The sequence below is a fragment of the Bacillus rossius genome, chromosome 7 (genome assembly GCF_032445375.1).
Source record: "Bacillus rossius redtenbacheri isolate Brsri chromosome 7, Brsri_v3, whole genome shotgun sequence".
NCBI classification, from domain to species: domain Eukaryota; kingdom Metazoa; phylum Arthropoda; class Insecta; order Phasmatodea; family Bacillidae; genus Bacillus; species Bacillus rossius.
The window spans coordinates 43,052,134-43,124,222 of NC_086335.1; positions in this window are offsets into that span (position 1 = coordinate 43,052,134).

The window sequence follows — 72,089 nt, forward strand, 5'->3', positions numbered from 1 at the left end:
CCGTCGCGCGACGTCCCGCTCTCGGGAAACTCTAAAACGACTTGTTTTACGAGACGTCGTTCGAACTCTCACGTCGGCCTCCTCGTCGCGTGCGCTTCGAGTACACGACACCACGCCACGTCTGGCGTCCACCGTCGCGTTTCTTCGGACGCACACTTGGACGCATTTTTTTTGTGGCTATACTTTCTTTGGGCGCGTTATGAAAAAAAATATGAAGGTGAATTTTTACTATGCGCGCGCATATTGCAACGGAAATGTCACAGGATGAAAAAAAAAAAGTTTCTTACAAATAAAAATTATATATGAGCTTTAAAATATTATACTATAGTGACTGATATTGAATATTGGTTCATATCGTTAAAAAATTTATTTATTGGGAATATCAGTGATAGAAATTGTGTTGATAAACTTTTTCAACTGTATTTATGTAAGTGAGGTTATGTTCCCGTATGTATAATTAATTTTCATTACAACTTATAAATTGTTAAATTATAATTCAACAAATAATTAAAATTATTAAATCATAATAAATATTATGAAATTTATTCATCTCAATTTATTTCACTAAATTAATATTATTCATGTGTTTATATTAATATTAAATACTGAAGATAAAATAAAATGATATTAATTTGATAGATTTGATTTTTTACCAACCGTATTTATAATAAGTATCACTCCAGTCTTTTTGTTATTTTATTTATATTAATTATCTGCATGTAAATTAAAGTAAGTATGTATTTTACTTCGGCAAGTACATAAGTACAAGCACCCATATTTTTTATGGATCGTAAATGACTGGCGTGTCTTACGTACAACCAGTGGACTATTTTGTGAAATGAAAACAATGAATTCGGTACAAAAATGAATCTGAATCATACCGACAAACGTTGAAGTCATACGGTTTAAATCACGACCGTTGATTCCGTAGGAAGGGGGCCAGGGGTGCCCCCCCTCCCCCCGGATTAATAAGCCCCTCACTGAGGGGGTCATCTTGCGCTTTCAAATTGTAATTGTGAAACAGTGTGGATAAATATGTAAACGTTGGCACGGGGTTCTATGGGAATCTTTCTCGATATTATAAAGTTTTCTGCTTATTGCATGCATGTAGGCAAAAATATGGAGAGCGCACAACAGACAAGCGTCTCAGCCAGAGATGACTCGGTTAATTCCACGCGCACAACTATCGCCCCCTTGTAAATTTCTGCAGTGTCTTTCTCTCTCTTGAGAATCCTACAGATTTGCGGCATCTGTTGAAATCAAAGCCGAACAATTTAAAAATATTTAAAATGGAACGATGAGAGACTAAGAATTTTGTGTTTATTTTATTAACTATCATTTTTAAGTTCTACGACCACCGCAAAAACTTGTATCTGTGCTTATTTTATTTAATTGAAATATTTTCAGGTGACACTCTTATCAGAGTGAATAATAAAAATACCGACGGGAAATACTACTTGTTCAACGGTTTTTTAAAAGCTAGATTTAAACGGGAAATTCAAATTAGAAAAATGAAACAACATAATATCCACTCTGTTTTACTTAAAAATACATCAATGATGTTCACCGATGTGTCGTAGAAGATAATAAATATCAATTGTTTTTAAGAGTTGAAGGGTATATATTTAATAAAATAATAATACAGGGGGGGGGGGTTGGTGGGTGGAGGATGTAGGTAACTATAATAAGGAGGGTGTCAATGCCCTTTGAAGGAATGCAACCTTATTTGTTGCCTGTGTGAGCTGTTTCGGCTAGACGAACCATTCACTCTCGCGTACATTGCAGCGCGGGAACAGGGGGCAAGGAAATAAATAAACAAATAAATAAATAAATAAACCGGCTTCGGCACTCGGTGGAGCTAATTAGCTTCGGATGATGGCAATTCGTCAGGAGGCAAATGTCGTAGGTTTGGAGACCGGTAGCGGCAATTAAGCCGAGTGATTGAAACGTCGTGTTAATTATGTCTTCATTGGGGGATTTCGGTTCGTTGCAAGGGGAAAAGAGGAGAGGTGGTAGCGATGGGTGCTGATGTAAAAGGTCGTGAGGGGGAAGGATTTATTTTGGGTAGAAGTTGTGGTTGGGGGGGGGGGGAGATTAGGATTATGGTGAGAGCAATCCATCATCCGAACCAGTTTCCACTTTGTATACAAACTCCGAAATCTTCCATGAATACAAGTGCCACCGCAAATCTAAGTCCATCAGTAAATTTAAGCTGATAATGTAATATTAATTATTCTGAACATTCTAACTAAAACATTAATAAATAACTAAAAAAATCATAGTTTAAGAATTTATTTCACAAACAAAACTAGGTATTACAATTTGTATCTAAAATATTTATTGCAGTAATGGCTATGATTTTTTTTAAAGTTTTTCTTAAATGCTGAAGTTTGTGTAATATACAGGTACTATTATAAATCTGTAATTGTTTGTCGGTTTGTTTGTTCTAGTATCTGACAAAAACTGCAGATCCAATTTTGATCATTTTTGTTTTGTTTTTAAAAGCTTGTATTTAAATTAAAAACTGGTACATATTTTATCTCACTAAGATGACGGGAGCCTGGATCATAAAAATAAAACCACATTTTTTTCACAACTAAGTGCCATCAATATAAGGTGAGCTCCAATTTATATCAACACCAACTTCTACCAGTTATACTATGTAGCACATACGTAATCTAAGTTATTTATTCTATAACAATTAATTACTATTTCACATTTGATGATAACTTTTTATTACATGATTTGTTAAATAAAGAATAATAAATGTGTGATTATTCGCAAGTGAAAATATTTTTTTTATTTAGTTGGACTATAAACCCGTGTTTATAAAAATAATCCCTCGCAAGACGACAGTAAATTGTTTATAAACCCTTATTTAAAAATATAAATCTAAGTAAGCGAATAGCAGTTAAGAGGAACATTTCTTAACACCTTTAATTTGTTTTATACAAAAAATTTTCCTACCAGGCGTTGAAACCCATTAAATATCAATCACGGCCGTGGCTTTCACGGCCATTTTTTTTGGAAATGCTTGGCTTCTGGGTTCTCTCCGCGTCGAAACGCAAATATTTCACCAAATTTCGGTCAAAATTGCAGTCGTCATATTCAGGGTAGCAGTTATCTGAATTAAAAATCTCGTGACAAAATTTGCAACAAAACGGCATGCGAAATATTAATTTCATGAAGCATCAACATGTTTTTTTCCCAAAACTAAAATTTATTCAACATACCATTAAACATGCTCAGAAATTGAAAACCTTCACGTCATAAAATAACTGATTCAGATTTCTCAATCACGTCTGTTTATAAAAACTGTTTCGCAAACATTCGACATCAGGGTAATTAAATCTAAGAAATTTTAACCTTAAATTTACAAAGAAAAATATCATACAACATTTTTAATGATATATGTAAATTTACGGTCATGTCAGAAAAAAATTACTCGTGCAGGTTTAGTTTCTTTTGACATGAGCTAACAAGAAACATCTCGTGGTGTCAACAAATAGTTTTAAATAAAAAATATATATAAGACTACAGCAAAAACACTCTTGGCATTTCCGTGTACTATTCACAACAAACGAGGTCAGAACATGAAATCCAGCCTATTTTCTACGAAGTTCCACTTATCTGAACTATATCTCTTCGTATAAGTACTCTTCATTTATCCAGTCAACATTTTTCAAATATAAATTCTGTAAATTTACTGGAACTTCTAAAAATGTAGATTTTTCCATCGTGTTGGGTCTCCGGAAAATATTTTTTCGAAGGGCAAAATTAATTTTATCCTGATAATGTTTTACAATATTATTTTGTATGATGGCAATGTTTAGTGTTGCAAAATTTTTAAAGCTGTAGAGTGATACACATTTCGCTGATGTATTCTTTATGATGTCATAAAGTAATGGTCACGGTGGCATGTCCGTAGGACGAAAGTCATTTGACCGGCAGGCACTAGACCGAAATGCACTGGACAATAAATCATTTAACAAACAGGAATTTGATGGAACGGTAGTTGGTCAACAGTCACTACACCGACAGGCACTATAACCAAACGTCAATTTACGGAAAATTCATTTGACCGACAGGCACTAGACCAAAATTACGAAAATTTATCTTGTTCAGAAAATGTCTGAACACTGGAAACTAGCGTTTGACCGACAGACACTACCCCAACAAGCACTAGATCGAAGTTCATTTTGCCGAAAATACATTTGATCCACAGGCACAAGACTGAAAGGTACTATACCGAAATTTCGGTCAAATAACTTTCGGTATGCTAACTACTACCCAATGGTAACAGCTTGAGGGCTCGCGTTTCACGCAGAACACCTCCAGCCAGGAGAACTAGGAAAAAAGGACATTTAACTGAGCCAAACCCATGCAATAAGTTTTATGGTGGCCATTTGGAAACATTTTTAAGGTTTAAAGCAAGCACATCGCGTATTGAATTTTCGTAATTACAATTGTTACGTTCCTACCCATATCAATGTTATAGATAAGTTGTAAAACTAACTTTGCCAAATGACAAATTTTGGTAAGTTTTTGAAGATATTTTCAGTTACATTCACTTTAAACGAAGTTTAATGTTTTTTATATTGATCAAACTGCTTTCACATTTAGCTAAATTCGAACATTATAACGCCAAAACCTGTCCAGTAAAAAAGAGTAGAAATCTGTTCAGCGACTAATGTCTTATAGCCCGCGGATGAAATGAAGATTTTTTATTTTTTTTACTTGCCGCAGGTTTTACGATGAAGATAGGCATGCGGATGTTTCAAATCTTGGGGATCGAAGAAACACTATGGTCACGACAATCTAGAAAAAAAATTAAGTTTAAAAAAGGTCTGCTCAAATTAAAAGGGGAAGTAAAAATATCACGGCGAATTTTCCGCCTCAGATTGAACAGATCTGGAAACAGTTCAACTGTGTAATTCGCCTCCTGTTTTTAATAGGTTTCCTCGGAGCGGTCTGTCTGGTGAGAGGCTGGAATGGACGTGGCGGCTGGTTTCTTGCCCGCCGTCTCGTGCCGTCGTTGGGCACGGCTGAGATCCGGAAAGAGGGGGGAGGGGGGAACTGATGAAAGGGGCGGGGCCAGTCTCTGGGGAAGAGCACGTGCCGTTGCTGTAGGCAGCAGGCTATTGGTCGCCTTGACGAATCGCTCAATCGCTCTCGCAGTCACACTTACTTGACTCTGGAATTGCCGCCCCGTCATTGTTCTCCAGCAGGGGGACAAAAGTAAAACCCGCATTGCGCCTTTTTTATCCGCAACTTCTACCTCCCCATCTCACCACCCCAACAATCCAACTCCTAACTTCTCAATCGACAGTTTCTCTTTGCTGGTAAATACTTTCGTTTGGACTTCGAATGTAGCTCTCGTTTGCAACAAAAGATCAAGAGGTTAGAGGTTACCTACTGTAAACTCAATTAATTTTTTTTCTGGTTCCTAAACTTACAAAATTCATTTTATTTTTTAGATCCATGATGTATTCTACATGCTTTAACGTAAATCAATTGGTGTGAAATTCCCACTGGCTACTGTTACAGTTATACCTACTATCCGAATTTCATGTAATTGGCTCATTTAAAATTTGACATTTCATTGTTGGTAGAGACCCGGAAATTTAGCGGTTTCTTTTCGGTCACCAGTAGGACTGCTAACATCTTAACTTAGCATTGCTTTGATGATAGGTTCACAATAATTGTTTCTCCACACCCTACGAATGTGGGCCAGTCAACTACCAGCTAGTAGTCGAGAGACCGAATCACTCGACCCTCTCATAAGAAGGGGAGGTTTTACAGTGAGAAATCAGCCAATAGGAAATGATATGGGGATAAAGTATATGTATGGCCTGGTGCAAAATGAATCCGTGATATTTTCTTCTTTGTAATTATTTGTGATCGTCTGCAAGAGAAGCCATTGCCTTGATAGACCAGGCTTTTCAGGACGTGTTTGCTTCCGCACTTATTGCCTGTCATTCGTGTTATAACCTGAAATAAACTGGACTAATCATGGAAAACAGAGCTAGTGTCAAAATCCTTTTGCAAAAAAATATATACCCCCACAGATCAGCAACTGGGGAGAATAGCCACGGCCTGGGAGCGTAGTACAGCCAATGGGTCAAGGAGAGCTTACAGTGCTTTGTTTTAAGAAGGAGGGGTGCACGAAGTATGTTGGTGTCAGACGACAAGGGTCTCGGGACATTCGACAATCGATTGATCAAGGACGACACGATTCGCGTGTCAGTGCCGGAGAATGTGGCGTACGTCATGAGTTTCAGAACCTCCCATTGTTTCTGATGCTTAAATTGTTTAAGATCCTTCCATTGTTTCAGATCCATCCATTGTTTCAGATACTTCCATTGTTTCTGATGCTTCCATTGTTTCAGAATCTTCCATCGATTCAGATACATCCATTGTTTCAGATCCATTTTTTCAGATCCTTCCATTGTTTCCGATGTTTAAATTGTTTCAGATCCTTCCATTGTTTCAGATACATCCATTGTTTCAGATCCATAATTTTCAGATCCTTCCATTGTTTCTGATGTTTAAATTGTTTTAGATACATCCATTGTTTCAGCTACTTTCATGGTTTCTGATGCTTCCATAGTTTCAGATCCTTCTATTGTTTCAGATCCGTTCATTATTCTGAAGATGGAGTATATTGGTGTGTGATCCTAGTAACTTTCGTCACAAGCATTTTACAGATGGACATTAAAAAAGTATTACTCAACTCGGTCTGAGTACTCATTTGAAATATCGGGTTTATATGTCCTAGTCAAGGATGAAAACGTTAAAGCATGTATTACGATATAAACAAGGTGATAAACGCATAAACATATTTATAATTTACATATTCCTCCACTTCACGAAACAATTTAACAGCGACTTCTAGAATGTTTGTTTCCAAAATATTTTCACATATCCACCAAAAAATTCTTAATAATTAAAAAATATATTTTTTTCTATCAATAGCTTTATGAATGTATTCAAGTACGGTTTTCTTTTTCCGGTATTAAATTAAAAATATAATCACCAAAAATTATTAATTTGAAGTATTTTGAAATAATGTATTTCATTATTTTACATAGAAGAAATTTAATTTATTTCATATGAGAGAAAATTTATTCATTTCAAGCATCTAGCGTAAAAAAATAATATAAATAGTAAATTTTTATATAAGAATAGGTAAATAATGTGAGAATAATGCCTGTAGACATACACTTCCAACACTCACACCTATGCTTGCTTTAGAGATTGTTATATTTTTATTTCATTTGAAATATAGTGTAATTAAGTAAATTATGCATTAAAAAAATAACGAAAGATTAAAGACTCTTTTACGCTTCAAGAATCCAAGTAAATCATATTTTGTAGTGAAATTATGGCACTGTGAAGTTGCTAAGTAAACGCGATTGAGTTTTTTTTTTAAGTTCAATAGTTATTTATTTTATGTGTGGAATGAGAGCTACCATTGATTTTAATAATAATATTTTGATTTTTTTCTAACAGATAACACAAGTCGTAGGCTATGCAGTTCTTTACAGCAAAACCCTTTCCCGAATTCGATTCAACGCTGAGTATAGACCGATAACGCATTATTCACCTGCAACCAAAGGTGCACTCCTGGCAACTGCACTGGGATGGAAGGTGGATATTGGCGTCAGCCCCGTCAAACACCAGGTGCGGGCACGCGCTTGCATCAGGCTCTGATGTTACCTGCTCCTTCGGCGACGACCGCGGGGGGGTGCTGTCATAACTTAGAAACACACAACTTAGAATTTTCTAAGTTATGACTTTCTACGTTATGACGTTTCTAAGTTGTGTGGTTATGCGTTGTGTGTTTCTAAGTTACGTGTTTCTAAGTTATGACAGTTCTAAGTTGTGTGTTTCTAAGTTATGACAGTTCTAAGTTGTGTGTTTCTAAGTTGTGATAGTTCTAAGTTCTGACTTTCTACATTATGACGTTTCTAAGTGGTTTGGTTCTGCGTTGTGTGTTTCTATGTTACGTGTTTCAATGTTATGACCGTTCTAAGTTGTGTGTTTCTAAGTTGTGATAGTTCTAAGTTGTGACTTTCTACGTTATGACGTTTCTAAGTTGTGTGGTTCTGCGTTGTGTGTTACTAAGTTACGTGGATTTTTCAAAATTTTCTAAGTTATGGCAGTTCTAAGTTGTGACTTTCTAAGTTATGTGGTGTTCCCCGACCGCGGGACCCCCCCGTCGTGCGCGGCGTCCCTCCATCTGCGGTCGGCGCGCCTCGATGGGACGGCAGGGACGTCTCGCGGCCCCGGGAGTCGAGGACTCCGCCGCAGACCGCAGAGGAGGCCCCTCCAGCCCTCGTCCAGCCGGCGGCCGCCAGAGGCCTCGCTCTCACGTCCGGCACGTCGGTGCGCGCCGCGTCTGCACGACGACCGAACGCATCGGGTGGAAGAGAAAAACAGTGCTTGCGTCACGGGGAAATGTTTATTTTTGACCGTGTTATGGTAAGCCGCCCCGGTACTGTACTTTCACAAAAGATTCATTTGGAATCTAGCTACCAAGAAACAGTTTTTGACTTTGTGCAACAGATGGCTACAGTTTTTTTTTTGAAATAACACTTTGAATTTTTTTACTGTAATTGGCACAATAATATTTTCTTAATCATGGAAAAGAAAATCGAATATTAAAAAAAATTGTTACCTAATTTTGATGTATCATGCTTATTATGTGCGCAGTTACACTGGAAAGCTATTCAGGGAACGGTTCACAAATAACTTTAACCATCGGAGGTTCCCGGACGACACAGAGCCTAAATGCCCAAGCAAGAATCCGAACCCAGCATTACTGCGATCACTATTTTGTATTAAATCAGTTGTTTTCAATTCAAATGTACAAATTCACAAATGTATGTCATTTGAAATTAATATTTCTGTTCCATGTACAAAATAAATTTAATAGTGTAGGTCGCCAAACAGCATGCATAGCTTCAGGTGTTAACGCGCCATTTACAAACCATTTGAGATTCATTTAAAGTGTTTGATTAGGAATATAATATAAGAGCCATTGCACTTGCCTACATACAATTAGATTCATGGTTTCATCCTTAGCACGTATTTTTTGGACAGTGGGAAAGGCTCAAACGGAAGTTTCTAAGCGCTTTTATAGGCATAAAAAAATGATAACAATGTATTGTAATTGGTATATGGACGTGCAGAGAGACTATATCTTTAATATTCCATCGTCCTGACCATTTGGGCTACAAGCAAGTAACATTACCACCCAGGCCACTGCGTAATTGTTCAAGATGAATAATGACTAGTAGGTATATGAACTGTGCTTAAATTATCAAAGACTTTTTATCCCTATTGGCTAGGCAGGGTGCTTTATAATTTTAAGGGGTGAATCATTTAACCTACCGTGCGAGTCTGGGGCTTAAATCTGCGCCATCTTGCTCTATTCTTTTCATACTCATATCCAACCAAATGGTCCAGTCATAGGGACAGCTGACCGCTGAGTTCGTGGTTCCAGGAGTTAGATTCCCAGGTGGGTCGGGGATCGTTTCACATTGTGTGTAGAAAAAAAAAATTGCCTCCAGAGTTTATGACCGAATCTTCCGTCGTGCTTCTCCTTCACGAGGATGAAGGCAATCTAAAAACCATTACATAATCACGTGTGATGGAAATATCTCAGGTGCGCCGCGATAACTGACTGAGGTATGTTAGTTGTGTATTATCTGAAGAGGCAATTTATTTTTTTAATACATTTTGAACTACACGCGACGGTTGGCTTTATTTCCCTAATGAACTTGGGGCGGTCCTTTTTTTTTAGGACACGCCCAATTGTATGCGACCTTGCATACCACCGAGGACCCCACGTTCTCCCCCGAGATATTCCAAAGAAACGGCTCCTGCCTTGGGGGTGGAATTCCTTCCGACGAAGAGCAGGCGATTGTTCCGGCTCGTGGTTGTTTTATCTTCCTGGAGATGCTTGGCGGAGGAGGAGGAAGAGGAAGAGGAGGTTGCGCTGATGACGACCTTGCTCCCGCGAGGGAATCCTCCAATTCCACGTCGTGGGTCCTCCCCCCCCCCCCCACCCACTCCTGGCAGACACGCCGTTAATCTGTGGTCCGTGACCGGCCTGGCCCTGTGTGTACTCTCTCGTCGCGCCTTCGGGAGATACCGCAGCTGCCTCCTGCAGGATTCTGCCGACCACGTCGCCGAAGAATTCCTCCGACGTTGCCCCTTCCCAACACACACCTCTCTCTCTCTCTCTCTCTTTCGAGGGTAGAGCTTTCATGCTGCCGGAGATCCCTTATCACCTGGACGGGCCACGTTGTACCCATTAGCAGAGCTCCGATCCCCCCCCCCATCCCTTTGTTCCATTCTTTTAGGTTGAAAATAGAAATGGGATCATGGGTTGGTTGTTCGCGCAGCGCGTGTCTTTTGACCACGAAACCGTGCCACGCGCCAAGGTCGTCAGGAAGCGCCGTCCGTCGCAAAGTATCGATCGAACACGACGAAGCCGGAAGCCATAGGTACGTTTGTTTATTTGGTTCAGGTTCGAAAGTCTTGTCTACATTTGGACCGGTTAGGTCGGTAACACACAAACACAAAAGATTCCTTTGAAATCCTGAAATTGTTTGAAATATTACAAGAAAGATATTGTAACTTTTTTTTACAACACATGGCTATGGTTTGTTTATTGCACATATGAAATACATATATTTTTTCCGACATAGTACTGAGTATTTATTACAAAAATTGTACAAAATTTTATAGTCAAAGGTATATTTGATTCAAGCATAATTTTATAAAACCATGGAAAAGATAATTAAATAATAAATAAATAGACTTACATAATTTAATTTTATTGTGTTTGTAAATGTGCACAGGTAATACTGGTAAGCTATTCAGGGAACGGCTCACAAATAGCATTAACTATTGGAGGTTCTGGGACAACAACAAAAAAAAAACCCAGTATTTACTGCGAGCACTATTTCGTAGTGATACAGTTGTTTTCATGTAATCGTACAATTATACAAATATCTGTAATTTAACAAGAATATTTCTGTTTCAATTACAAAAACAATTACATCTCACTTCGCGGTTAAGCCGGGGAGGTTATCATTTTCTACTCGGTGAATTCGACCTTACTAAGAGAATTACCTCGAGGAGGTATGAAACAAATTGACAGTCACAAACCTCAAGAGACGCGATAAATAAAAATAGGGGGGGGGGGGGGGAGTGACAAACGGAAACCAGTGGTCAGATCCACTAATGTGAATGTTAACAGCAGAAATCCTCATCAAACTTGCTCTTTGTGACGAAAGCAAGCCGCACGGTACACTTCATAATCTAAACCTCAATAATTTCAGAATTGGTGCCTCTCGGTGGTAAATTTTAGGTTTTCCTACTTTAATAGAAAACGGTGCACGTTCAACAAAACATGTGTTTTCTTCATCATTAGTTCTGATCTTATCTTACGAGCGCTAGCCGGTAGAAGTATATCATGCTTTATAAAATTATTTATTTAAGTATGCACTAAAAAATTTAGTAAAAGGGAAGTAAAAAGTATTTTGTTAAAATAATTACAGAATATATGCTACAAAACCACGCAATCTGAAGGTTATAACATTATTTACATGCGATAACTACAGTTTTTTATCTTCTTCTCTCCGCTGTCATGTTACTATTATATTTATGAAATTATTATTTTGATGTGTTAACATCTTACGTCTCGGTATAGGTAATAAGTAGGAGTAATTTAGTGACAATGGAACGGTATTCTATGAACATGATGGACACACGTACAGTAATATAACCCTGTTTATAGTCACTTTCATATATATTAGGGGACACACCAAATGTATTGGTGTTGCAAATGTAACTTTATGATAGTTAAACTAAATTGGAATATATTTAGTAAACTAAAATGGTCATAGTAAAAAGTAATTACAATTTATAAAATACCTAAGAAAACTGGAATTACAAAGATGTTAATACATATTCTCCTTCTGAATTTCCAATTGTTTAGTAGCACATAGGTAGAGCGCGCGCTTGGTAACGTAACGGGACGTGGTTCAAATCTCATCAAAGATATACAATTTCTACTATTTAAATAGCATTATAATATAATAACATTATATAATAAAATATTAAACCAACTCAATAAATATAATCTTTGTTTGTGGGAAGTATTTACATGCTGATTTCAGTTGTTTGAGCATAAACAAATATAGAAACATATAATTAGTGTTATAATATCTGTTTGGAAATGTTTGAGTGATTATTAAATAATTTATTTATAAAGAATTAAATAATTTATAAAAAAAATTGTAATTCCATAGAAGTATAACTTCTGACGTGTGTGGACGTTAGTGAAATTTAACAAGTTGGGCTGTTTTTAATTAAATTCCTTGTCGAAAATTAGGTCCAAAGCCTGGGTTATATCGAAGCCGTTTCTAATCGTTTAAAATTTTGGTTGTTTCGTGCTACTCTACTCTCTGCGTTTCATGGTGGCAAGCAACATTGACGCTTCATGCAGTGAAATCTAGCGGCGGGAGCAGAAAGTATATGTGTGATTTACATCTAGATTTGGTATTTGAATAAGTGACTATTTTATTTATCAGTTTTTTTCCTGCTCCTCATTATTGTAAAGAATTCTACTATAAATTACGTGTCCGAGTTTCGTATTATACGTTTATTTGGAACATGAACATGAGAACACATGAATTTGCTCGTTACGCGAGTTTAGGTGTGTACACATCTTTGTCAAGTACGCTATTATTTGCTATCGTACAATCAGCATTAAGTCCTGGGGAGAAAATAAAGCACGCCACTCATTTTCATGACTTCTTTCTTCTAGATACCGCTGCTTGCACAATAATTGCACAAATTGGTGCCAAGACTCATTCAGAGTGCGGTAATATTACACTCCGTTCAGTAACGCTGTAAGTCGGTTCTCATTGCAGTTTAAACTGTCGTTTATGTCCATTGAATCTTGTTGCTAAGTTTTGGTTGTCATCATAGTGATTAGCAAATAAATTAAATATGTATGTACTTAAAATGATAATAAGCAGGAATCATCAATTTGTAACCAGAATTTTATTATTCTAAAAGTCAAACATACTTAGTGATAAAAGAGACGAATCAAGTTGTCCTGGGAACTATAATGTACCGAGAAAATTATTTTAACATGATAGATAAAAATAAAACATATTATTGTTTTCAGATAAAATTACATATGTCTTTTAAAGTGATCCCTTTCGTTTTTTTGGTAAAGGTAGTTACTGTTGTTTATATTTCGTATTTGTTATTTTAGGCTTTAATATAAAATTTTACTTCGCAAGGTATGGTTAACGAAAAAATAAGCTATAATTTTTAACATACCATAATAACTGCTTTAAAACTTAAACTTTAATGTCATTAACACAAACTATAACTGCTTCAAGGAAATGGGAGATCATATGCAAATAAAATATCAGCAAGTGACCAAATTGCGTAAAGTTACCACGTTAATTTAGTATTAGAAACGATAATCAAAATTTGCCAAAAAATAATAATTAGCTTCTTTTAAGTAAAATATGATTTAATATTTTATGTGTAAAAAAGTCTTAGGTTTTTATTTTTATTTTGGAAATTTTAATTTAGTCACGATTTGAGATGTGCCGCACAGTGAGTATTTCAGGTTTATCTAAGGTAAAAATAAAAATTATTTCGATTGTAAAAATTTAAAGCACGTGATCTGAGAAACATATAATTTATGTTGTATTTTAAAATTTTGATATTTAGTCCTGCTGTTCTACGTTTGAAATCAATTTTATGGACGCATAAGAAATCTCCCGGTGAAAGTCTCTCACAAAAATCAGCTAGTAAATGAACTCGAGAGAATCAAACAGTGGTCCGAGGTTGTTTTTATTTTTTTTTTTTAATTTCCACGCTAACAAAAGAAGAGGAATTGTTTCGGATCATTTACAGTAAGAAATTCTGTTAACTCCATTCAAAGCTGTGCGCTGAACAAGCATGCGGACATGGTTGGGCGGGGATCCAAAAGGCGGGAAAAGTTGTAGAAAGTAAATGACACCGTGGATAAAACTGCCTGGAAGAAGTCTCAGCGGAGGAAAAAAAAGACACGATGAACCAGAACAATAAGAGCCGTTGAACAGACCCGGATCGTTTTAAAGCAGCGGCCCTGACGGTCTGTAAATAACAGCAGACACCGTAGCTAAGTCCATGCTGGCAAAAAATTCCTAATTAAAACTGCGTGCCTTTCTAGGTCACTTTTTTTGCCGACATACAAACTGAAAATCTCTCCAACTGTGGTTTTTAATGTGTTTTATTTTTTTCTTGTTTATTTTTATTTTAGTGTCTAATTTTAACCAGTGAACATTACAATTCGGTCTCATACACCATCTTGATAATTGTTTTTCGTATTTTCTTGTCATAATTGTTATTTAAAAACTCTTTCCGAAATTTTAACATTTAACGTCTTTTGCGTTGGTTGTTCTGCCGGAAATATATATTTTTTTTAACAGATATTCACTAAGTTTATTATAATGGGCCTAAAAGTTCGTAAAAGTGTTTGTAATAATCATCGTTTGTACGACATTTTACATCTATTATATTGCACTTAATGAATACCTGTTGGGCACATTGGGACAGAAACACAAATGTAAGGAAGGTATCAGTTATAATTTCAAAACGAGCCTTTAAATAACATTAATGACGAGAAAATGAAAAAATTTAAATTTAACATGACGTGTGAGACCAAACCTTTAAGACCAGCAATTATGTGTCTTCATTAAAAACATAATGTTGTTACTAATAAATGAAGCAGTAAAAGTTTATTTAATTTAAATGAGCTATTTTCTTTATTTTTTTATAAATATTAACTAACATTATTCTTTTATTTAATGTTCCATTTCATTAGTTAAAATAATTAGTTGTATTTTCATGTTGTTAAGTAAGTCAAATTTGTCAGTGACTTGACTTCTTTACATTTAAACACACTAGAGACCAATACTAGACAGCTATATACTGTCAACACAGGCGAGTGTGTGAAAAATATCCTAGCGTCAAGAGGTGAGACTACAAAAATATTTTAAATGTTGATTGTGAAATTATATCTTATATTATCTTGAGAAAAATATGATTAAATTATTTTTAATAAATAATCTGTGAAATAAAAAAAAGTTTTTTCTTGCAGAAAACAAATTTCTTTGTCAATTGTCAATGTTAGTACCATGTTTATCAAACAGATACATTGTTCATACTGGGCATATCATCTGCCATCTATCGTACTGACGTAACAAAAACGCCAGATTTTCACATAATAATCTTGGAGCCGTTCGATATTAGTATTTAGTGTATTTGATTCAAACATGAGACTAGTAAACATATAAATAAATAAACATATTTAAAAAAGTGTGTTATGCAGTTAAAATTTAGTTCCCTAAAGTTTGAGCATTTCTGATGAGAACGAGGGGAACTTTTCCTAAACCCTTTGGAAAATGAACATTAACATTTGAATGAGGACAGGACAGAACACAAAAACTTTCTTTCACACTGATGTTACGTGAGCTTATTTCTCAACTAGAATGTATTTTTCCAAAGTCTATTATTATAGAAATACAACTGTACGTTCTCTTTTTATAGTTTCTTTTACCTTCGTCACACAGATTTCTTCACTGGTTTACAATGAAAGTCCACACGTGTGCACAACAGTGAATTTTTATTTTTATTTTTACAGTACACATTAAACGAAAAAATCTTGCTGCCGGTTACAATGTAAAATTTTTGTCTTAAACTCTATTTGACAACAAATTTCAAGATATTGAATGAAATATGGCTTCAAATATTTTCCATCAAATATAGTTGGTCATATAACCTCAAACGTGTTATAAATAATGTCACAGTGTTAACTTTATTACTGAAGTGAGCTAGATTTATCTTAAAATTAAAACAATGCATTTTCGATCTAGATTTAAAAATCATGCTAGAAATGATTGTAAATTTAAATCACATTAATACTCGTACTATAAAATTAAATGTTCTGCGATCTTTAAATGTATAAGACATCGTTTGCCTCTTATAGATAAATTAATTTACATACTACATGCGTATCAAATTTTATTTAATATCTCACGTGTCTCAAGCTGTTTTAATGGTTCGTTGTAACAGAAAAGTACAGTAATATTTGTTTTCGCTGGCCTAGGATCATCAGAAGTGCGTCTTCGTCTACCAGACTATTTCCACATAACATCTGTGGGAAAAAACTACCCTTGCGATGGTCATTAGTACCATCGCACCCACACATTCTTCAGTGTGCACGAGCTGACCACACGGCAGTGACAAATGCTTTGCACACAGCGCAACAAGTTTACATACATAACCAACGGGAAGAGATCTTAACCTACCGACGCATATAACCCTATACCTCTGATAACATTAGATTCGAGAAAGTTAAGAGGTATAATTTCAGATTTTTTTCCGACGTTATTTCTCGAGTTACTACTAAAACGATGGCATGAATTTTTTCCCCTTAGCATGAGGCAGGAATTTGGCTCATAGCTTTCTAATACATTTTTTTTCCATCTGTAAACCTCTTTGCTCTCGGAATATGGCAGTCTACAGGAGTAATTTCGTGAAAATGGAACGAATGTCAATGGACGGGGATAAAAGAGATGGCGGACCCACGTGTAGACACATAAACCCGTATACAGTTAATGTCTTAAACATTAGGGTACAAAACAAACGTACTGGTGTGCCAAATGAAACTTTATGATAGCAAAACTACCCTGGAATATATTTGGTAAACTTAAAATAAACATATAAAAAGTAAGTTCAAGTTTTATAATACCAAAGAAAAGTTTCATTCCAATGATTATTATACAGATTCTCCTTGCAATATGCAAACAATCTCTGTAGCATAACGGTAGAGTCCAAGCTTATTTTCTCTATAGGGACATTGTTCAAATCTTGGAAAAAGAATTACTTAATAATAATGTTGAATCAGCTCAAAAATTTTAAGGTTTGTTTGTAGAGAGTATTTACAGACTGATTTCATTCATTTAAGGAAAAACATTTATACAAACATATACTTAGTATTATAAACTTTTTTTTTAATGTTTCATATTAATATTTCAGTAATGCCATATAAGTGTAACTTCTAAAGTGTGCGGAAACTTTATAATATTACCTTTTGTAAATTTTAACCAGTTCAGCAATATTTAAATAAAATTCCTTGTCGGAAATCATGTCCAAAACCGGGAATAGAATTGTTTCAAATCTTTATCGGAGCCGTGCTGCTATATGTGCATTTTGGTGGCAAGCAACGTTAACCATTCAGGCAACGAAATTTAGCTGCGGTTGTAGAAAGTAAGTGTGTGATTCACGTCTCGAAATTTTTGTATGTTCATGAAAAGAGGATATTTTTATTGATCAGTATACTTATTACGTTCGGCATTTTTTTTAAAGAATTCTACTTTAAATGGGCAACATGAGAACACATGAATTTTCTCTTTACCGAGGTAATAATTTTACAAATTACTGGCGAGTGCTGAAAGATCCACCTAATGGTTTATTTTTTTATACAATTTTTACTATAAGCGATAAAAATTAAGATGATGACATTGAAAATATTTTTGTGAATGGTGATATACGTAAGTATTGTTTGGTTCCATTTTTTTCCCTCTCGGTTTTATGGATTGTTACTGCTTGAAATAATCGTTAGAACTGTTCAGGTATGTTCCTCGGTGTTTTTGGCTTATATTTAACCATTTTCTTAGACGACCTACGTTACGTACCCCAGCGCGCTCCTTTTCACTAGTGCTGGAGCGGCAATCCAGTAAAGCGTCTGCGTTGTTTCGAGAGCCTTGACGGGTCGGACTGTCACAGGGCGCTCCTGGAACTAGCGGTACCTTGTGTTTCACTCGATGTGTCTCCCCCCACCCCCCCTTCTTAACAACTCCAACACCATCTGGTGCCAGGTGATTTGAACGTCCCGGTCAGAAGACGCGCGTTTTAATGGGGCGCCGCGCGCGCACGCGTCACGGTTTCCGGGAGAAGGGGAACGTGTAAACACGGCGTGGCCTGCACAAGGTGGTCCTTCGACGTCCGTCCATTGTGGGTCCGTCAAGCCCGGCTGGAGGGGGGAGAAGGGCCCCGTGTCGCAGTCATCTCGCAGCTGCCTCGTCCAGACTTGTGGCGGCGGCGACTGCTTTTAGTGAAGCCAAGATCCCAGCACAACATATTTTTTTCTTTCTAATTGGCTGTAATTCTCATAAGAAGAGAGAAAGCATAAATTAGACGTAAATCCCTGATTCATGCTCACAAATACTTAATCACACATTTTTTCTTCAAATATATATATTTTTTTTCAGTACATATGTATCTGGTCTCTTCAAGCAGGAACATTTCTCCCAACGAATGTTACGTACAATTTTTTTTTTACCATCCTGTGACACCCAAAAGTATTCATAGAGATCATGATTGTGAATTCCTCAATGTGAACTAAAAAAACAACACATAATTAAATGTATATACAAATATATTTACCACTGGAAAAAAAATTATTTGTGCGTTAACTTTTAAATTTTTTTTTCCATAAATACATATGTACATTTGTTATTATTTTGTCAGTATGATGTCGATTGCATTGTAAATATTAGTTATAAATTATGGGATTAAAATTTATCAATTCATTAAAAACGCTAGGTAACTCGTGAGTTCTCAGTTGCGGGCTGAACCACCAGTAATAATGAATGTCAACCATTTTTTTTTTTGCTTTTCTTAACTTTTGAAAGAAGATACATTTCTACAAGGTGAGCCCATAAATAACTATGAATAGAGGTTTTATCTTCTTCTGAAGCGGGCGCAGTAGAAAATTTATCACGACACATGTCCTGAATTAACGTGCCGTTGGTGAAGAAAATCAATTACGCGCACAATTTTTTTTTCTGGAACGTGGTCTTTATAAACGACCGCGGAGGCGACAGAAGGGCGCGGCGCGCGGATTTATCGCGGATCGCAGGTTTTATTCGCGGCTCGCGAGATCAGGCGCACCGAGGTACTTTACCGACCCGACGATGCGTGCGTCGGTGTCCCTGCTGTCGTGTCGGGGCAGTATTTACGATATCGGGCGCAGTGGAGCGACTTTACAGTCATACGTAACTGGTTCCAGAGTGGAACGTGAAAATAAAAATAATAAAGTGAGCGAGACTTTCATTGCCCGTCGGAGATGCGTAACACATAACCTCTGTAACGAGCGAACTCATGTTTGCAAATACACATATTTAACACGAAACTCGGAGACGATATTTAACGTAGAATTCTTAAAAAAAAAATATTGCCGAAAATGATAAATATGCGGAAATTGCGTTTTCAACTTAATTTCTTGATGCAAATCAGACGTAGTTTTGACACCTACCGCTAGTATTCAGCATCTACGTCGACAAAGGACAATTTGTTTTGCAAAACAAAATGTTAAACTTTATATTGAAACTGCTTGAATAAAAGAGAAAAAGACTTAAAAAAAAACACTTAAACTCGGCTTCGAACCTGATTTACGACAAGGAATGCTATTTAAGTACTGATTTTCTTGTTAAAATCATTTAAATAGTTTAAAAAATTAAAGTTTCCTCTTGGCTATAAAAACTCTGTTTCATGCCGTTCACCACAGATGGCAGCACTGTGTTTACACATTTGCGTTCCATGCGATTTCCGTTCCATTAACGAAAATATTCATACCAAATACCGAATACCGAGAGCTAAGATGTTACACATCAGAAAGAACGCAACCTCGAATGGCCATTTAAAGTTAGAAATTCATGCATCAGATTATGTGAAATGTCAGGATAAAATATTAAAATTAATTTATCATGCGTGGACTTAAATTTAGAGGAGTATACACAAAGTATCAAATAAGAGTTTTTCGTCTTAAAAACTAACTCGGCGTCTTAAAAAAAGCTTTTGGTTATATAACCAATTAACGGTGAATTACCCAAATAAATTTTTGCTTTAGATCGTGATTCTGTCTTCAAATATGGTTTTTTGTCATAAATATAGATAGACACTTGATTGAATGAAAGAAAAACTGTGATGACTCTGATACTCTTTAAGCCAAATAATCCCTATTCGATTTCAAACAACTACCTCGTATTGGTGAAAAACTTTCCTCACACTGTAGAATTATATGATTGAATCGAATACATATAGTTATTACAGCCCCAACTGCACAATATTGAATAATAATTATCCCAGAAATTAAAATTTGAGTTTAACAGGTTTCAAAATTTAATTCTCTCTTAATGAATGAAAATACTTGGCAAGAAATATAAAGTGTGTTCAAATGATATGTATACATAAATTGCCGTTATTATTTATGTAGCTAGAAACGGTTACATTAATCTTTAACAGATGAAGGAATGTTGTGTACGTGCTATAATAATATGTTAAGGAAACATCCGTGGAGAGATTTTGGTAAACCACGTGTAACCGAAACATGTATAGATAAATGGGGATTCAAGCCAGAACGCAGCAAAGGTGTTTGGATGATAGCAATAAAAGAACAACACAATTTTTTAATTGCTGTTCAACAGTTCAAAAAGTGTTCGGTGGAGCTACGAACTCGTACAATTTCTTGAGATTTTATTTGAAATAATCTACGTAATCTTTTAACAATTTTTTTTTTTTTGAATTTATATTTTCTTTCAAGAAGCACTTATTTTTGGAATGTTTCCAACCAGATTCAAATAGATGCCTCGGTATAGCTATATTATCAGGACATATTATTTTTTTTATTTAAGTTACAAGATCTGAACTAATATTTTTAAATAATTTTGTTTAATATAAAAAAATTAGGGAACAACGCTATCTTACAGAAATCAGACAAATGTCTGAACCTTAATAGGTAGGTAAATAGCCATGACTAGAGATCGGAAAAATTCGCGGATTTATTCGGCGATAAGCTAGAAGTCAAATACATATACCTTTTAGATGATTTTGCTATTGGCTTACTGTTTATCTGGACGAATCTCAACCAATTATAAACCTCCAACCAAAGAAGGATCGAATCGCAGACAAACCTTCTGAGACGACTTACAAGTCAGCAGCCAATGAACTGGCGTTATTTGACCGAGTGTACAGGGAAATGTGCAGTCTATCCTGAAGGCCATTGAAACCGCGAATTTTTCCGGTCTCTAGCCATGACCTCACTTCAAGTAATGCATCCAGTACTCATAGTCATGTGGCTGGACAATAGATGTAATGCTCAATCCAAGTCTCCCAAAACCAGGAATTTCAGTACAGTTCTGTCGTAGTGACATGCGACGAGTTATCACTCCGAAATAATTAATATTTATTATAATTTATAACATTTCGTAATGTATTGCACAGCTGGAAATTAATGTACATTTACTGTACTTTAAACGAAGAATGCATCTAAAATAATTTCAGGGATCTTGTATTTCCAGTTAACTGAATCTTACAAGTTCTGTGTTTCAATTTAAACCATGTAAATTTGTACAGACCTAAAAAATTTTATTTTCAAACAATACAAGGTTATTCATTATGTGTTCATATTTAAAGAAAGTGAACTCAAAACCCGGTAAGCTAACTAAGACGAACCCAAATGTAAGGTATGATCCCTAAACCCGGAACAAGTAGTGGCGATAGAAGACGAAAGGAGTGTAAGTGCTGGAAGAGTCGTGTAATGAGTTCCTTGTTTCAAAACTTCTTATAACCGTACCTCCGAACTCCATCAGTGTCAAAAATGACTTTATTCCCGCAGCACATGACTAGAGTGGATAAGAAATATACAGAATGAAGAGGAGAGTTAATAGGAAGAAAAAAAATTTAAGTGACGTCCGAATAACAAACGTAGTCTCGGTTGTTTGAGCGCGGATGGAAATCAAATTTTTGTGGTTCACCGCCGAAAACGGTCAGAGGAATAATTCAGGTGATCATGTCACTTTTTATAAGAAAAAAATGTTGGTACCGTAAAATATCCATACAGAAAGCGTGTTTGACTCGACCCTCAAAACTAAGTATTCTATACATTTAAAGAATATAGGAAGACCACAGAGATAGGAAAAAATTGGATATATTTGGTGGACATTAGAAGCAGTTCATGCGCTATAGCAATAAATAAGTAGCTACAAAGATTTCACTTCAGATTACTACATTAAAAAACTTATAGCTTTAACTTCCCGTTAAAATAAATAATTAGTTTTATCGGAAAAACAAAAAAAAAATTTTGAAGTGAGGAAATAACCCAGACGTCAAATAAACTTCACAGAAAACCCGTTTAAGCAAAGTAATTATAACACTGCACTTCTACTTATTATGATTAACTAAATTTAAATTAATTGGCAGCAACATACATTGTCTTCTGGTGACTCCTAATATTTTCCAAAGAAAAATTCCTAATAGAAATTTTACTCATGAGAATTGTTTTCGCTTCGTAATACTTTAAATTTATAAACTATTAATTCTTAATGTGAACATAAATCATTGTAAAAATATTGATGCAACTTAAAATCCTAAAAAAACTATACATCACTACTATCATGGTTATTCAGCATGCCAATTCCGACTATGTGATTGCGTAAGTGCTAGGTTCTGCTACGTTAGAGCCGAACTAATAAAGCCATGTTTTCTAAAACCTGACACGTGACTGACAACACAACAGAGAAAGTGCCGGTCTATGTGGTTCGCGTCACAAAATGTCTTATGGCTGGCGTGAGTGGGGGCAACTTTTCAGCGCAGGTAGCTTTCTCTGTCGGGGAAACAGATGGGTTATGACAGCCCTGTAGGAAGTAATGAGTCAACAACAAAGGCTAGGTGTTCAAAATACACCGCTGAGGAACTTTTATATCACCTTTTAACAAATCTTTCGTCAGATAAAAGTTTTTTTTTCTTTTTTAACTAGACTTGACAGTGAAATTGAAGCGGACGTTGAAGCCCGGTGTGATTGTCATTAACTCACATCAATCTTGAGAAATCAACGTTGATTGGAAATTGTGGTGCCAGCAATTGCTTAACCACTAACGGTGGACGCGCGTTACGTGCTGTCGTCGCTTCATCACACCCTCCCCCCCTTACTCCCACTTATCAGTACAAAATTAACTAACCTCGTCAGTTAGTGTAATTGAATCTTTCACGACCCGCGACTGTGTCCACTGTGTCAATGTGGTGTGGTTACTTTTAACGCGGTCTCAGTAATGCAGTCACGAATGGAGCCAATCAATTTTTCATGTGTAACATCTTAGCCCTCGGGATACGAATTTGATGTGAGTAATTTCGTTGATGGGAATGAAGTCACATGGATCGGTAAAGTGTAATCACATGAGCGAGCCAAAGCTCACAAAGCCAAAGGAAAACTTTGAGTTACCAACTTTTTAACGAATTTTAACAAGATGGGCAGTATATTAATAAAAAAACTTCTTGTCTAAATTCAGGTCCAAATCTGGAGCCGTTTTCTTTTTACGTTGTTTAAAATTTCTTCATGCAAATCGAATGATTCGATAGTCGACGTAGCTGCTCCGGCGGGTGCGGAAACTATGAGTGAGATTAGACTCTTCACGGAATGACTATATTTTCCATCGAATGCGCGCTGGAAAAAAACAAACAAAAAAAAACAGACTTTTATAGCCGTCTTTTGTTTTCGCTTGCCATAGTGCGCGTTTTACGAGTTGGCTCACAAGAAGACATTGGAATCACGATACATTGAAAGAATTGAGAAATAATCAGGTTTAATTTGATGAAGCATTGGTGCTATTGTCCTGCGACTTCAGGAAAACGCTTCCAGTTATACCTCGCTCAACATCAGTTAGTTTATGAATTTAATACCTGTCTGAAATATTAGAATTTTTGGAGCAAAGTCAAAAATATGCGTTTAACAACAAATATGAGAGTTCAGCTTCAAACCGATTAAACAGCTGACAAATATTCAATGCAATTGCTCGAGGTCGGTAACGGCGCTGTACCTACAAATCCAGAAACAGGAAAAATCAACTTCCTATCTTATGTTTGTAATATCGTAAATTCAGAAGAAGAATTAGTAGAATAGGTTTTCCTACTTATCGAAATCACGCATGCCTAAGCGTAAGAGCCATTCTAGCGGCTATATGAACTATATGAACAACATCATTCTAAACAGAATCGCAGGTGAAACAGTGACATACAAATTAATTGACTCCGTGATAAACCAAAGTCAAGTAAGGAATTTTCCAACGAAATTTCTTAATTCACTTGATGTTACCGGATTACCGTCACATATACTGAATTTAAAATTTGTAATGCCAGTTATATTACTCCGAAACATCAGTCAACCAAAGTTATGCAATGACACATGATTAGTAGTTAGAAAAAGGATGAATAATCTAATTGAAGCAACAATTCTAATTGGACCTCATAAAGGTGAAGACATACTACTTCCACGAATACCACTCATTCCGACCGGCATGGCGTTCAAGTTCAAACGGTTCCAATTTACAATACGCCTTGCGTTCGCTATAACTATCAACAAAGCGCAAGGGCAATATTTGCCAGTGTGCAGTTTTAATTTAGAAAACTAATGCTTCTCTCGTGGGCAATTATATGTCGCATGCTCAAGAGTCGGTAATTCATCAGATCTTCGTGGTTTGCAGAAATTTGATTTAATACATTGTACTCCATCCACTAGTTTTAAAATAAAATAAAATGTTTTTATGTGAAAAAACTAATTTTTTTCTTACTTTACTTTCATTCCACAGCACAGCCACAGAGACGCAAAGCAGGGTATTAAATTGAATGATGTGTTTCCTCGGTGAATCTATGTCCGTTGGAATACTTTGGATTACTTTCTTATTCATTTCAGACTGATGTACAGAATCGCGTGGCTGGGTTCAGCTAGTGTTCTGTGCCATGTAACGTATCACAGATTTGACATTTCTCAAAAATAGTACCTACCAGCGGCCTACTTATCCCTCTGCCGCTGTTTTATTTTTTTTCTGTCAAATACTTCATGTCGTGCTTTGCAATTGACGGATGGAGAATGTGTTCAACAATGTGTGTACAAGTATGCGAGTGCGCGAAATAGACACCCCACTCTTGGTCCTTTTTCAATTGTCGTTGCCCTCTGTGCGTTACGCTTTTGTTGCGCTCAAAAAATGTCGTCATCGGTCCTGACTCACCCTACCGGCTGTGCAGAAGTTTCACTTGCAAAAAAAAAAAAGGAAGAAGAGGTATCCAAAGGGCGTTGCTGGATGTTTGCGAACCTGACACGTTTTCCTTTTGTTTCGAACTCTTCGTCGAACGCCTCGTTAAAGCTCCTTGCCCCCTCTTCCCCCCCGGGATACACGCCTTTTTTAACGACCGACAACATTGACTTACGACCGCCTGCCTTCCACCCTGGGCGCTTCCAGCACCTGTTGCCCGTTACCGCGGCCTGTCTCGGGACACGCGCTCTGTGACGTAGTTCAAGTCACTTTTCAACCTCGCCTTCGCCATATTGTTCCTGAAGTGGTGTCTGATAGCGTCAGATGATGATCAAAAATACGAGCTAAAAACTACATCGTTAATTTAAAAAAAAATGGTTGTCTGTAAAGTCGGTTTTCGGACGATAGTTTAACGTGACAACGTCATGTCAAAACATTGATGAAATGATTGCATACTTTATGAATAAAATTGAATCATTTTTATTTTAATAATAAAAGAATAAATACTTTAATTTATAATAGTAATCAGATTTTTAAAATGCAAGAATAATTAACCTTTATTGCCGAAATTGTTGTTATAATAAGCAATAAAAACCACATTAACTTTTCACTTCACTTTATAAACAGTCGAGTGGAAGAGAGATAATTATTGCGGTGCAAGCGTGCATTGAGCGTAACGGAACAATGTGCGTAACGGGACACAGCGTAACGGAATAATGTGCGTAACGGGACACTTTTTCGTGCGTGAAGCCGGCGTTCATCGATTTATTAGACGTTGTCACGTCAAAAAACAGTCACTTGTACGGGAAAAAAAATTAATTCAGCGAGTGTTTCAGTACTCGCCAGTAACATATAAACTCGGTAACGAGCAAACTCGTAGGTTCTCATGTTGCAAATCACCATCTAGGACATGAATTTGATCGCCGAATACTATAAAATAATACCGAGAGTGTTAAATATAAGTAAATTTCGTTTCCGACTACATTGCTTGACGCGAATCACATCTATTTTCCGCACCCGCCACTAGAATTCACTGCCGGAGAAGCTACGTTGACTATCAAATTATTAAATTTTCAGAACAAAATTTTGAACTATAAAACGAAACGGCTCCGATAAAAGAGAAGAAAAACTTAAAAAATTATATATACTAATGCCCTGTTTTGCACCTGATTTTCGACCAAATTTTTTATTATACAGCCCATTAGCCCATCTTTTTTTTAAATTAATCAAACGACATATATATGACACTTCCTTTTGTCTCTATGAACTTTGTGTCATGCCATCTGCCACAAATGGCAGCAGCGTGATGTCACATTTCCGTTACGTGCAACTTCCATCGCATTCACGAAATTACTGCTACCATATATATATATATATATATATATATATATATTGGTATGTATATATGACGTCGATAAACTCCGACACTGGTTGACCGTTCATCATGAAAGTTAGCACATCGAAGTGTTTTAGCATAACTGCAAGGGGTTGAAAAACAAGGATTAGAGGACAAAATAATCATAACTCCCTTCATAGGTACAACATGGTATTCGTGCAAATTTTGTATTAATATTACAATTTTGATCTAAAACTGTTGTCTAAACAATTTTTGATTAGACGAACCACTGCTGCAGGGGGTTGAATAAAATAAGGGATAGAATTTAAAAAAAAAAATCATAATTTACGTACCATATACACTGTAAAATCTGTTCTGTTTTATTTTAAAACCAAAAATTAGTATCTACAACATTCGTCCTAAACAATTTTTATTTGACCAACCATTACTGCAAGAGGTGGAATAAACAAGGGCGTAATGACAAAAAAAATCATTACTCCTTTCGTAGGTGCACCATCAATTTCGTTCAAATTGTTTGTTAATATTATAATTTTTATCTAAAACTTTTGTTTGACACAATTTTTGATTAGAAGAACTATTGCTTCAAGGGGTTGAAAAAATGAGGGGTTAGAATTTTTTTTTAAAATCCGTAACTCCCTTAGTAGGTACACTATAAAAACCTTTTTAATTGTTCAGAAATCTTATAATTTTTATCGAATTATTTAGTCTGAAACAATTAAAAAAAATACAAACCTTACTGCAAGGGGTAGAAAAAACCTCGGCTTGAAATAAGAAAATAAACAAAACTTTCCTTCCATGTACTCTATCGAATTAATGTTTATTTTTATTTAACTTTTTAAGTGCTATCAAAAAATTACCTCAATTAGATTTTATGTATTAAGGCTGGAAAAACAAAAAAAATATTAATTATTATTTAATAGATATACTATCAAATCCATTATAATTTATTGTAAAACTCCTAAACTTTATCTGAATATTTTGACTGAAACAATATTTGATGAAACGAATCATTACTCTAAAAACAGGGGTTGAAATAAAAAAAATATATAACTTTCTTAGTATCAATCTCACCAGAAAAATTAACCATTTTAATATAATCTTAAACCTTTGTCAAAAATATTTTATACGTCCACGTATTAGTACAAGGGATAAAAAATAGAATTTGGATGACAAAAACAATTGCATAACTACCTTAGTAGGCATAATATGAAATTCATGAAGACACTTAATGCTGGATACATTTAGTTTAAAACATTAAAAATAATTTCGATACATGGCATATAAGAAAAAGTTAAATCTATATTTATTTGAATATTGGCGATAATATAAGTTGTTATGTAAATTAATTTATTAAAATGTTCCAGTGGTTAATATAAGTTTCAAAAACATTTAAGGAAGAAAAAATAGGTACTTTGAAATCTACCTTAATCTTTAGGCTGAGCCGAAAGCAATTTTTTTTTCATGGAGAAGGTTTTATGCTACTTATTTAACTTTAACTCACTGCTAGATGGCGCTGCAGCACATTAACTTCTGTACCGTTCAACAGTGAGTCATGAAAATTAGTAAACATTTGATATTTGAACACAGAGAATATTTTCGCGGTATCCATTTTGCTATGACTTGCCACTAGATGTCGCTGCAGTGCAACAACTTCTATCCCGTTCATCTAATCGCCATGAAAATTGGCACAATGTAATCTCTACTGTCCTTTATATTCAATAAAAAAAATAGTGATTGTGACTGTGATAATTATTTGGTGAGTTTAAAATGGAATACCATTTCAAAATAAATGTTTTTTTGAGTCTAGATTACATATAAATTTTATATATATAGATATATAGATATATTTTAGATATATAGATGTAAATAAATAAACACTGGAAGTACAATGTCTGCCAGTGTTTTCTGAATATATATATAATATATAGTAGAGTATCTAGTATATAAACCTTATAGTGTTATTCTTACCTTATTAAGTATTCGTCTTATAAAAATTTTTAGAAAAAAAAATATTTTCTTTATTTAAAACCCAACTATGTACCTATATGTTTAAAGGCATGTCACTATTTCTTGTTAAAAGTAAGTACTTGTATCACTTTTGCTCTGAAGTGATTCATTGTTTCGTTGGCATTCTTGAATTTACTCTTATTTCTTCTGGGTAAACTTTAGAGGAGTTATTTTTAAATCTTAAAATGTCGGTAACTTTTTATGTATTAATTTAAAGGTAAAAAACATAATAACTTTTAATTTTATAAAACCTAGCTATAATTCTGTTCAAACATTTTGGTACTATTGATTTAAAAAAGGATTGTGCACTTAGTACACAAGTTAGAAGTTATACTGCTATGACATTTCTGAAATATTAAAATAAAACATTTTAAAACACATATTTTAACACTTTATATATATATATATATATTCTGCCAAAAATGTTGTAAGAACATTTAAATGTTCTGTTAAAATTAATTGTATTTTAATATCATTACTACATTAGACTGTATTCAATTCATTTTTCTTATTTATAAGTGCGTCTTTTCATATTTTTTTAATTTTGGAAGGTTTTTTTAAACTAATGTTATTCTTAAATATTGGTTAATGATTCATACATTTTTTTCAATAGCTTGAAAGTTCGTACGCTAAACGTTAAAGACAGTTAAAAATACCTGGAGTTTAGGTCTGATAAAGAGTTCGATGCCTTCCAATCGCTAGACAAAACAAAAAAAAATGAGTTGTTAAAAACGTTTAGAATAAACTGATTTCATTACCCCTCAATCCATTTCGATTGCTGCTACAAATCGCAGCTGTTAAATACACGCAAGGTAGTAATGATGATATTTCGATCAAAACCTGCTCCGACCATCGGAGAAGTGCGCCGTTAGTGAAGAATCACAAAAAAAAAAGAGGAAGAAAATGATTTGCAGCAATGATTGCCCCGTTCGAAGGCGAGCTCGGAGCGATCACGACGACTGGAAACAACGCAGGCGGCGCGTGCTATTGGGCACGCGTTGAGCGTGGCTTCTCCCCTCCCCCCTCACTCCCCCACCCCACGAAGCTTCACCCTAACTGAGAGTAATCAACTAATCAACCCGGTGGTTTCCCTAGACAGGTCACGAATTCGCGAGCGCCAAACGTTCCAAGACAGTTTTCTCTCTCTCTCTTTTTTTTTTGCCACCGGGATGAGATCGGATCCACAGTGTATTCCACAAACAATCCTAAGGACGGCGAGGTGTGAATCCGAAGACGCTATCTTGATTTCAACAGTAGGCTGTTTATAGTGACAGTTTGCTACGAATTCTCTGTACTTTAACAAAAGATTTTTTTTTTTTTGGAAACCAGCTGTCAAAACATAGTTTAAAATACATAAAGAAAGATATTGTAAATTCGTTCAACACATGGCAATATTTAATTGTCAATATTTGAAAAAATAATTTTTTCCCCGGACAAATACTAAGTATTTCTTACGAAAATTGGCACGTAATATTATATTTCAATTGGTGTTACATTTAAGCATAATTTTTTAAAACCATGGAAAGGATGATCGTCTCTTCTACAATTTGTCTTTATTTTGTTGTATCGTGCTTAGCTATGTGCACTGTTAATACTAAAATACGATTCAGGGAACGGTTTACAGAAAATTGTGTTTATTGGAGGTACTGGGATAAAACAAAGCATAAATTATCGGGTAAGATTCCGATCCCAGTGAAACAGAGAACATTCTTTAGAAGTAATACAGTTGTTTACATGTAAATTTACAAATTTACAAATTTACAAATATATGTGATTTTACCTGAATATTCCTGCTTCATTTTCAAAACAAGAATACTTTGTAGATAATGATTTTTTTAAATTACTACAACTGTGACTATGCTGTCTACAGACGCTATATTCTGGCATTTGAAAATCTTTAAATGTGCTATCTATGTTCCAAAGAACGAAAATTTGCAATATAAAACGATATAAGCGCTATTATTTTTAACACGCTTTTATTAGCTTCATACGTATGTATGTTAGTATGTAACGGAAACTTTGAACATGATTTTGACCCCCTTCATAATGTCGGATTAACTCGAAATTTGGCATACTTATCAAGGACTGATGACAATTTAATATTTTAAACAGTTAGACCCGTTATCCTTACTAGGATAACCAGGATTAGCCATTTTTTTGTTTTACTGAAACTAATAGTGTCTTTGCGCCAAGACCAAGAAGGGAAACTACCAGGCGCAGCCGATCACCTATTTCTCGGATAAGTTACCGACTTTGAATAAGATGCAATTTTCGGAGAGGGAACCTGAGAACCGGCTATCTCATCCAAGGGAGGCAGCAGAACCCCAAATTGCTCATTTCTCGGATACGTTACTGACAGAATAAACATCAGTGACTTCCCAATTTTATTGAAAATCATTGATTTTCATAGTAGGATATTGAAAATACTGTGTACTATAGTTCTTCAACACGCTATATCGAATGAATATTTTAAAAGCAGCCAATATCTACTCAAACTCACTTTAATAGTAAATTAATGTAATAAAGAAAACCCAACTAAAAATGAAAAATATATAATAGTTTAAAAACTAAAAACACGCTTTTACAGAAAGTCCAACTAAAAATATAAAATAAATTTTAATAAATTTGAATTAAGAATAGTGTAAATAAGAAAAAACGTATTTATTGTTAAAAAAAAGCGTGCGGTGCATGGTGTCAATAGTTATAAATATTTTATGGACATATATGAGTAGAAGGATTATCATTTTGATAATATCTTCAAAAGCACCCCACGCTTTTTTTACAATAAAATAGTTTTTTTTTCTTATTTACACTAATCTTAATTCAAATTTATCAAAATTTATTTTCTATTTTTTAGTTGGATTTTCTATAAAAGCGTGTTTTTTTAGTTTTTTAAATTATTATTTATTTATAAAAAGTGTTGAAACCAAACGTCCTATTTCAGTTCTCATACCTCTGTGTTAAAATTTTTGAATGTACTCAGGGTTGTCAATCCAGTAGAAAAGTTGTCAAAAATAAAACAAAACACCGCCTGTCTTAAAAAAAATTTCCAACTGACGACCAATTAGTGCAATTAAATTTTTTTTTAAACATTTCTTGATCGTAAAAAATTGCTCAATAAAATTTAATAAAAGACTAACTAGAATGCACTTTATAGATTGAGTCGGGATTCGATAAATACTTTGGCAGCAAGATCATCACGACAAAATAAGTTGAAAACCTGTATACCACTTAAATTCTAAAGTGCTTTCCAAGGCTGGCATATGAGTTTTAAATTTGCGCTGAAAAACTTATTTGATGTAAGTAATAGAGAACGTATTTAAGACAGAACACTCAGCGTCTGGAATATATTTTGGTAAATGGACGAACTTCAACAACCATCGCGAATTTTGTCGCCGTAACAAAATAATTTCATTGAAATAATTGAGAGTTACACCTTTATTTTCTACATGTATACCTATGTAACATTTACAAATACTCAATTATTTCAATGAAATAATTCTGATACAGTGAAAAAATTCACGGCGGTTGTAGAAATTCGCTCAATCGAACATATTCCATAAGCTCAGTGTTCCAGCTTAAAATTTTTCTCTAATATTTACGATTAAACATTTTGTTCAGCTTCAACTTCAAAAGACTGCACCAGCCTTGGGAAGAAATTTAGACCATGAGTCGTATTACTTTTTTTCAACTTATTTTCTCGTAATGAACCTGCAGCCAAAGTGTGTCGGTCGAATTCAGACCCACGCTGTATAGTCGAATCTATAAATTGCATGCCCTAAATCTCCCCCTCCCGCCAAACACTCCTTCATTACTTCGCTCTCGACGGTAAAAACCGACCGCTCATGAGTCCAGCTAAGGATCGTTGGACGAGTGATGGGTAGGCGGATTAAGATGGCCGAGGAATCTTTTATGGAAAGAGAGGGGGGTAGGGAGGGGAGGAAAGCAAGGAAGTATGCCGCCTCGAGCGTCAACGATTAGGCAATTCTTCTCTCGAAACGTCCGTCGAATAGTTTCCTATGCATCGTGCGTCGAACGTCTCCAATTACACACTCCAGCCGCCAGGATGAGCGGATATTTTCACCAAGAGTGATATCAGTGCCAGTTTTCTTGAGGGGGAGGGGGGGAGGAATTTCATCTCAAAGGCCCTTCCAAACGAGATAAAATATTTGCTCTGACTCTTATAGAATTGGTTAATTCGTAATTAAGGTAATACGGATTCATCCATCATTCACTTGAAGCCTGTGGGGGGTAGGTGACCAGCAGCACATCAGAGTAAAATACAGGTGAGAGGTAGTCGGAAGGCCAGTAAGGAATGTTCTAGGCCCTAAGAGCCACCGCGCTCGCGGGGTATATAAGCACCCTGAATGCATCCCCAGCAGCAGAAGCCCACCACCGGTCGACGACGAGGAAGGACGACCTCCGCTACCGGCTCCGTCGTTACGCTGCCCGACGCCACGCCTACGTAACTACGGAACATGGGGATGATGAGTTCTTCATTACATCAATACGAATATTTTTTGAAGAATCACATTTCGTGCGCGAGAAATGATTTCAAGTATCACGCTTCGCTGACAGGAAATTAAAGTGCAGAACCGGACCTAGTCGTGTTTGGGTCGGTGCACTTAAAAACGGTAAATTACGCAGTGGACTGTACAGACGGGGAAATAACAGCGGGCGTCGGCGATAGCGTGGCAGTCAGGGCATATGGCATCCACGAGGAACAACAAGTTCATACACGACTTTCCGACAGCATATATGACTATTGTGTTGTCATTTTGCAACTGATACATAGCTGACGCAAGAGGACTTACGTACACGGAACAGTGCAGACAGCTTGTTAAGTTTCGTGTGAATGAGTTGCTCTCTAATCTTAGGCTTCTGATAATCAAGCCCTTGCATATTTTAATCGACGTATCCTACGTGATGTTGTTACAATTACGAGGGCTCACACAGAGAGACAATGCTTTAAAAGATTTGTGAACTTCGTGGCTGTTTGAGACTCTGTAAATGAAAAAAAAAAAAGTAACTTGTGAGTGACAACTGTTATATAAATAAATGGGGTGTGGCTGTGTCATGAACACGGCCGTGTGTTGTCCACGGGAATTTTTGCTTTCATAAAATACGTTTTGAAGTTAATACTCATTAGTTCTTATGAAAATCGGCGAATAATTATTTATAAATATTATTTGATGTTTCATTCAATCATATTTTTTTTCCAACCACTGAAAATATAATCATATATACAATAATTGGACTTTATTTGGTTTTATCATGTTGATCAATGTGCGCAGGTAATACTGGAAAGCTATTCAGGAAACGGTTTACAAAAAATTTTTCAACTATTGGAGGTACTTTGACAACACAAATCATAAATTACAGAGTGAGAATCGGAACACAGTGTTACTGCGAACACTATTTAGTAGCGATACAGTTGTTTTCACACACAGTTGTTTTTTTACAAATTTACAAATATGTATAGTTTTACGTGAAGATTTCTCTTCTATTTGCAAAAAATAAAAATAAAATAAAAATGTGGCAAGTCGAAACGTCGGACACTTCATTATTTAATCGCACATAGAGTTAAGTTAAAAAAGTGGTATAACAGCACGTATGTGAGGCTTAGGGGCATGCATATTTCGCGAAAAGATCCTGAGACTAGCTGAGAGTTAAAACAATGAAGCATCGTTTTGTGTGTCATGATTGGGTGGGTATCTTTAAAGGTACATGTCGATTGCTAAACCACCAATCACAGCTATTCAGTACGGAAGCAAAAGCGTCCTGAGTGGCTCGGCCATATGGGGCAACGACTTCTCTCGCCGACGGCCGCCAATCACAATGTGGAAACAGCTGGTGCGGGTATACCTTGTGGCAGTCTAACAGGCGTTCAGATTTATTCGCGAAAAATGCCTGCCCCTAGTGAGGCTTATTGTTCATCTATTTGCGCTTATCACAACACGCCATGAAAAAACTGCGGACTGTGACGTCACGGAGACCTTGGGAGGCGGCCAGGCGCGGCGGGTGAAAGGTAGCATTGGCGAATAAAAAAAAAGGTTAACTGTCCGAATCTGCAGGCGCGCGCAATTGGCGATTTTCTATCCCTACAGCCGAGACGACCTTGCCTCCCGCTATCACTCTTGCCAATCGCTGGAAGGGGCGATCGGATTTTTTTTTCAACCTTTTTTTTTTCTCCCCATTCTGCTCGCGCTCACGCGCGGAAGACAACGATTACGGTACCCTCGGGTGGAACCACGAGAATGTCAAGAATTACAACGAAGTTATTACTTTATTTTATTTTATTTTTTTAGTGCATTGTCTGGAAGCCATTGTTTTACATTCCTCTTTCATCTTTGCAGTAAAGCTTTGGAGTGTTAAGGCGAAAGCAGTTACGAACGCCCCACAAGAAAAAAAAAATCTGGGTTTCCAACGAGGAATGAACCTCGAATAAACGAAGAAGCGGTCTTCGTGCGGTTCCAGAATCCCGGATGTTCGACGAAACTCCGTATCCCATTGGTGGATCCAGAGAAGGGAGGGGGAGGGCATAGCGGAATGCCCCCCCCCCCCCGGAACCCCGAATTATTTCTGATTTTCCTAATCATAGTTTCTCAAAATTACTAAAGTATTATTTTACTGCAGTGTTATACATAATAGGACGATTTGAACCAGAAATCGAATGCACACGACTAAGTAAAAACTACAAAATTATTATTCAGCTTCCAATCCACTGTTAAATAGAGCAGTAAGCTAATTAGACCATACTATACTTACTGTTTGTTATTTCAATTCTAAATAAACTAAAATTTATTAGAAAAATTATTTGGCCCCTCCCTGAGCCTAATTCTGTATCCGCCCTTGCCGTATCCTAAACTACACGTTCTGCGCTCCAATGCGAACAGGATAAATGCGCACGTGGGAGGTATATGAGAGTGTTTGCTTTGCGTAGACTTAACGAGTTTTTGAAACCTTGGCAAATACTCTTTATTGATTGCTATGAAATTAATTCCAGAGTAAGTGACCTAGCAGGTACTCTTTTGTTTACAGATGTTCACAATCTTATATAGATCCCTGCAATTTAAAAAAAAAATGCTAATTGAACGGAAATTTATCATGTAAAGTTACAGATATTGGCAAAATGTAAACATTTACATTAAATCTACTGTTTCACTACGACAAAAAAGTTTGCAGTGTTACTGGGTCCGGATTCTTGACCGCGCATTTATGCTGTGTGTCGTCCCAGTACATAACATTAGTTAAAGTTATTTGTATACCAGTCCGTGAATATCTTTACTGTATAAACTGTGCCCATAATTTATAATAATAAAACCAAATTAAGTACAATTGTTTAATACTTCATCACAATATATAATTAAGAGCCCATTTTCGTAGGCTCAATAATAAATATTCAGTATTGTTTACAAAAAAACTTATTTCATTTATTAAAAAAACAAGCAATATGTTGTATAAATTCACAGTGGTTTTTTTGTTGGACCAATTATAATTATAAATAAAGAGGGGGGGAGGAATCTCGGTAAATAAAACTTTTTCTTCCATCAAAAAACGGTGTAGTATTGCAAGAAAACTGGAGTAAATTAAGTAAAACATGTTTCTCCACTAAAATAAGGCTAAATCCAACACAGTAATATTTATCGTGGGTATGCGAACGCCACAAAGTCACTCTCGAGACAACACATGACTCCCCGTGGACTGAATTAGAATGAATATTCTTTTACGAATTTTAGTAATTCCTATTTAATTATTTTATTGATAGATTTTCTCTTTCTCACTGTGATCCTAGACTACATTCTGTCTGAAACACCAGTAAAAACTAATGTTAAATAAAAATTATTAAGGAAATTATGCGATCAAGCAAAGATTAACATATTAACTCTAAAAATACGCATTTTGAAAAATCTCAAGTATAAAAAATCGCCAAAATCGCCTCACGTAATTAACGGACGCCCCCTTATTTCAAGTTCTCAGATAAATTTCTGTGTTTGATGTTGCATTAACTTGCATTGACATGCTTTGCGGTGTTATTTCGATTTTTTATCTTATCGCAATTTTCCATATAATCTTGTCTCTAGACTTTTTCCCGCGCACGTTTGCGGGGCCAGTTCCAAACTACCCCCCCTCGCTCATTTTTCTCCATGACTGGTGGTCCTAGATCCTGCACCGTCCACCGGAAGATCCACGCAGCCTCGCTGCGCTTCTGCAGGGGTCGCTGTGTCTGCGTCCGGCGCCGCGCACGAACCCTCTTGCGGGGCGACGCGGCGGTGCCTGACCTCTGACCCCTCCCCCCCCCCCCCCCGTGGCTGGAGTCGCGGGGAGCGGCGGGGCGCCTTAATGGCGGTTAATAAGAGCCCTCCCTACACCTCTGAAACCCTCTCCCCCCCCAACCCGGCATCACCTGCCCATGATCTGCTTCACCCCACGCGCGGTACCCCAATTGCAACTGCTCGAGCAGCAAGACCTTGACATATCCCCTTCTTCCCGACTCGGGCTTCACTTACGAGAATTCATACCCCTGCGAAAATCGCAGTTTTTTTTTACCCTTGTACAAATTCACAATGTCTTCTAGTTGGTACCCATTACAAACTATTACTTAGTAATTAGTTTCCAAAGGAAGATTTTGTAAAATTTCAAAAATAAAACAAAATTATGTTTTTATAATTTGTAACCATTTAAGATTTAAATTTAAGATTAAAATATTTAACAGTGTAGGTCCACTTTAAAAAAAAATTGAATACGTACTAGATGCAAGATATTATCAAGAATTTTCTGGTGAAAGTAATATCTCAGTTTCCAATTAGAACACTTTATGTCCATGTTTTTATGACGTGGAGTTTTCCAGCGCTGACTCCTGTTTCCAAACAGTTGCAAAGCGTCCGACTTACCAACTTTGAAAAAAAAATTAAACATGTCATACATAAGATGTTTCTTGTCATTACTTAACTTCGTGATTGGAACGGAATTCACATGAAACGGAAATATGCGACCACAATACTGCCAACTGCTGAGGATAGCGCGAACCAGAGTGAGCAAGGCCAAAAACCAGCTTTAAAATATTAACGGTTTGATAAATTTTAACAAGATGGACAGTATTTTAGTCAAATTCATTATCAAAAATCAGTTTTAAAGCCCTTATTTAGTATTTTTTAAAGTTACTTCTCTATTTCATCAGATCAGTTTTTATAAAATAATTTATATATTTCGCTTTGCATATCGAATGATTCTACAGTCGACGTAGTTGATCCAGCCACGCATTCTAGCTGCGGGAGCGAAAAATACTTATTGATTCGCGTTGAGAAACGTATTCGAAAACACAATTTTCGTGCATATTTATCACGCTCGGCGTTATTTTAAATAATTGCACTTCAGATTTCGTGTTATAAGTTTCGCATTATACTAAAGTGTATTTGCTACTCCGACCGGCTAGACTGCCAGAAGCATCTCCGACCGGCTAGGCTGCAAGCGGCTACTCTGACCGGCTAGGCTGAAAGTGGCCACTCAGACCGGCTAGGCTGCAAGCGGCTACTCTGACCGGCTAGGCTGAAAGCGGCCACTCCGACCGGCTAGGCTGAAAGCGACTACTCTGGCCAGCTAGAGTGAGAGCGGCCACTCAGACCGGCTAGGCTGAAAGCGGCCACTCCGACCGGCTAGGCTGAAAGCGGCTACTCTGGCCGGCTAGGCTGCAAATGGCTACTCTGACCGGCTAGGCTGCAAGCGGCTACTCAGACCGGCTATGCTGCAAGCGGTCGCTCAGACCAACTATGCTGCAAGCGGTCACTCAGACCGGCTAGGCTGAAAGCGGTCACTCAGACCGGCTATGCTGCAAGCGGTCACTCAGACCAGCTAGGCTACAAGCGGTTACTCAGACCAGCTAGGCTACAAGCGGTTACTCAGACCAGCTAGGCTACAAGCGGTTACTCAGACCAGCTAGGCTGCAAGCGGTCACTCAGACCGGCTAGGCTACAAGCGGTTACTCAGACCAGCTAGGCTACAAGCGGTCACTCAGACCGGCTATGCTGCAAGCGGTCACTCAGACCGGCTAGGCTGCAAGCGGCCACTCCGAACAGCCGGCGACAAGCAGCCACTTCCACCGCCTGGGCGGCAAGCGGCTACTTCCACCGGCGTGCCGCCCATGTTAGATTTATTGAACCCCGGAGGTACCACGCACAGAGGTTAGCTCCGGACTATCCAATTACCATTGTTCTGCCCGGCCACGGCGAAGGCGATTACTGCCCAGCTTCCTCGCGGCTCCCAAGGACATTCAGCGGCTCGGATCCGTGGTGCGGTTTGGTCGTGTGTTTCATTTGTTTTCCGATCGATAAACAATTGCGTCATCACCGCAGAGAAGATATCTTAATCTCGTCCTTCACTCGCTCCCTTTCTTCAGTACGAACCGGAACCTAATTTAGTTTTTTTTTTATTCAATAAATATCAGTAAAACTCCTGTTGTTTGTTTATATGATTTTTTTCAACATTGTTTTTGCATTTTACTTGGATTCTTTTTATCGTGTATGCGATTTGTAGCAGAAATAACATCTAGTGATACGTTAATTACACGTGTTTTTTTCTTAATCACATTCTGAAATAACGTGTGAGCGTAAGTTTAGTTAGCTTTATGGGAATTTAATATGACGAAAGTCTCATAGCTCAAATATTTTGAATGTTCATATATGTTAAAGAAACGTTGCTTGATCTCGCGTTGCATTATTAATATTTTTAAATTAAAACTATTATTTAACTTTCACAGATATACATTAATATTTAATTTTGGAGACATTTCTGACAACTTTTCCGACTACATTTTTTTGTGAGGGCTCGTTCTAATAACATTGAATAATTAACACCCGATTAAACTACGTGAGTGAACTAACGGTTGAAAGAATGAAAGGATTTAAACCCCTTTCAGACGAGGCGTCGGTCAATAGGCACCTGGTCATTCCCACCAGTAGACTCATCACTCACCACACCAGTCGCCTAGTCGAGTCCACCGAGGTCGTAGTGGAGGGCGATCCACCTGTCGGCTCCAATGTGGAACAGTTCGTAGCAGTCCAGCGATACGGGACACGAGGTGTGAAGAACACAGCGATAAAATAAAAAGGAGAGAATTTTTGTAATAACGGATGAACACACACTTTTATTCGACCGGGTTTGCTTCTCTTCTCGCAGGAGACCAAGCACAAGATGTGCTCCTGCTTCCTCAGGTTCAAGTATCGTACTGACATCCTGTAGGGAAGAGTTGATTCCACGAGTTGCCTGGCGTGAAACCAGCCCGGAATGAGTCTTCGAGAGGCAGTCAACTAGTTGAGAGTCAACCAGGCAACTTGGTTGAATCAACCAAACCACCTCGTCCCAAAGGACCCATAGGTAGGGACACCTGTATTTCACGAATACATTTAGTGTCAAGGTATTTCACAAAATACTTTAGCTTTTCTCCTGTGGTTATTGGCTGAGGTCGGTGAGAGGTGTCGTCCCGCTCTTGACGGGGCCAATGAGAATGTGGTCACCGTACTGCTGCACCCTCACAATTTTCCATGACTCTTAGAAAAAGCTACAGTGTTTTGTGAAATACCTTGACATGAAATAAAATCGCGAAATACAGGTGTCCCTAGCCATAGGTAGGGGCATGCACATTTCGCGAAAAGATTCCTCGACTAGTTGAAAGTTAAAACACTGTAGCATCGTCTGCGTTTCGTGATTGGGTGTCTTTCCTCCAGGTACATGACGACTGTTATAAGACCGATTACAGCAATTCTGTGCGGGAAGCGAACGTGTCCTGAGTGGTTGTATCAACCAAGGCAACGACTTCTCTCGCAGACAGCTGGTTTGGGTGTACCTTGTTGCAGTCTAATAGGCGTTCAGATTTATTCGCGATAAATGCCTGCCCCTAGCCATAGGTAGGGACACCTGTATTTCGCGATTTCATTTCATGTCAAGGTATTTCACAAGACACTGTAGCTTTTTCTAAGAATCATGGGCTCATGGCAAATTGTGAGGGTGCAGCAGTACGGTGACCACATTCTCATTGTCCCCGTCAAGAGCGGGACGACACCTCTCCCCAACCTCAGCCACTAACCACAGGAGAAAAGCTACAGTATTTTGTGAAATACCTTGACACGAAATGTATTCGCGAAATACAGGTGTCCCTAGCCATAGGTTTAATAGTCTCCTTTAGGAGGAGGAAATGATGAAGGGCCAAACAATGAGATGAAGCGACGACTGCAAAAGTAAGGGTGCGCCGACTGTAACAGAATTTTTAATAAGTTCCCAGGCGCCCCAGAGTGAACTGATAGTGTCCCAGGTGTATAGGCGTGTAGCGGGGGTGGTGTGGGGCGGGAGGGGGGGGGGAATATTCAGAACCGACCCGAGCCGTCGCGATTATTTACAGCCGCGATAACTCAACGCCACCTTGCGCTCCGCTCCGGAGTCGCCGTCGGGTAAGTGATTACAACCACACCACAGGCGGGAATTTAGTGGCGTCTTTCGCAGTCAGCGGCGAACTGGTTTCTATTTGTTGACACAAAACTCTCCGGCGTTGCGTAACATGCTGTTCCGTCGCCCACGCAATTTGGGGTAATAATTTACAATATCCTTTCTGTGAAGGGAGATACATAAAATGTGTTTCTACACAAAATATATTTATGCGAGTTAAACTGTTTGATTTAAAAAAAAATGTATGAAAACAAATTGAGTGTCTTTGTCAATAATTTATTATGATATTTCTAATAAACAGCTTCTGTTAGTTCTACATTACAGTTTGATCAAAAATCAGTGATTTTATGTACAAATTATTATTATTTTAAGTATTATATGTAAAATTAACGCCTAATTTAGAACTTTTAATACACAATTTGGAATTTTTTTACGTTCTCGTTTCAAATTATCACTCTTTCGCCACTTAGAGCTTAAAATGCCATTATAATCTTTATGTTTAACCGCGGTCAGTTTCAGGCCGTTTCAGGGTCAACCTCCGGGATTTTTTTTAAATCGTTCATAATAACACGCATTTTTTACTAACAAAAACTACAACAAATATTTTTACTTTGGAATTAGTACAAATTAACATGTTCATTGATGATGTATATTTACTCAACGATGCACAGTTGTTTTAAAAAATACACATGCATACATATGTCAATTTATACGTCACAAAGTAAAAAAAAAATATACTAACAGCTATGGTATAATTAGCACTTTTGAGAGTATTTTTACTGGTAAATAAGAATAAAAATACATCAACACATACTTAGAGTACAATTACACTAACTTCGGCGGAGACACTGCTGCAACATACATTTTGTATCAAATTACTCAATCTTTTTTTTTTACAGTGTGCGTCAGGGATGCGTTATGAGTGTAGGATTCGCAAGGTGGGCCCGCGGAAATTCTCAGGTCGCCCGACAATTTTGCGCGTGGGGTTTCAACCGACACAGGTCCATCTCTGGATGACCACCTATATGGGCATGCAATAAGCATAAAACTTTTAAAAAATACAACAAAAAAAGGTTTTACGTGAAACAGAGTTCTGACGTTTACGTTCATAAACACCCTGTTTCACAGTCACGATTTTGCGAGCGCAAGCAGACCCCTAAGTCAGGGGCTTCTTAATTACGGGTTGGCGGTGGGGTGGGGAGGGGTGGCCCTTCCCCTGGAACCACGCCTGCAATATTTCCAAAACCACTCCTCCCCCCCACCAAAATATCCTCCGTTGGGTCATCCCCCGCCACGGCGAGGCGCGCGGGGCAATTCGAGAACCACCAGAACCACCCGTTAGTGCCTTCTTAATTGCTCGAGGCATCGGGGCCCAGCACCGATTACCGCACAGCAGTTCCCGATTGATCACGGTCCGTAGAAGGACCAAACCGTACGAACAGGCAAACAAAGTACCGAGGGTGATTATTTTATTATTCCCTTCCCCCCCCCCCCCTCATCGACCCTCCTATACCGGCCACCTACTCCCGTCCGTCGCGCGATTACACGTCGGCGAACGCCTAATTTATCGGCGAGCGAGATTATCGCGTTCACCTCGGTCAGCTGCGGCGCGGGTGAAGACTGGTAGTTTCGTGGGCGGGCGGGAAGAGGAGAGAAGGGGCTGGAAGGGAAAAAAAAACAGGGAGAAGGGGTCAGATGAATCGCTATCAAGATCCCGAATTCCGAGGAGGAAACTGTAAAATTGGCGTCGCGAAGGTCGCGCCATAAATAAAGATCCGCGGGGAATTGAAAAAAAAAAAAAAAAAAGAAAAACATTATCCGCGGCTGATTTAAAGTACCCGGCAATTACTTTTTTTTTTTTTTAAATCGACCACTTAGTGAAAATTAAGGTTTTGAAGCGTTTTGCTTGGTGTACTACTGCGCTATTTGAAATTTCAGTAAAATTTAAGGATTGTTCAACGATGAATTCATCTCAAATAAACGAATAGTGCTTCGTAATTTTAAATAACTAACTCTTCTATAGTAATTACGCCGTATTTCGACTTGTTTCGTTCTTAATAAAGGTAAACACACACGCGGACAAAACAAGAATGTTTAGACTGAACCCATTTTATTTTTTATTTTTTGTTATTATATCAAGAATATATATATATTCATGTTCAAGGTAAGTGAACTTAGTGACTGTAAATTTCAGAAAATAATGCTTCGTAAAGTGAAGACAAAAATTTTAACAGTGTATTTAGTAATTTTTGACGTGACAACGTCTAATAAATCTATGAACGCCGGCTGCAGGCACGAAAAAGGATGACTCATTGTCCCGTTACGCACATTGTCCCGTTACGCTCATTGTACGCTTGCGCCGCATCTATCTCTCTTCCACTCGATTGGAACAACCATCGATTTGACTTTTTTGAGGCACACAAAACTTGAAACACTCCCATTCGTTTTCTACTTTTCCTATCATCGTCCTATCCTTAACAGAATAACACAGATTGGAAGAAGTAAAATAGCAAACATGTATAAAAGTTGTAGTTAAAATAATCTCTTCGTTAAAGTAATTAACATATTTGAATTATTGAGTGCAAATAAAAGTAAATTTATCAATTAAATTGTAGATTTCATTTCACTTCTTCTTTGTATCCATACAAAATAGTGATAATTCAATAAAAATGATTCAATTTTATTCATAAAAGTATGCAATCATTTCATCAATGTTTTGTTATGACGTTTTCACGTTAAACTATTGTCCGTAAACCGACTTTACAGACACCAATTTCTTTTAGTGAAACATTTTAACAGTCACTATTAAGTTGGTAACGGAGTTAACATATGAAACGTATCTATATAACGTATGTAACGAATATTGCCCGTTAGCGCAGGATTTTAATATATATATATATATATATATATATATTATATAGAGAGGGATAGAGAGATAGAGAGAGAGAGAGTTGAATTGTTTGTACAGACGGTTACAGATTGCATCCGCAGTGCATGCTTTCGTATTCTGTCGAATACTTTTGTAAACATTTACATTATTTCTCATAATTTCGCATAAATTTGCAAACCTTTTACACACTTGTACATATTTTTGTTTACATTTGCATGATTATGCATACTTTCGCAACTCTAAACCCTCAACTCTCAGATTGTATTCGGTATTAGCATTATAATAATTGTGACAATTTGTACAGACATTTCAAATGATTTTGTGTCATGTTTTAGCTGTCACTGACACATTTATTCATTCCTAGATTACTTTGAAGACATGGAAAAATACTCCTAAATAAAGGTCTATCTTCAAATCATGATCAGCTACGCGTGTTTCAAATATTGGAGTACCCTTAAAAATTTCCCATTCTTCTCAACGGTGAAATTTCACTTCTAACGCGTGAGGCGGCAAAAAACACCCGTGTTTACATATCACTGGCGAGCAGTGAAAAGAATCGTTCACAGTTTTGGATTTAATTTTGGTATAAATATTTATTGTTAAATTCTTCTAGTTTTTTCTGTGACATGTGGTGAAAAAAATGGCCGATGGCGTATGTCCTTAAAAAAAATGTTCTGAATCAATGTTACCCATTGCGAGAATCGTTCAAAGGGAAGGTACGGAATCATCTCGGTGGGAGGGCGAGTTAACGTGACCAACTGCTCAACAACCGTGGGCCCCACAGCTCGTGGTCGAAGGAGGGGAGGGAGGGAAACATTGCGAGGGGATGGTTGGCTTGTATTGGAGAAAGGGGGAGGGTGGGTGGAGTTACGTCCAGAGAACAACCAGGGATGGACCTCGCCACAGCCGTGTCAAGGTGACCGGCTCCAACCGTGGGCTACCACGCCCGTCACGACCTGGCGATCCCCCCTTCGGGACTTTTGCATCCTCCCTCCCCCTTCCCTTCTTTCCAGAAGACCCTTTGGCTCCTCCTGCGCGTTGTGCTTGTTCCTTCTGCCACGCCTCAGCTCCCGTCGGTTTCTTTGCCAGTTGCACCACCTCCACCTCTTGTTTACCCTCCAGTAGTATAGGAATGTATTTCCTAGGACACGGGTTCTGGGTGTGGTGCCGGTGCCGGTGTCCGCCATCTTGGATTGTGACGTCACGGAGGCCATCTTGGATGAGTGTAACGGGACACCGCGTAACGGGACAAGTTTGACCTTGACCTTTGACCCTCAAAATTCGCCAAAATTGGGCAAAATTTGCCCAAAAATCCTCAAAAATCGACAAAATTTCCATTTATGTGGAAAAAAAATTCCGACAAAAAATCTCAAAAAATTCCACAAATTAAAAATTTCTCTTTTCGAGGGAAAAATTCCCGTTTCGAGGGAAATTTCCCGTTTTTAGTCCTTAAAAATCCCGGAGGCTAGAAATGTCCATGTGTAGGCTTAAGCATCCATGTCTACAGCCTCAGATAAGCCTCTGACGTCATCATGGATGATGACGTCACCGTTGCAATTTTGGTTACGGCCGCCATCTTTAACTTTTTTATTTATTATCCGATTTTAATGAATTTTTTTTTAAAAAATATAAAAAAATTGAAATAATAAAATTTTAATAATTTTTTTTTAAAAATTGTACTTTAATGACACGGAGTTCGGAGTCCTCGGTTCGAACCCGACGAGTGCAAAAAAAAATTAAAAATGGCGACCGATCCTTCCCCCTAGGTGACTGCAGGCAGACTGACTCCCACCACTTTTTTTCAAAGCATATATATCGTCACCTAGTATGACGTCATGTCCGCCATCTTGTCTTCGATGCTGGAAGCCATCAACATTGTATCATCGACTAGAGTGCGCTGACGCCATGTTAGTTTAACTCTTACCCGCTAGAGTGCAGTAATCATTTATTACTAAGGTGCCCACCATCTTGAAATTTGCCCGCCATCTTGAAAATCCGTAATTATTTAGCTAGAAATTCGGGAAAAGTTCCAAAATTCATTAAATAAATCACTCATTAATTTACATATTGATTCCTGTCCTCGGTTCGATACCCGATCGATGCAATAATGTTTAATTTTATGAAAAAAAAACAATAATTTCAATAAACCATGTTAAACTTTCGTAAAGAGACTGTAAATCCTCTACTACCATCATCCTATCAGACGTCAAGACTACCATATTGGAAATTCGTAATTTTAATACTATAGATTCGGGAAAAAGTTCAAAATTCATTAAATAAATTTGTAATCTATATACTGATTGATTGGATTGACTAAGGTCCTTGGTTCGATCCCTTGTCGATACAAAACAACATTAATATTTTAAAAAAGTACCACTAAAGTGTAAGGTTTGAGAAAAGAAAAAACACCGCAAGTTCTTTTAAAAAAACTTTTATTACACAAATTCAGTACACTACTACAAGTACAAAAAAAATACACAGACAAATTACTAAAGCCTTGTGGATTTCTCGATTGAAAGTCTTCTTACTATACAGACTAAGTCCTTTACATGACTTTAAATGTCTATTCAGTTTATCAGGTCGAGATATTGGTACACCACAATTTGCACACAAAGCAGAATTATCGACTTCATTAAAAGGACAGTGATATATTTCGTGTCGTTGTGCACTTTGAATATTTGCCAATGTTTTGTTACAAAATATACAGCTTGATTCCGATGAATGTACAGCCAGTCTATCACAATTCCTGAGGTGCCGTTTTAATCTTCCATATTGTACAAACTTGCTTAAACATCTGTTGCACTGATATTTAATGCGTTCAGAGTTATCACTACAATTGTGTATTACATAATCACGTAATTTCAAGTTTTTGATCTTCTCGCAGTACGTGCAGCCGGATGATGGAACACCGTTGGATGCACCTTCCTTCATCAATGCCACTGGAACTGTTGACAACCATTGTAACACTGCTGACATGTTAACTTCTGAAGCCGTTGAGGTCTGCTCTGCAGAAGATGTTGCACGCGTCGAAATCTCCCGCTGTGCTGAGAGAGCAGGTGTAGCTGTAGACATCGTTGTCATCGGGCTCTGCACCGATGATGGTAGACCTTCGATCCAGGTTGGTGTTGATACTGGTAATGATGCCATCGAGTTCTCAAGAATAGATAGATACTGGTCCATTATGTTATACAAGTCTAACTATCCGATCCGTTCATCACCGCAGCCAGAGACGGACTGAAGTTCATAGCACCTATATATAGTCTCATTAGCCGATACAACACATGAGTCAAATCAATAACCATGTTCATTATACGTCTCGGAGCATTTTTTATAATGACGATGTAAGCTATCGAGACGTGAAATCAGTTTATTGCACTTATTGCACTGAAATTGTATTCTTTGAACATTATAAGAACAACCGCTTCTTTCATGTCTGCGAGCATTTGAGGTGATAGTAAATGATGCACCACAGTATTTGCACTGATGCGAAGTACGCTCTTCATTAATTGAAGTATTCAATGCTGATGAAACGTCAGATGATGGTGGAACAGCACATATCGAAGTCTCCTCCAGTGTTGTCAGAGGCGTTGCCAACGGGATCTGCTCCAACATCGTCGGCGCCGACGTCATGGTTCCCGTAGTCGATGGTACATCCTCCATCGAGTACGACGTTAAAGTCGGTAAAGATGCCATCGAAGTCTCAAGAACAAGCAATTACACGTCTTATGCACCAGAAGAAACAAACTAGGTGATCCGTACACCGTCGACGGCAGTAACAAAATGAGCGTCCTGCTGTCTAGGACTCGTTTATATACATTAACCGGTTTGAATAATACGCTAGTCAAATCAAGAACATTTTACTAAAATACTAGAGTCAAAACAACATTAAAAAAAATAGAAGCACCATCAAAAAAAAAGGAAGCACACTTGGAAGCACCTTCAAAAAAGGAAAAAAAATTGGAAGCACCGACTACGAAAAGGCAGCACATTTGAAAGCACCGACAACGAAAAGACAGCACATTTGGCAGCACCGACAACGAAAAGGCAGCACATTTGGAAGCACCGACTACTTAAAGGCAGCACATTTGGCAGCACCGACAACGAAAAGGCAGCACATTTGGCAGCACCGACAACGAAAAGGCAGCACATTTGGAAGCACCGACAACGCAAAGGCAGCACATTTGGAAGCACCGACTACGAAAAGGCAGCACATTTGGAAGCACCGCCTACGAAAAGGCAGCACATTTGGAAGCACCGACTACGAAAAGACAGCACATTTGGAAGCACCGCCTACGAAAAGGCAGCACATTTGGAAGCACCGACTACGAAAAGGCAGCACATTTGGAAGCACCGACAACGAAAAGACAGCACATTTGGAAGCACCGACTACGAAAAGGCAGCACATTTGGAAGCACCGACAACGAAAAGGCAGCACATTTGGAAGCACCATCATCGAAAAGGCAGCACATTTGGAAGCTCCATCAACAAAAAAAAAGGCAACAAGGAAGCACAAGTTACGAGATCTAAGTCTTAGAAATCAGAATACAAGAAATAAAAACATTAAATTCTTATAATTTAAATTGTTTATTTTATTGCTTTACATTATACAAATGCAAGTAAAACAAGCCATTATTGTATGTAGCCAGCATTCCTCAGTTCCTTGAGTATGAAGGATATTTCTTTGATGCACGAATAGTTTCCTGCACAAAGCGAACCATGTAGAAGTCTTAGCCGGTCAACCAATATGTTTGGATCTTTCCATGATGTGTAATCAATCTCTTCTACCACCATCTTCCTTGCACCTTTATAAATATTATGATCTCTGGTGTCTTCCGTTTTACCACCAACCTCAGGGTAACTTTCATGTTTGAGACGGTGATCATCACAAGCTTGATCAGATTTATTTAATATATCACGTCGTTTCCACCGTTTCGGTCTCAGGACACCGCCACATTCTTCGATCTTGGCAGCTTTAGGTGCTTCATCATAGTCTATGTCTTTGTCAACAGCCTCAGAGTCACTGTAACAATCACCGTAGAAGGAATCGTCTTCACCCAATTTTCCGTAATAATTCGATGTTGATGATGTTGAAGTGTCTTCATCGTCTTCATGCTTCCTTTTTAGGAGTCCATCATTTTTACAAAGTAGGAAAGATCTACTTGAATTCGGCTGGAATATATTCTCACTTTTCACGTTAAGGATTCTTCCATTGTCTTCATTCTTCCGTAAATCATCAACCTCCTTCAATTTAAGTTCTTTGTCGAGATCGGAAGAGCCAAGAAAATTATTGTCGTAATGCAGATCACTCTTCCTTAGGATGGTAGATTCATCGTTGTCCTCTAGCTTGTACGCAGGCTTGGCGCTACAAGTTCTGCCATGTCTTTTTAGGCTCTCTCTCCGCGTAAACGACTTGCTACATCGAACACAACTTATCATATTGCGCAGTGGATTTTTAACACAGTCATTCTTCTCGTGTTGTCTTTTATTCTTTCTCAAGATAAAATCTTTACTGCAAAACTTACACCTATGTTCTTTCGATACAGCGTCAGATCCCAAATCAGAATTCATATTAGTTACTGAGACTAATGCCAGATACCAATTGAGTGTTTTAAATTAGATCCAATACTTAAATAGAAATTTTTTCATATTTCATCAGCGAGAATTAATATATCTCCTGCAAAAGTACTTTATGCATGTAGTTCTGCTTTTCAACAACAGATGTCGCAACATGTTGCTTGCAGGTAAATAATATTTAGTTATTTTATGCGGGATGCGGGATGCTCACTAACGATCGCAAAAGAAGGATGGCTTCGCTAGACTCCAAGGAAAAGGAAGTTCGTCTTGCATGTTGGTGCTCCACAGATGTCTCATGGCATAATATTAATTTGACTGAGTAATGATATGTGTTAATTCCACCTTATAAAAATATTGCAAGTTTTGATTTAGTAGCAGAAATTATCGAATTAAATGTAACTCCAAATAAAATGACATGTCTCATTAGACAAAAAAAAATCCATGCAGAGAGCGGTTTCTCAGAATAGTCAGAAACACTTGAAGAAACCACAGGAATGATTGCAAGAACACGGGAAAACCCATCAAAATACTGACAAGAATAATCAGGAGCACACAGAGAAAACCATCAAAATATTGACAAGAATATTCAGGAGCACACGGAGAAAACCACCATAATATTGACAAGAATAATCGGAAGCACACGGAGAAAACCGCCACAAGTTTTCTTTGTTATCATAAAATTACAGAAAAAAATTAAAAATAAAAAAACACAACAAATTCAAAAACTGATTATGCTAGCTTGTGAACTTTTCATTGTTGAGCAAAGATAGAGTTCTAGTCCAAGCCAGAATCAGTTTTTGAATTTGTTGTGTTTTTTTATTTTTAATTTTTTTCTGTAATTTTATGATAACAAAGAAAACTTGTGGCGGTTTTCTCCGTGTGCTTCCGATTATTCTTGTCAATATTATGGTGGTTTTCTCCGTGTGCTCCTGAATATTCTTGTCAATATTTTGATGGTTTTCTCTGTGTGCTCCTGATTATTCTTGTCAGTATTTTGATGGGTTTTCCCGTGTTCTTGCAATCATTCCTGTGGTTTCTTCAAGTGTTTCTGACTATTCTGAGAAACCGCTCTCTGCATGGATTTTTTTTTGTCTAATGAGACATGTCATTTTATTTGGAGTTACATTTAATTCGATAATTTCTGCTACTAAATCAAAACTTGCAATATTTTTATAAGGTGGAATTAACACATATCATTACTCAGTCAAATTAATATTATGCCATGAGACATCTGTGGAGCACCAACATGCAAGACGAACTTCCTTTTCCTTGGAGTCTAGCGAAGCCATCCTTCTTTTGCGATCGTTAGTGAGCATCCCGCATCCCGCATAAAATAACTAAATATTATTTACCTGCAAGCAACATGTTGCGACATCTGTTGTTGAAAAGCAGAACTACATGCATAAAGTACTTTTGCAGGAGATATATTAATTCTCGCTGATGAAATATGAAAAAATTTCTATTTAAGTATTGGATCTAATTTAAAACACTCAATTGGTATCTGGCATTAGTCTCAGTAACTAATATGAATTCTGATTTGGGATCTGACGCTGTATCGAAAGAACATAGGTGTAAGTTTTGCAGTAAAGATTTTATCTTGAGAAAGAATAAAAGACAACACGAGAAGAATGACTGTGTTAAAAATCCACTGCGCAATATGATAAGTTGTGTTCGATGTAGCAAGTCGTTTACGCGGAGAGAGAGCCTAAAAAGACATGGCAGAACTTGTAGCGCCAAGCCTGCGTACAAGCTAGAGGACAACGATGAATCTACCATCCTAAGGAAGAGTGATCTGCATTACGACAATAATTTTCTTGGCTCTTCCGATCTCGACAAAGAACTTAAATTGAAGGAGGTTGATGATTTACGGAAGAATGAAGACAATGGAAGAATCCTTAACGTGAAAAGTGAGAATATATTCCAGCCGAATTCAAGTAGATCTTTCCTACTTTGTAAAAATGATGGACTCCTAAAAAGGAAGCATGAAGACGATGAAGACACTTCAACATCATCAACATCGAATTATTACGGAAAATTGGGTGAAGACGATTCCTTCTACGGTGATTGTTACAGTGACTCTGAGGCTGTTGACAAAGACATAGACTATGATGAAGCACCTAAAGCTGCCAAGATCGAAGAATGTGGCGGTGTCCTGAGACCGAAACGGTGGAAACGACGTGATATATTAAATAAATCTGATCAAGCTTGTGATGATCACCGTCTCAAACATGAAAGTTACCCTGAGGTTGGTGGTAAAACGGAAGACACCAGAGATCATAATATTTATAAAGGTGCAAGGAAGATGGTGGTAGAAGAGATTGATTACACATCATGGAAAGATCCAAACATATTGGTTGACCGGCTAAGACTTCTACATGGTTCGCTTTGTGCAGGAAACTATTCGTGCATCAAAGAAATATCCTTCATACTCAAGGAACTGAGGAATGCTGGCTACATACAATAATGGCTTGTTTTACTTGCATTTGTATAATGTAAAGCAATAAAATAAACAATTTAAATTATAAGAATTTAATGTTTTTATTTCTTGTATTCTGATTTCTAAGACTTAGATCTCGTAACTTGTGCTTCCTTGTTGCCTTTTTTTTTGTTGATGGAGCTTCCAAATGTGCTGCCTTTTCGATGATGGTGCTTCCAAATGTGCTGCCTTTTCGTTGTCGGTGCTTCCAAATGTGCTGCCTTTTCGTAGTCGGTGCTTCCAAATGTGCTGTCTTTTCGTTGTCGGTGCTTCCAAATGTGCTGCCTTTTCGTAGTCGGTGCTTCCAAATGTGCTGCCTTTTCGTAGGCGGTGCTTCCAAATGTGCTGTCTTTTCGTAGTCGGTGCTTCCAAATGTGCTGCCTTTTCGTAGGCGGTGCTTCCAAATGTGCTGCCTTTTCGTAGTCGGTGCTTCCAAATGTGCTGCCTTTGCGTTGTCGGTGCTTCCAAATGTGCTGCCTTTTCGTTGTCGGTGCTGCCAAATGTGCTGTCTTTTGGTTGTCGGTGCTTCCAAATGTGCTGCCTTTTCGTAGTCGGTGCTTCCAATTTTTTTTTCCTTTTTTGAAGGTGCTTCCAAGTGTGCTTCTTTTTTTTTTGATGGTGCTTCTATTTTTTTTAATGTTGTTTTGACTCTAGTATTTTAGTAAAATGTTCTTGATTTGACTAGCGTATTATTCAAACCGGTTAATGTATATAAACGAGTCCTAGACAGCAGGACGCTCATTTTGTTACTGCCGTCGACGGTGTACGGATCACCTAGTTTGTTTCTTATGGTGCATAAGACGTGTAATTGCTTGTTCTTGAGACTTCGATGGCATCTTTACCGACTTTAACGTCGTACTCGATGGAGGATGTACCATCGACTACGGGAACCATGACGTCGGCGCCGACGATGTTGGAGCAGATCCCGTTGGCAACGCCTCTGACAACACTGGAGGAGACTTCGATATGTGCTGTTCCACCATCATCTGACGTTTCATCAGCATTGAATACTTCAATTAATGAAGAGCGTACTTCGCATCAGTGCAAATACTGTGGTGCATCATTTACTATCACCTCAAATGCTCGCAGACATGAAAGAAGCGGTTGTTCTTATAATGTTCAAAGAATACAATTTCAGTGCAATAAGTGCAATAAACTGATTTCACGTCTCGATAGCTTACATCGTCATTATAAAAAATGCTCCGAGACGTATAATGAACATGGTTATTGATTTGACTCATGTGTTGTATCGGCTAATGAGACTATATATAGGTGCTATGAACTTCAGTCCGTCTCTGGCTGCGGTGATGAACGGATCGGATAGTTAGACTTGTATAACATAATGGACCAGTATCTATCTATTCTTGAGAACTCGATGGCATCATTACCAGTATCAACACCAACCTGGATCGAAGGTCTACCATCATCGGTGCAGAGCCCGATGACAACGATGTCTACAGCTACACCTGCTCTCTCAGCACAGCGGGAGATTTCGACGCGTGCAACATCTTCTGCAGAGCAGACCTCAACGGCTTCAGAAGTTAACATGTCAGCAGTGTTACAATGGTTGTCAACAGTTCCAGTGGCATTGATGAAGGAAGGTGCATCCAACGGTGTTCCATCATCTGGCTGCACGTACTGCGAGAAGATCAAAAACTTGAAATTACGTGATTATGTAATACACAATTGTAGTGATAACTCTGAACGCATTAAATATCAGTGCAACAGATGTTTAAGCAAGTTTGTACAATATGGAAGATTAAAACGGCACCTCAGAAATTGTGATAGACTGGCTGTACATTCATCGGAATCAAGCTGTATATTTTGTAACAAAACATTGGCAAATATTCAAAGTGCACAACGACACGAAATATATCACTGTCCTTTTAATGAAGTCGATAATTCTGCTTTGTGTGCAAATTGTGGTGTACCAATATGTCGACCTGATAAACTGAATAGACATTTAAAGTCATGTAAAGGACTTAGTCTGTATAGTAAGAAGACTTTCAATCGAGAAATCCACAAGGCTTTAGTAATTTGTCTGTGTATGTTTTTTGTACTTGTAGTAGTGTACTGAATTTGTGTAATAAAAGTTTTTTTAAAAGAACTTGCGGTGTTTTTTCTTTTCTCAAACCTTACACTTTAGTGGTACATTTTTATAATATTAATGTTGTTTTGTATCGACAAGGGATCGAACCAAGGACCTTAGTCGATCCAATCAATCAGTATATAGATTACAAATTTATTTAATGAATTTTGAACTTTTTCCCGAATCTATAGTATTAAAATTACGAATTTCCAATATGGTAGTCTTGACGTCTGATAGGATGATGGTAGTAGAGGATTTACAGTCTCTTTACGAAAGTTTAACATGGTTTATTGAAATTATTGTTTTTTTTTTCATAAAATTAAACATTATTGCATCGATCGGGTATCGAACCGAGGACAGGAATCAATATGTAAATTAATGAGTGATTTATTTAATGAATTTTGGAACTTTTCCCGAATTTCTAGCTAAATAATTACGGATTTTCAAGATGGCGGGCAAATTTCAAGATGGTGGGCACCTTAGTAATAAATGATTACTGCACTCTAGCGGGTAAGAGTTAAACTAACATGGCGTCAGCGCACTCTAGTCGATGATACAATGTTGATGGCTTCCAGCATCGAAGACAAGATGGCGGACATGACGTCATACTAGGTGACGATATATATGCTTTGAAAAAAAGTGGTGGGAGTCAGTCTGCCTGCAGTCACCTAGGGGGAAGGATCGGTCGCCATTTTTAATTTTTTTTTGCACTCGTCGGGTTCGAACCGAGGACTCCGAACTCCGTGTCATTAAAGTACAATTTTTAAAAAAAATTTATTAAAATTTTATTAGTTCAATTTTTTTATATTTTTTAAAAAAAATTCATTAAAATCGGATAATAAATAAAAAAGTTAAAGATGGCGGCCGTAACCAAAATTGCAACGGTGACGTCATCATCCATGATGACGTCAGAGGCTTATCTGAGGCTGTAGACATGGATGCTTAAGCCTACACATGGACATTTCTAGCCTCCGGGATTTTTAAGGACTAAAAACGGGAAATTTCCCTCGAAACGGGAATTTTTCCCTCGAAAAGAGAAATTTTTAATTTGTGGAATTTTTTGAGATTTTTTGTCGGAATTTTTTTTCCACATAAATGGAAATTTTGTCGATTTTTGAGGATTTTTGGGCAAATTTTGCCCAATTTTGGCGAATTTTGAGGGTCAAAGGTCAAGGTCAAACTTGTCCCGTTACGCGGTGTCCCGTTACACTCATCCAAGATGGCCGCCATGACGTCACAATCCAAGATGGCGGACACCGGCACCGGCACCACACCCAGAACCCGTGTCCTAGGAAATACATTCCTATACTACTACCTCCGGAACTAAAATAAAATCTTTGTTGGATCTAAAGAAATGTAATCTACTTGAGCTCACACTTGACTTTTTTAAAGTTGGTTGATTTAAAAAATATATATATTTACATTTGTATATATTATACTAGACAGGGTGAAGGTGATTTTCTTTGTAAATAGGATTTGGACAAAAATTATCTTCTTATTTTGAATGTCACGTGTGCAAATATTTCCATCAAGCAGTACCAAGGGAGGTTGGAAAGGGGGATTTGGGTGGTTTTTCTATTCCATGCAGAAATCAACTATGTACAGTAATTGTCCCCTTATTGTGAAAGTGAAGTGAAGGAGATTTATTCAAATATGTCTCAAAGTTTTTTTTTTTTAAGGGTTTGGGACGGGAGATGGCGTGTTACGCATTTTTTACAATTGGGAGAAAAGTAAATAGTTACTGAGGGAGATACATGAAAATATCTTGTATAGAAGTTGAAGTATGAGTGTTTTGTCATCAGATATTGTGGTTAAGCTGTTGAGTGCTTGTACCGAAGTGAAATTAAGTATGTCATAAGTAAATTGACAGTTAATATTAAAAATATGTTATTTCTCATATTCAATGAACTATAAAATTGCAATTGAGGGAAAAATTACTATTTTAAGTGATATTACCATTTTTACTTTAAAAAAACTATGAAACATGTCAATGACTCACGGTAACCATAGGTCCAGTTTCAGATACACACTAAAAGAACCCTGAGGTGTTTAGTCCGAGCAAAACATTAACTATTTTGTTTGGTTTAAGTGTCACTGCACACAATTTAAATCAGTTCAACGTGTAATATTTCAATAGATAAACTTCTGATATATCAATCTATATAACATTCATAATTGTAGTTTTTTAACATATTAAATATAATCTTAATATATGTGTGTGGATTATGATGACAAAAAGTTATATTTTCTATCAAAAATTAAATTATCACCATTGTAATAACTTATAATTAGGTTTTTCAAGTTCAGTTGTGCATAAATATTGTGTTTGTGTTATATGCAATCCTGTTGTTATATTGGTGTATAGTTGAATGTGTCACACGTTACGAAATCAACATTATATTAAATTTCATATATTAACTGCATATTAAATTATTTTATATGTTTAGTGCTTTTAAAAATATTGAATAAATTTTAATATTGATGAGGCGGAGATAGACATTAATTATGTATGTATAATACTTAGTGTGTGGCTGTGTAACGTATATCAGTAAGCCTAAACATATATAAATAAAATTATTCTTGAGCGTACATAAATACACATACATTTTAGCATATATAACATATACATACAATATATATATATATTTCTTGCCTCGAAATGAAGTAAAGAAAATAACAATCAATTAAATATAACTTAATTATATGAAGTATTTGCACAAATATTTACATTTCAAAGTATTTAGTTGTAAGTTTGTCGGTTAATTGCAACTATTTGTTTGGTTTGTTTAATGGATTAATTTCAACTATATGTAATTTTGTAAGATCTAGTATCGACGTATCTTCATTCATAGTTTTTCTAGAAATTTTTTATGTGTAATTTTGAAAATACTAGTAGGTTTGTAGTATTTTACTTCAAAATGTTTCCTTGGTTTATTCTTATAATAAGTAATTAAGTACTAGCTTTGTCCAGTACTAACCTACACATTGCGAAGTCTCAGTTTGGGGCAAGCACTTAGTAAATAACTCTGTAATTTGTAATTACATGGCTTTTCTGAGCTGATGGGGGTCCCTTTCCCGTCTTGATTTGTTGCTCTCTTCGCCAAAAGCTAGGCGTGCAAATGTTAGCTAAACTTTTCAATAAGCGGAAGGAAAACAAGTCAATGGTGTGGAGGGGAATACAGGGTAAAGCAAGATATGCAGATCTTCGGTACCAAATGGTAACTAGTTTGCGGAATCGTTCGATTCTTCGTGCCGGGTTTGATAAAACATTCCTCCTGCAGTCACCACGGATACCACCAGCCGCTCATGGGTGCGTAGTGAAGCCTACATTTTACAGGGATGAGAGCCACGCCCGAACAGTTACGAAGTTCTCCGAAGGTGGCCGTGAAAAATCACAAATTTGCAAGGATTTGGATATTTTATGGTCATAGAGTATTTTAAATGGTGGGAAACTAACCAACCTTTTTCATTTTAGTTATGATAATCATACCCAACCCAACCTACCCTCCCGTAAAGATAAAGAATTATTATTTCTTACACTCTCGAAACCTTAAGTAACCTAACATTTTACTTCGATAAACTTCGGTACTGTTTGGGTTGTGATTGCGGCTTTCATGAACTGTAGACCACCCGCGTGTGTAGACTAATTCGTTGCTTAACGTTAAGAGCTCTGCCTACCCGGGCACACATACGGTGCGCAGAGCTTCAGGAAAAACAACGCGATTTCAAAACTACTCAAGATATTCGAGAGAGGTCTGTTTACGCAAACATTTAAGAGTTCGCTGAGGGTCGAAAAGTTTTTTTTATTTATTCTGGATTAAGCTTTTAAACTGTGTTTATTTAAGAATTAAAATGTTTAGCCGTAAAACAACTGGTACAGATTCTTGAAAGCACTTAAGGAACTTGCATTACACCTTATCTTCATTTCTCCGCCATATAATGTTACAATCACCTCTAAAATTGCACAGTTGCCATGTGACGACGAAAGTACTACGGGCCAGTTCAGAGCCTTGCGCTTAAAGGCGATACCGCGCTCGAAGTACCAGCGAGAGTCGCACTTATCATCCCGTCTTACTAACACAGACACACCCCTGACGAGGCGGGCCCCTTAAGACTTCATATTGATTTCAACAATTTTTTGTGCCATAACTATTGTTTAACGTTTAATATTGAAAATTTTCCTTCGTTAAGACAGAGAGCACACATTAATGGATTTTAAAAGGCTGTAGCATAGTGTCTGATGAAGTTATTATTACAGTTGCATTCATTTACAATAATTAATTAACTACTAATGGCCAATGACTGTAAATGTGAAAAGCATTCCACTGAAATATGCACTATGCTTTAGCAAGGCCAAATTTTGAAAATTAATTTATAGAAAAATGTTATGGCCTAAAAACAGTTTGAATAATTATGACGGTTTTTTATTTCAAATCTATTCTCTTAACATAACTGTAATTAATTTTTAGGGAGAACATATTACTAATGTGTGAAATTACATTTAAGATGTTGCATGGTTTTTCTTGGAAAAATTAAATTGTTTAGATTTCCGTACACTTAAGCTCATTTTTATTAGCCCAAAAATAAAAATACCAGGCAATTACTAGTAACATATTCAAATGTAATGTATTTTAAAGACACGATAAATTAATTTATTATAGTTCAAGTTAAAATTTAACTAACGGAAGAAAACGTTTTTGCACGAAACGATTGCCCTAGTTGTTTTATCAACAGAAATAAAAAGATAGAGAGTGAAAGTGTGTGATGTTTGCAATGTTAGTAATTAAAGTCAAATCAGGAAATCATCGGGATGCCTATTTTTAAACGTGGAATGTAAAGAAAATAGACTAAAGTTTTAAAGTTATAAAATATAAATCGGGCTCAGTATATTCAGTATATGCGCCTAAATAAATAGGCCTGCGACATTGTAAACATTTTTTTGTTTAATTACAGATCACAACGAGTAATAGAAGAGTTCGTCAAATATTCGAATCCGGTTGACTCATTTACTTTGAGAGCAGACATTGAACATTCCAGTTAACCAAATGGAGTCTCATGGATACCATTTTGTACATAATATAGCGAAATATTTAAATCACGCTTGAAAATTTCTAAAAATGGATTACGATATAATAACTATGGAACTAAATTACGAGGAATAATTCGAAATATAATAACTTTGAGTGATATGGCGAATTTATACATTCGAAATTGTAAGAAAAGACGATTAGAAGAAAAAACAGCTTGTGACGATTCCAAAAATTTCCACCTACTGGTGCCGAACGGCCCATAATCTGTAGGAAGTGAAATAAAGCTAATTAATTGAAATTATAAACATTTACTAGGAAATACTGTTTTTTTAACCTCCCATTTACAGGACGTATTCACGTTAAAAATTCTGGTTGTGTTCCTACACAGTCCACCCCAATTGTTTTTTTGTATATATGTGAACCTTGATTAGTTACTGATATGTTGTTGATATATTTTTGAAATAATACTTACTTCGCTTCAAAATGGAAATTCTACGATTCTTCCTCGGGAGTTCCTTTCAAGCATTTAAACAAACTTCTAGCTATGGTTAGTTTTGTTAACTAATTACTAACATGAGTGACTTCAAGAAGATACTATAGAACTCCTATTAATCATGCAATTTTTTACTACACATAGTCAATATAATATCTTTGGTAGTTTTACAGGTAAACATTACTAAATAAAAAAAGTTATTTCGTGTACATACTGCATGAATAATTTCACTTAACACAGTATATAACGATTTCGAATTCTTCTTGACTCGAGAATAATAACATTTCACATTTCACATTCTTGTCTGATATTCCGAGCACCTGGTTCATTTTAAGAGATCCCAACTATTTTAACGCAAAATTTAATGCGCTCACAACCTGTATTCACTAGACTTTATAAATTCGCAATACGAGTTCCACGAATTGGATTAATTAAATGTATATAATTAATCGAATTCAGACACAGACTGACCAACAGAAAACGCCACTGCATAAACCGGTGGTTCTAGATGCATGAAAGTTTACGTAGGAGTTCCTTACATAACGTAGATAAGCATCAAGAAAAATGATTTTTTTTTTCAATTCATCCACTAAGGGAGTTAAATAGGGGATGAAAGTTTAGGAAATCCCATCGGGCACACCGCTAGTATACTATATATACATATATTTTGATATTCACTCAATTTCATGGCTTTTACAGATAATCTGCAATGCTGGTTACGTAACAAGTATCGCTAGGAGCACTCCCCCCTCCCCTCAGAGAGTGTCCGGTGTTGTGTTCGTGTTCTGCAGTGCTTGCTTCACCCACCCCGCGGTCGTGTCGGCCTCTTCGTCGCCGCTCGCCGGCGGAGACGACGCGCGGGCGAGGAATTGGCACGTGCGGAGAGAGAGAGGACTTGTGATTGATTGCCTCCGGCGCGCGCCGTCCGGGACCAGATGGTTGGAAGATGATGATGATGGGCGCCTCGGTGAAGGATGAGGGCGGGTCGAGGTGTTTACCGTGCGTCAGACCCCCCATCCTCCCCTTATCAACCCTTTTTACACCCCCGGTCCGGCAAATACCTCCCGTCACTACATGACCCCTTTCACGGCAAACAATAGCGCGGTAATTAAAAAAATGCCGGCTCTCGTCGATGAGGCAAGGGAGTTGGTGTGGGTGGATGATGGGGGAGGGGGGGGGGAGAAGTGCTACGCCGCGAGCTGTTAATTACCAGGGCGTTATGCCCGGGCCAGGAGGTGGCGGTAGTACATCACGCACCGCGAACTGGCTTTTGCGCAAGTTGCTCCCTTCCCCCCTCCCCATTTTTACTCGCAACACCACCGGGGGGTCTCTCTTCGCGTCACTTTCCGACGAGCGAGGTCACCCGCCCAGAGTGATTACGAGAGGCGGAGAGAGAGAGAGAGAGAGAGAGAGACGGATGGAGCTAGCTACCCATGCATGTGTCAAAGGCTTATTTCAGTCAACTAAGTTCCCTTGCTGACTCTCAACTAGTTGACTGCCGTGACTGCCTTTGGAAAGGCACAGAGGAGTTCACATACAAGTCTCGCTTTGGTCTGTACCATTCGCAGATGGTCGAGACAGGGCGATTGAGACGACCAGGGTAGCGATTTGCCCAACATACTCTTCAGAGTCACAGCCTTTCCGAAGGCAATCAATTGTTCATTCGGGGAAGAAAGAATTTGCTCTCCCGTAATGGGCGGATTTTCTTTGATGATGTGACTCTGACTGCCCAGAAGTACATGGAGGAATTGCTCCTAGAGGCTGTGATCCCATTTGCTCCATTTATTGGTGAACATTCCATTTTGATGCAGGATAATGCACGTTTGCAACCGCAAGAATTGTCACCGAATACTTGGAGCACGTGAGAATTACAATTTTGGACGGAATTACAATTTTGGAATTACCATTTCTCATGGCATGAATCCGATAGAGCATTTATAGGATAATTTAGGTAGATGTGTTAGGCATCTAGATCCTCCACTTATTGACTTAAATCAGCTCCAAATTGCTTTTTCGTGAAGAATGAGATACTGTGCCGGTGGAGTACGTTAAAAATGTTATTTCTTCAATGCCTGACAGGGTTAGAGTCTTCACCGTGCAAGAGGAAGTATTACTCGTTATTAGGTAGTCGTCACTTGTCAGAAAACCGACAAAAAGAATAACTATCAGTTTTAAAATAAGTGGTAATTTATTATATTTATTTTTTATAATTTATTTGTACAGAATTATTAAAAAAATTCTTGTTTTAGGTAAACTTTGTTTACATAACCTATAATGAAACTAATCCTTACCACAAATTAAAATATATATATATATATTTACTAGAATTATAGGGACAATCAGTGAGTCAGTTTTTTTTGCTGCTGAGTGTATTTTGATGTTTTGCTATTTCTGTTACTACATATTTCAGCACAAGAAGTTTTCATACTTAGTTGAAGAAACTGGTTTTCATGGACAGTAGGCAACTTGGATTCACCTTGCTAATATGCGCAAATTCCAAGCAATTTATTTTTACGATATTCCCTACAATTTTTATGATTGTATTCAATCATTATTTTTGCTAAAAAGTAGAGTAAACGGCCATGGACATAATTTGAACCAAAAAAACTAACTACAGAAAAAGTATTTATGAAACTGCGCATTAATTTAGTATTTTGAAAAATAAATAAGGAAAATTGTTTGATGTACAAGTCGATAGAATAAATTTCTGTAGTTTAGTCTGTCATGGAATTTTTAAAAGCATTAATATTTTATAATTACATGATATGATCTAATTTAAGAGATTGAACGTTAAACGGGTAGGTATTCGTAAAAATCTCAAATTTATGTGACTTACATGAAGTAATTATTTACATTTTTAGAAAAATAAACAGAAACGAAACCAAGGATGTGTCTAATTTTAGAAATAATATGTAAATACACATGAATGCCAAAAAAAAACATTCAGAAAAAAAAACGATACAGCACAGGTCTGTGGTGAAAATAACGGTTGCAACTGTTACGCCTATGGTGATTCCACTCAGTAAATTTTCTGTTTAGTCCCGTTCGCGGTAGAACAAACCAGAAGAAACTATGAAAAGGCGAAGCTACATGTTGACTCCGCAACCTTCCACACTCGAATGTTTGATCGATCTGATGATCAAGGCCTGGTGTTCTTATATAGGGCCATTTATAGCTGTGCTGTAATTGGTCCCTGTGGGTGGCCATAATTTAATCATGTTTTGGCCTATCAGGATGAGTTTGCTTTTCGTTCACTAACATAAACTAGAAATATACTAGAGCATACTGGAAAAAATAATCGATTCAGATCCTACTGAACACGTGACATATTCCAAAACGTGATAGGGTGTCAAAATATTGGAAAAAATGGAAGATGGAATTGGTTAAGGATTTTGTTTGTAATCTTGTAATTTGAAGGGGAAAATGTCATGCTCTATTATGCCAGCATCCAGACTCTAAATGAATTTTATTTCCGGATGGAGTGTAAGGTCTTAGTCATAAATAATACAAAATGGCACATTCAAAGTTCTGTTTCAACGTGGCAATTGTGGGGATAGAATGAACCTCTAATTTATTTATTTATTTCATAAAGTTGAGAAATAGGTAAACATATTATTTTTTTAAATTACCTAAATTTTTAATTTTGGTTATTGGTGGTCAGGGAAATTTAATAACAGATTTATTTTGGATCTTCTCAGCGTGAGGACGAACCCTCAAAATGTTAACATGCAAGAATTTATTTTGTTCCTTGCCCACTCCGACCTTGAAAGTGACAGATATTTACGAGAACACTCTGCGTGACTCTTTATTAATGATCGCGACGTGAGAAAGTAACCCCCATCTGTCATCGACAGCCAAAATAAACAAATAAATGAAGTGTATCAAGGCTGGAAGCACATTTAAATAAAATTGTTATTATCCGAACCTGTCGGTGGAAGCCGAAATTAAGGGTTTTACGCGGGGAAAACGCAAAATGGGGGAAATTGACTGCGAACGATGGCGCTGTTGAAAGAAGAACTGGTTCCCCCCCACACCCCACCTTTTTTTTTTTCGTCTTCTGACTTCACTTCCCAGCGAAGTTCGGTGGGTTTTTAAAGCGGGGCGAGTGGATATGAAAAATGTTGTGGCTCTCCGGGCTTACGTGGCATTCATGAATCACTACTTCAGTCCGCTCTGCGGGAGAGAGCAGCGTGAGTTAGAACCTACAATCGTTTGTTTAATGCCCTATTCCCAGAGTTTCTCGACCCGCGCCTGAGCTGGCGCAAACCACTCTCCCAACCCTGATGAATGAATCAGTGTTGGATAGTCTCATCGAAGTCAAGCGCCCCCCCCCCCCCAACTCCTCCCCCAGATAAAGATGAGAGTCGGTGGAAGGGGAAGCGATTAGAATGAAGTGTCAAGGAAAACGGGAGCGCTCCCATCAGCCAACAGCACCGTCCACCACGTTTTCTACTTGCAAAAAAAAATCGTTTAACCTAACCGAGGATACAATTCTGTATCTCGCCTTAGTGAGATACGATGGCCTTGCTGGCAAACCAACAAAAACATGTGAAGTTCATAAAGGTGAATGTTTATTAAATAAAGGTTTCGTTCATTTGCTTACACACAGCGTCGGCAATTAAAATACCCAATAAAAATAATATAAAAGCCACAAAATTTAGTTTAAAATTGTCAGAAGTCTTTGTGGTTCTAAAATTGCTGTCTGTGAAATCTCTAAACATTTGTTTTAGCAAACAAAATATTACCTCAATGATAATATTAAAAACTACAATTAAAAACCAAACCTTTTATTAGCATTTGGTGCTCGGTAAGCCAACATCTGCTGTCTGATGCAGGCCGCAATTAAGTACGAGGGGCTCTCAATTTCAAGTCCCGGGTAAGGCAAGGGTGTGCACGCAAATATATGTTGTTTGAAAATGCTGCGTAGCAAATAAAAAAAAGTCCCAAATAAACTCCAAAACACAAATCAATTTTTAAAATGAATGTAAGTATTGTTTAAACTTTGCGTACCGCTTTATCCGCGCAACCCACCCCCGCAGCACCACGGTGGTCATACAGTACGGTAGCTCACCATCCCTCAGCTTGGAACTGCAGGGGTTGGGTTCGAAGACACAGGTGTCAAAAGGAGGCATCGCACCAATCGACTTCTTACGGCAATCCTGTGAAGCAGCTTGGAATCGAGTGTCAAAGTGGCCGAGACTTGCCAGAATGCTCCTGAATGTTCTAGAACTTTTCTGAATGTTCTAGAATGTTCGATAATTTTGGAGAATGTAATAGAATCTTCAAGAATTTTAGATATTATTTTAAAATATTCCAAAAGGTTCGAGAATGTTCTAGGATGTACGAAAATGCTCTAGAATGTCCCAGAATATTCTGGAGTTTCGAAAGGATTTAGGTTCAGGTTTGATAGACTTAAAGCCTTCGTGTCCGTTAGCTCTTACTGAGTTGGATGTCCTGTCAGATTAGTGTACGTTATTTCAAATGATATCTCTTCAAAGTTTACCTAGTTCTTTGTTAAAAAAAGATTGTTCAAGAATGCTTTAGAATCTTCTATAATGTTATAGAATCTTCCAGAAATTTATAGAAACCCCCAGAAGGTTCCAGTATGTTCTAGAATGTTCCAGGTAATTCAATAATGTTCTGCGATGACCAAAAGGTTCTGCATTTTTGAAGTGACTTTAGGTTCCGGTTTTATAGGCGTTGGCTGGCTTTGTCCGAAAGAAAGCGAGGGTAACTCCAGCTACCCCAAAGCAGACACCCTTATAACCTGCTCTTTTGTATCATCGTTTTTTCATTTATACTTGCTGTTGTGAAAGTAAAAGTTGCGTAAGGTTAGGTGTGTCACAAGAATAAAATTCTCAGAAAAATTATTCCTGTTTTTTTTTTTTTCAGCCAGTGTATGTTTTCAATGTCTAATTAATCGGAACTAAATTAATGGGTTTATTGGAATAGGGTATCAACATTTAAAATATCTTAAAATTGAGTAGACATATCCATTCTCACAACAACAAAAAAGTAAGTTCGGATATGTTTTTTATTGATCGGATTTTGTGTTACCAAATTTCGAACGGATTTTCACTGTCGAACGCCAGGTGAGTCAACCTCTCCACAGCCGTGAAAATTGCTTACGAACGGCCGATAAAATGGATGCACCCGCTATGAAACATGTCCAGCATTAATTCCGTAGAAGTACTTGTTTTACGCCTTTAAAATAAAATTTGAATTTTCTTCCAGCACTTGTGTACTATAGAGGATTTACGATGACATTATAGTTGGTGTAGGGGCGGTCTGATTTTCACTAAGGCGGTCGTTTGCGTTTTTTTAAATAACGACCATCGCTCGACACAAGTATCTATGCTTGTTTACCACCAATAGCCTACCCAATAAAAATCCATTCGAGCAAGTCGTATAACCGGTTTCTGTTTAATAGAGGCATCTGAACGTGCATATATCACCAACATAAAGAAGTTGTGTTTGGAACGATAAATCTAGCGTTTTACGTCGTGACTACAATGAGGTAATTAGAGATGCTAACCCAAGATGAAACAAATAATGAATAACTTAGTAGGGAAGGAATCTATGATAAACTACAGAATAGTACCGTCCCGCCATTTTCCGAGGATACTAAATAACGAATGCTGGAATGCCATTTGAACTATAGTCCTGTATAGTCCAGGTTCAGAGTTAATATGTACACAGAAAAAAAATTCAATACCTTTACAAAAGATTCCTTTGGAAACCAGTTAAAAGAAAAAGAAAGATGTATCTTTTTACAAACACATGGCTATGGTTATTTTATCATACCTACATCAAATACGTTTTTTGAAATAATACTGGGTTTTTATTACGAAAATTGGCGCATAATTTAATATTTTAATTGATGTTTCATTCAAGCATATTTTTTTTAACCATGGAAAAGATAATCGAACTATCAATAATAAGGTTAAACAAAAAGAACATAAATAATATTCAAGGTTTTAGAGTCGCGCAATGCTTTCGACAAACGAGAATAATTATAAACTATTGCAAGTTTCCTTGTAGTAATTTCTTTACCGATACGTTTATTTTACGTATATTATATAACTAATATTTTTAATAGAACAAAAAAAATATGAAATTTGTTAAGTTTCGTCAATTTATTTAAGATTTTACTACGCTTCAGACCAGAAGACATCAATGAATCATATTTAAAAAAATTAGTTATTTTATACTATATGAGAGAGCAAATTTCTCCCCCATATTGGCTCGGAAAAACAAATTATTTATGTCGACCCAAGCTATTCTACATGCTCAGCCAATTGTCACCTATTCATTGGTATCACTTCCCTGTGATGCCCTTTATTCGCAAATTCTCTGGTTCAGAGTATTTTTCTCAGCTGTCTCACAGTCCGCGTAACAACACGGGGGCCTCAGTAGCTGTCTGCAGTCTGAGGATGGAAGTATTCCAAATTAAGACTAACCGCGAAATAAAATCCCGACTTTGTTCAGGATCCAACAGAGACACGGTACACAGATACTCGTCCATCCTTAGCGTAGTCTTCAAAGCACTTCGTAAAAAGACCTCACTTTGATACCTCGAGCGGTTTTCAGATCGCATGGTTTCTTCTGGAGCTCTGCGCGCCGTGTGGGCGGGGCCGTTGGAAATTTGGAATAATCGACTGGATATGTTGCAGGCATGAGCTTGTGGTACATCCTGTGGCCCAAGAGCTTGTGGTGTTGTAAGGGGGTGGGGGGCAGTCCATCTGGAAATTGGCAACGGCCCCATCTCACATGCGAGATTTTCTGACTTAAACGGGCGTCGTCAGATGGACATCTGCCAAAACGGCGTTGTGGAGGGGAAAATTATATATATATATATATATGCCGAGATTGCTGACCTTGGACCAGGCAATCAGTGTGACAGATATAACCCTTTTTTTCCTTCTTTCTCCCCTCCGCTGCCTTTTCCCCTTACGTATACGCCCGGAGAGAAAACGGGACAATCAGATCGGCTCGGCGAGCAACTTTTCATCCGTCATTATCTTAATCAGAGGGTGTGTGCGTGCGCGCGCATACATATAACCGCGTGTCGTCGGGCGAGCTAGCCTCTAAGTGGTTCTCGTTAACCGTGGCATTTTCATGGCATTTCCCCGACAGTCGGGTGACCAGGCGTGCGTTAGAATGTGAGAAGTCCGCGGGAGGATATTTCCATCTACCCCGGGGGACGCTAATAGGACGATAGGACAAAAAGAAAAAAAAAATCACTGTCTTGGAAGGGAGTGCAACTAACCCAATTTCTTTGCCAAAAAAAAATTGCTCGTCGTGATCTTAAAAAATATATTTTTTTTTTCTATTTGTTAAAATATGAGTCACTGCAAATATCAAATTTCTGCATACAACAGTTTTTTTTTGTTTGACTTGTATATTTACAGTAAATTATTTTGAACCAAAAAAATAAACTCCATTATTATTTCATTTATTTATCTAGGAAATATTGTGATGGCATTTACGATAGCTTGTAACTGTACGTTTCAAATAAAGAAAATCGTTGTTTCAAAATACTGTACGTATTTTTTAAATAATTATCAAAAGGGTATAAAAAGGTATAATCATTTAGGTTATCACTGTTTAGAGCTCGTTTTGTGGAACACTAGTCTGTCGACTATTAGACGAATTATGATAACGTGAGAAGTCATGTAAGGTTGTAATTGTGGACAGTCATTGCTATATAAAATAATTGTATACAAGAAAATATTTAATACGGTTAACAAGTAATTACTTGGCAAAAAATTTGCCAAAATACTTTATGATGTTTTTACAGATGAAACACGTTTGTAACACATTACTTTAGGACAAACAATACGTATTCTGTAACTATTTATTTTTTCAAAAAAAAATTTTTTGGATAGTACAATACCTAATTGTTCACCTAAATGATTTTATACAGTTATCAAATGTGAGATTTGTACATTTACTAGAAAAAAGTTTTGGCAACTATTCTCTAAAGTTTTATTTAATTAAAAAATATTTTTACAGAAAAGTTTAAAATACGAGAAAAAATGACGATATAGAAAATAGTACATCTTTGACCAACTAAATGAAATAATACTTACATATAAAAATATTTTGAGTAAAATTAAAATTGTTTAGTTAAGGCACTGATATCTTTGAGTCCAATACTGGCTTATACCTACGTGTGCTTTATTTAAAAATTGAAACTTCACTTTATATTGGTTGTTAAATGGGGTAACGCCCCACCAGATTGATATTTATCATAGTTTGCTTTGATTACAATTAAGTGTTACTGTAAGGCAAAAATAACATATTTCCAGGTTTATATTTGCTACAGCCTAATATTTACTGTCATGTTGTAGACTGAAACCTCAGGGAGAAAAAAATGGAAATTGTTTGACGGGAGCGCCGCTAACCACACTGACATCAATGAGTGCTGAGAACCAGGTAACTTTTCCTAATTCTTTATAATAGTTTACCAAAAGTGTTATTTTACTGCAGTGCTATACGTAAAAGGACGTTTTTGAAACACAAATGAAATTTACTAAACATTTTATTTCGAAATGTACTAAAATTATATTATAAAATTTAATTTGCCCCATCTCACCACTGCAGTCATTCTGGATCCGCCAATACGCAATCTGTATTGCTAGCTGCATAATAATATTAGAATCATCAAGACCACCTTTTACCCTTCCTAAAAAGAATAACACCACTTTCTAGATGTTCCAACTAATAGTGTTTCCTTGAAGTTTAAGTTGTGAAATTTTTTATTAAACCATTTTTTCTCCATTTTTTAAAGTATATTGCATTTTTAGCCGATCTGTAAAGCGTATTTAATTGAAGCGCTAATTTCGTAACGATAAGTTTTGGTTTCGTATCCGGAGTAAAGCATGGATATGTGTGGCGTCTAAAATTGTTATTCGTACTGTTATCGGAAAATTTCGCGGATTTATTTCGCAACGGGCTCAAATAAAAAAAAAAAAGTAAACAGGTTATGAGTGCAGCTTCTGCTGTCGGCTCACAGTTCATCTGGATGACTCTGGGCCAACGAGAAACCCTCGCTCAGAGCTGCAGCGAATCAAGGCTCCTGGTCGGGAGGTATCGCAATACAGCAGCCTGTCAGTGGGTGACATCGCCCTAGGCGCACGAGGAAATATGGGGTCTATCAACGAGATCATCTACCCGAGGACTCGGAGGTGATGTTCTCGGGTTTGATCCTATTGCCACAAATGCCGCCCGCCACAAGCACCGTAAGGGTACACTGAAAATAACAAAATGTTTGTAATTTTTAAAGGGAATGGACACCATCACTCGTAAATCTGCAAGGCAGAGGTTTGTAAAACTGCAAATCTTATAAAGTTCTGCATTGTACGTAGTTTTACAAATTATTTCTTTGGTAACTGAGTTTCCAAGGTCTATCCTTGCAAAGAGTTCAAACTATTTTTTTTACAGTGTAGCTGCGTTCCTCAAAACATCACACCCATCAATAATGCATCTTCCGAAACTGTTTTCTGTTCACAACATTCTGTTTTGTGTTATCTGGCCGTGTTGTGTTAGTAACTTTGTTATTGCCAAACACTCGGTAAAACACTTAATTTCAGGTGTGTTAGAAAAATCATTAGGACTTATAAATATTATTAATAATCGTATTTTAAAACATAAGTATCAATATTATTGACTGATTATGGCTGCTAATATAATGCTACATTAAGCTATGATTGGTTACAATATTCAGCTGTCCAACTTTGAATATTCTTTGCGGTATGTATCTACAACAAATAATTCTCCCAATATCTTCAACAAAGTGAATCCACTGTTCAATTTTCTAATATTTGTATCGCACGAATCTTCGAGCACATTTGTTTTAAATAAACTACATTTTGCTTTATCTACTTTGTTCGACATATTCTGCAAAAGGTACCAGCGGTATTAAATAATATGTGTTAATGGGTAGCAGGCACTACACCAAAAGTCATTTGAACGAAATTTAGAAAAAATGAACATTTGTCTAGTCTAATGCCTTTCGGTCTGGTTCATTTCGGTATGGTGCCTTTCAGTCTGGTAATTTTCGGCCTACTGCCACGGCCCCAATATATGTTTCTTATGATAGTGATAACATTTATACGTATAGCTGAAACGTCCTTGTTATCTGTATGCCTCGTTGCGGCCATCTTCAATGGCGATAGACAAAACCAAATTGCCAATCACCCGTGAAGATGGCTGAAACAATGCATGCCCAAACGTTGGCCACACCATCATTTACACGGACGTGGCCTCGTCCCAGAAGCCAACAAGTACTTAAATGTTCAGTACATGTTTCTTTGGTGCCCATTTTACATGTACATAAATGATTAATGTTACCATAATTCCGTGAATTCAAATCACCGGCCTATAAATTTTAATCAGGCCAGTGTAAATTTTAATTTCCCAAGCTTAAGGAATTCATGAAGTGAAGTCTGCAACTTTATAAACGAGGTAGTAGGTTTTCTACGGCGGCTTCATCTGGTGCAAGTTTCCAAACTAGGAATACCCCTCGGGCGTAGAATGTTAAAAAGCAATATTTTTTTTTGCACTCGTGTGAACCACTGCTAAAATACTCTATTTTTTTACTTTATCTTTTTTTATCTTCGTCGATACGTTTAAGTGATGGAGGCGGATTTTTCCCACGACCAACTTTCACATCAAATTACTTTTAATATGGCTATCATTTTATGGCAGATTGGCTGTTTTTGGATCACGCTTCTGTAAGCCACCGGTTTTAAATGTTATCACTTTTATTTTTATTCAGAGTGGGTAGGCTCACTCCTGGAGTTTGCGGGTGCTGAAGTTTATTTTTTTTCTGCTAGCTTGCAAAACCTTTTTCACAGAACCTGATTGGTAGGGGGATGTGTTGTTTTTTTTTTTCGTGAAATAACCCAATTGCTGATTAGATTGGACCGGAAAAATTTTTCGGATTCATTAAGTGATGCGCTAAAATTGAAATAATTTTACCTTTGTGTTGCTTCTGCTGTTGGTTCGCTGTTAATCTGGAGGACTCTTGGCCGGTCAGGGACATTCAATCAAAGAAGTATCAAACCACAAATTACCGAGTCAATACACATTGCCATGCCCGTAGCCGAGAGGTCAAAGCACTGAACATTTAAAATGCATGTAGTCGGTTCGAAACCGCCATTCTCTGAAATATGTTTAATTTATTTTAATATTTTAAGGAACCACTTTAGGAGCTAAAATAAAAAGATTTTTACAATAGACGTAGCCAATACCGAGAAAAATATGACTATCCGCGACGGTCAACACCTACCAGGCCACACTAAGGCAACTAGCGAACCACCGGGCAGGATTGTGGATAAAAAAAAAAGACGAAAGTGTCCGAAGATTGTCGACAAGGTCTCGACCATAGGCATCGAGCGGCGAACACGCCCGAACATGGCCTGTGAACATGGTCACCAGTGAACAGGCGACGTTTGCCCAAGTATGCCCAGGATCTTTGAGTCTATCCTGGAGGTCATTTGAGCCCTAGAATTTTTTCCAGCTCCTACTCATTAAAGCTGCAATAGGCTATGCCA